This window comes from Eptesicus fuscus, chromosome 6 (genome assembly GCF_027574615.1).
Source record: "Eptesicus fuscus isolate TK198812 chromosome 6, DD_ASM_mEF_20220401, whole genome shotgun sequence".
NCBI lineage: Eukaryota > Metazoa > Chordata > Mammalia > Chiroptera > Vespertilionidae > Eptesicus > Eptesicus fuscus.
In genome coordinates this window covers 2,225,847-2,297,751 of record NC_072478.1, presented here as the reverse complement: position 1 = coordinate 2,297,751, position 71,905 = coordinate 2,225,847, and the positions used below count along the sequence as shown (strand labels likewise).

The 71,905-nt window shown below is 48.9% G+C and overlaps 1 protein-coding gene across 1 annotated transcript; it reads right to left on the bottom strand.

Moving 5' to 3' along the window:
- Positions 1-37,800: 37,800 nt before the first annotated feature.
- On the bottom strand, positions 37,801-70,760 carry LOC129149541 (E3 ubiquitin-protein ligase TRIM48-like). Its single transcript, XM_054718298.1, has 5 exons — positions 70,660-70,760; positions 40,932-41,063; positions 39,621-40,152; positions 39,292-39,404; positions 37,801-37,825 (listed from the first exon to the last, which is right to left on the bottom strand). The coding sequence occupies exons 1-5, from the start codon at positions 70,758-70,760 to the stop codon at positions 37,801-37,803; spliced, it is 903 nt and encodes a 300-aa protein (XP_054574273.1).
- Positions 70,761-71,905: the final 1,145 nt, after the last annotated feature.

The following is a 71,905-nucleotide window of genomic DNA, read 5'->3' as shown; positions in this document are numbered from 1 at the left end:
CGATTCAGGCAAAACGAACAGATCTCTCTCACACGTCCCAGGAGACCACGTGGGTGTGAATGGTGTTGAAGGCGCTCCCCAGGGGGTCAGGGTCAGTGTTGGAACAGAGGACACCCAGGTTCTGTGTTCCAGCAGCAGGAGAAGCGGGGGCAGTGCCACTCAGTCCCTTTTTATTCGGAAATGGTGACTGTGTCCGCCAAGTGTGAGCTGGACTGTTTCCCTGGATTCAAAACGAAAGGCCGAACAGTGCCCTTTAGCTCCTGTGGGAAAGGGAAGGGGATTCATGACTCTTCAGGTTTCTGAACAGCCCCCCCCACCCCCCCGCCAGACCTCCTGCAGCATCCGCAGATCCGCCCTGGGGGCTGGGGGATACATTTGCCTTAGAAACAAAAGCTTGTCTATTTATTTTGACCTTCTTAGGATCTGAGTTCTGTGTCCGATTGATGTGCTGTAGATCCCTTCTTTCTGGGTGTGGCCTGTCTTGTTATTCTCTTAATGTTTTTTTTAAAAAATATATTTTATTGCTTTCAAAGAGGAAGGGAGAGGGTGAGAGAGACAGAAACATCAATGATGAGAGAGAATCATGGATCGGCTGCGTCCTGCACGCCCCCCCACTGGGGATCGAGCCTGCAACCTGAGCATGTGCCCTGACCGAGAATTGAACCGTGACCTCCTGGTTCATAGGTTGACTCTCAACCACTGAGCCATGCCGGCCAGGCAATGGTATTTTTGATGAACAGGGTTCTCAATTAAAAAGCAATTCTCAGTTTTAATGATGTTTATCTTTTCTCTGTGGTGCATGCTGTTTCGTGTGCTGGTGGAGCAATCGTCGCCTCCTTCAAGCAAAGAACAAGAGAATGCTGATGGGAACTTATCGGAGGCATGATTCTATCATGTATATTACATGCAAATCCAGTGCAGTGTCATACAACCAATCCTATTGGCACGGCAACATGCCAAGTTTGTGAGGAAGACATGATTGAGGCAATGATAGTCATACATCCTATGGGTTTACTGACAGCAATACATGCACACTTATTAAGCACCTAGTATATACAGAGGACTCAGATTTCTTGTAAAACATTCCATGCTGAGGCTGACCCGAGTCATAGAAAGTTTTTGTATATGGCAACTGAAAATCTACTTTTTGGAGTCTTCTCATCAGTGGTCCAGGGCGCCCCCGAGATCCTGCATCCGGTGCCCGGCCTTTCCCTCCACACCAGAGCCCGGTGCTGGGAGAGAGCTCTCATCTTGCTGGAAGACCTCGTTTATAAAAGGTGTCGTGTGCTGAGGGAGGAGAGGGCCCTTGGACTTGAGGTGGCGGTGGCAGGGAACAGGTAGCAGCCCCGGAACATGGATCTGCAGGTGGAGGTGACGTCGGTAAACCCAGAACTCTGGGCTCACCCGCCTCACCTGGGGGCGTTTGGAGAAACCGTTCATGGGGATTTCCACTTGCAAGTCAGGGCCAATGAGGCACCGGGAAATTAGGACGGTGAGATGATCGAACTCAGACGGGAGAGCTAAAGACAGGAGCATCAGTGCCTACGGAGGCCCGGGGAGACGAGGCCTGACAAAGGTCTTGGTAGCTGTTGATTTTTAATTAATTGGTGCAGGTATACAATTTTAGTAAAGTGAAAGGATTCAAAATCATACATCAGGGGATTCTTGATAAATTAGTGTAGTTAGTATGGGTAAAATTAACTTTCTTTTAAAAAATATTTTTATTGATTTCAGAGGGAGAGGGAGAGAGAGATAGAAACGTCAATGAGAGAGAATCATTGATCACTGCCTCCTGCACATCCCACACCAGGGATAGAGCCTGCACCCCGAGCATGTGCCCTGACCAGGAATTGAACCAGGACCTCCTGGCTCATAGGTGTGGGAGCACAGCTCCTTCTCTGCTAGGGGCTGTGTCCCCATGGACGCCGGGCATTGGAAGGAGATACGAGCAGTTGTGGGCATATAAGAGAGATTTTATTGCAGACCAAGCAGACCATTGCTAACAAGGAGTCATTAGACAAAACAGCTTTTCAAAGTAGCCCCACAAAGCAGCCTCACACCGGCTGGTTAATAGTGCATTTAAAAAATATATACCGTATTTTCCGGCGTATAAGACGACTTTTTAACCCAGGAAAATCTTCTATACGCCCAGTCGTCTTATACGCCGGAAAATATGATATATTATTGATGTCAGAGAGGGAGGGAGAGCAAGAGGGAGATAGAAACATCAGTGATGAGAGAGAATCATCAATAGGCTGCCTCCTGCACGCTCCCTACTGGGGATCGATCCTGCAATACCGGCATGTGCCCTTGACCGGAATCAAACCTGGGACCCTTTAGTCCGCAGGCCAGGCCGATGCTCTACCCACTGAGCCAGATCAGCTGGGGCAATAGTACATTTTTATACCAATTTAGACAAAAGAGGTTTTTTGCCAAATAGTGGTATCAATATTTGGGTTATAAAAGGTACGTCTGCGCATTGCGTACAGTAAAGCTGTTGCGTCCTTGCCTTCACGTATGCACATGGCACATTGGCTTTGACCATCCAGCATACTCTGATTAGGGTTCCTACAACAGCTCAACGCTCAGCCACTGAGCCACGCCGGCTGGGCAAACTAACATTCCGTTTTGATGGCAATGGGGAAGTGTTGGAGCTTGGAGTATCTGACAGTGATGATGGGAAACTGCGAGCTCACTGGGAAGAGAGGGAACGTTGATCTGTTCTTGTGTTGAGACATGTGTGCTTAGACACTGGGAAAGTGCTGCATACATTCTAGAAAAAGGTTGGCAGCGATGAGGTGTGTTTTCTGTGCATTTGAGGGTGCCGACTACTCCATGGAAAGTTGCCAAGTTACATGTTGCCGGTTATGTGGGTGGTTGAACGTAGAAACCAGAGCTGACGTCCCCCTGTTTCTGATTATTTAGACCATGCTTTGCTGCCCAAGAAGAACGCGAGGCCTGGCCAGAAGCTCCCTGAAGTGTCCTGTGGACCTTCTGAAAACAGGTAACCAAACCACAGGTATCCCAGGTAATCCAAAGGGAGAGGTGCAGAAAATGTGGAAGGTATGGTTTTTAGGACCCAGAAAGAGCAGAACGTAGTCTTGGCAAAAACATTTTAAATCAGAAAAGAATGGAAAGCAAGGGAAAAATGGGATAAAGGAAGAGCTACAGAGACAAGTAAAGGTGGGTTAAAAGGGGAGGAAACCAAATTAACATTTAATAGTCTCAATCTCCTTGTAGAGTAAGGAGACTTGAAATTTGAGAATAAAAAAGCAACTCAGTTGTAGTTTTTTAAAATCTAAATTCTTTATTGTTTAAAGTATTATATAAGTCTCCTTTTCCCCCATTGACCTCTCCCCAGCCGTCCCCCCATATGCCTTCATTCCCCCGCCCCATCTGTGTCCATTGGTTATGCTCATATGCATGCACACAAGTCCTTTGGTTGATCTCTTACCGCCTCACCCCCCAATGCCTTCCCTCATAGGTTGGACAGTCTGTTCAATGCTTCTATAACTCTGGTTCTGTTTGGGTTTCTCAGTTCATGTTGTTCATTATATTCCACAAATGAGTGAGATCATGTGGTATTTTTCTTTCACTGACTGGCTTTTTTCACTTAGCATAATGCTCTCCGGGTCCATTCATGCTGTTGCAAATGGTAAGAGTTCCTTTTTTTTTTTTTTTTTTTTTTACAGCAGCATAGTATTTCATTGTGTAGATGTACCACAGTTTTCTAATCCACTCATCTGCTGATGGGCACTTGAAGTTGTAGTTTTGAGAAGAGTAAATAAAAATAAGTAATTTTCAAGTCATTTTAAGGATCACGATAATCTTTGTGTTATAAATAAAAGGAATTAAGTAAAAGTTACGTTACTGATTAACAGAAAGTACATGGATACCATGGCTTTGTGTAGAACAATACCACAGCACACACGTGTATTAAGAAATAACTAGAGGCCCAGTGCACGAAATTCGTGCATGGGGGGGTGTCCCTCAGCCCAGCCTGCACCCTCTTCAATCTGGGACCCCTCAGGGGATGTCCGACTGCTGGTTAAGGGATCAGGCCTAAACTGGCAGTTGGACATCCCTCTCACAACCCGGGACCGCTGGCTCCTAACCACTCACCTGCCTGCCTGCCTGATCACCCCTAACCACTCTGCCTGCTGGCCTGATCACCTCCAACTTCCCCCCCTTCCAGCCTGATCAACCCTAACTGCCCCCCCCACTGGCCTGATTGCCCCCAACTGCTCCCACCTGCTGGCCTGCTCGCCTCCAATTGCCCCCCTCTGCAGGCCTGCTCACCCCCAGCTGCCCCCCTTGCCAGCCTGCTTGCCCCCAACTGCCCTCCCCTGCTGGCCTGATTGTCTCTAACCACCTCTGCCTCAGCCCCAGCCACCATGGCTTTGTCCAGAAGGATGCCTGGAAGGTCTCCTGGTCTAATTAGCATATTACCCTTTTATTGGTATAGATATCTTTACTCTACTTAGACTTGCACCCCAGGGAGGAAAGCATTCTGTTATCTGCCTGCTAGCCTGTTAGGATTTTCTCTGATGCACAATTCATTCATGGTGGGTTGTCCGTTGATGTGTTCCAGAGAGGCCCACATTTTCTCTCCTTGGGAAATATTAATGTTCCCTAAAATGGGGACATTTTTGGAACTCTTCCTCTTCTTGCTCATGAGTTCCCTGAGAATTGCAGAGTTCCCGAAGCACCACCCATCCAGGCCCAGGATCAGGCCTTCGGTGAGGCTGACGTCCTCCTTACCCCATAGGGCGTGTTCCCCAAAACCCAGCCACATCCGCTCTCTTCATCACTCAGCCTGATCCAGAGCTCCGCAAAGTCAGCTGGTCTTCTGTTCCTGGAAACCTCCTATCTTTTCTAATTTGCATGACCTCTTTCAGGAATCACTTGGGGTCATTATCATCCTTTTGCAGAACAGTTGGAGGGTGCCCTTCAGCAGTCAAAAGAGTGCAAGAATTGATTTGAGAGCCTAATTCATGGCCAGAGCCCTTCTGAGATACTAGAAAGACTTGGCTTTATTTCTTTTCTTTTCTTTTCTTTTCTTTTCTTTTCTTTTCTTTTCTTTTCTTTTCTTTTTAAAATTCATTTCAGAGAGGAAGGGAGAGGGAGAGAGAGATAGAAACATCAATGATGAGAGAGAATCATTGATTGGCTGCCTCCTGCATGGCCCCTACTGGGGATTGAACCCACAACCTGGGCATGTGCTCTTGACCAGAATTGAACCCAGGACTCTTCAGTCCACAGGCAGATGTTCTATCCACTGAGCAAAACCAACTAGGGTTCGTTCTTTATTTCTTGAGGATCTATAATAAGTCATGGGCCTGGGTTACAGGTGAATGGATCTTCTATCCCCAGTGAAATTGGAATCGAGTCAGGGCAGTGTTTGCTCATATTTTTCCCCACTGTGGAAGGATACTGCCTCACTCCTTTCCCTCATCCCAACCTGCCCTCCTGGGCTCTGACCTTCCCCATCCCTGTCCCAGAAGAGAGACCCTCCCCACAGAGGCATGAGAACTTTTTCCCTGTGCTGTGCTACCTACAAGAGAATATACACCTGGGAGTCGAAGGACTTAATTTGTGCTGCTTGACAAGAATCCAATCAAGCATACAACGGGCATTTATGCACTGCCTGCTCTGTCTCAATACTGGGTACCAGACATATGGTGGAGAGGATGCCAGGTAGATCATTGCTCTCTTGGAATTACTAGACAATAAGCTGTAGAACTTCAAATGGTTACAGTGCTATGAAGACAATGACCGGAGCGATGGGAGAGAGAGAGTGAGTGGGAGAGGCAACGTTAACTTTGGGAACCAAAGACCTTCCATGAAAATGGTGAAGCCTGCCCAGTCAGCAGCCAGCCCTGAGACTGTCTGAGGGAAGAGCCTTCTGCATACAAGAGGGGTGAGCGTGAGGACCCCAAGGTGAGACCAGCTTGGCATTTTCCAAGCACAGGATGAGGCCAGTGTGTGCAGGGCCAGGGCCAGAGGGGAAGGTGTGACAGGTTGGACAGGAGGCTTGTGCGAGGGTGATGGTAGCAGAGGTGACAGAGATCCAGGGTTTCTTTGGAGTTAGATGGAATGCTTTGTTGATTGACCAGATACAGAGATGGAAAAAGGAGGCCTTGCAAGGTTGGTGCCTCGGGTGGGGCTCCAAGGGCAGAGTGGAGCTGGTGATGCTTATGGTCACGGAAGCAGATGCTCCTGTAGATGAGGTTTCAGATGACTTTCTGGTTATGCAGGGCTCTGACTTCAGGAGCTCTGTGGTGTTATCCCACTCCTCCTACCTCTGCGATTGAGGCAGGATGGTAAGAAGCTAGGAAAACTCCTTGGCAAGTGGAATGGGGAAACTGAGACACACAGCAGATTCTAACTGGCCCCATCCGGCACCTCACTCACCTGCCTCCTTCTCCCTTGCTCATCCACTCCCTTACTCATTAACCCTCCAGGACAATGAGGCTCTGATCAGCATCAGATAATCTCAGGAACTGAACACACAACAACCCAAAATCTCTGGGACACAGCACTTAGAGGTATACCTCAAAAAATAAGAAAAATTAATAATAAACTATTTAATTCTACAACTTAAAGAATTAGAAAGAGAACAACAAGAAAAGTCCAGAGTAAGTAGAAAGAAGGAAATAGTAAAGATTAAAGTAGAAATAAATGACATAGAGACTAAAAAGAAAAAAAAAAATCAATGAAACTAAGAGCTGATTCTTTGAAAAGATAAACAAGATTGATGAACTGTTAGCCAGACTTTTCAAAAACCAAAGAGAAAGGACCCAAATAAATAAAATCAGAAACAAAAGCAGAGAAGTAACAATTCACACCACAGAAATACAAAGGATTTTAAGAAAATACTATGAACAACTATATGCTAACAAGCTGGACAATATGAATGAAATGGAAAAATTCCTAGAAAAATACAATTTCCCAAAACTGAATCAGGAAGAATCAGAAAACCTGAATAAGCCAATGACTGATGAAACAGAAGCAGTAATAAAAAAAAACTCCAGTCTATTGACCACAGAGGCAGAGCTTTGGTCAAACTAGATATATATATCTCAGCCTCAGTTGTGTTCTAGTTCCAGGCCCAGAAAAACAGCAAAACCAGACAAGTGATACCATGGCTGGCATCAGGACCAGATGCAATGACCAATGACCCTACCCTAGTGCTGACCAATCAGTGGAGACCATGACTGTGAAAGAACACACCTGGGAAGCTGATGAATATCCTATTGAGATCCTCCCCTAAGACCTCCCCCAAATTCCTGCCTCAAGAAAACAGATAAAAACCCTTAAGAAAAGGACCCAGTGCATGCTATCTCTCTAGAGCAGGGGTGGGGAACCTTTTCTGTCAAGGGCCATTTGTTTTATTATATTCTTTTTAAATTGTCACCCATTGATTTTTAGAGAGAGTTTCAGAGAGAGAGAGAAAGACAGAGAGAAATATCCATGTGAGAAACACATCGATTGGTTGCCTCCTGCATGCACCCTGACCAGGGCCAGGACTGGGGAGGAGTCTGTAACTGAGGTATGTGCCCTTGCCTGGAATTGAACCCAGGACCCTTCAGTCTGCAGGCCGACACTCTATCCACTGAGCTACATCAGCTAGGGCTGCGAAGGGACATTTGGATATTTATAACATCATTCACGAGCCATACAAAACAATCACCTTAAACATTAGCCTGCTATATTTTCTCACACATTTAATTAACTCACCCATAAATCCTTGGCAGAGCCAGACTGAATGATTTTGAGGGCCTTATATGGCCTGGGGGCTGGATTTTCTCCACCCTTGTGTTAGGGCATGACCAAACCTTCTTTCCTCAGGTGTGTATCTTTGCTCTCTTTGTCCTAGAGACTCGCAACCAGGGGAGCAGTGGGCAGCAGCACCTGGTCCCAGACAAACCCCTGAACCTGTCTCCAAGGATCCTCCTTTTGCCTCTGGACCTTGCTTCCTGAGTGCACGCAGCCCAGCTGGCTTGCTGCTTCTGCCTCTGTTGCTCTCTCTGAGATGCCTGCGTGAATCTCTCTTTGGTGGACTCCCGCCTTACACGCTAAGTAATCTTCCTTTTGTGCTAGAGTTCTTGGCTCGCATTCTTTCTTTGCTGAACTCGGGTCACACAGTCATTTGGACAGCACCTCCTTCCCCGTGTTTCAGCCCTTTATCCTTTAGCCACTAAAGTGATTTCTATTCCTTGCAATGAACCTGATAGTGTGAGCTGGAGAAACTCAAGAAGCGTATAATTTCATTGAAGGCAAGAGAAAATTACATTTTGGGCTAGAATTGTCGGCTCTGTTGAGTGCTGCTGAGGTAAGATGGATAAAACGAAGTGACCTCTGGCATCATCAGGAGGGAATGGCGATGCTGGTTCCTACACTTCAGCAGGATGCTGTAGGGAAGCCTGTGTGCAGGAGGAAGAGCAGAGAGGAAGGGAGGGGGTAAGAGAAACTCTAGGATAAGCCTTTAAGTAGTTCTGAGGAGACAGGGAGAGAGAGCGTGCACTGGGCCCTGCAGGGGAGCAGGGGGTCAGGGAAGGATGTGTTAGGGATGGAGGAAATTCATGTATCCATTATCTTCTGGAGGACTTTAAGGGAGAGATGGACAGCAATACAGTCATAGTAGGGGATGTTAACACCCCACTGCCTTCATTGAATAGATCTTCCAGACAAAAAATTAACAAGGAAACAGTGACTCTAAAGGACACATTGGATAAGATGGATTTAACTGATATTTATAAAACATTTCACCCCAAAGCTGCAGAATATACATTCTTTTCAAGTGCACATGGGTCATTCACAAAGATAGACCACATGTTAAGACACAAAACAAGTCTCTACTAGTATAAGTGCAAGAAGACTGAAATCATATCAAGCATCTTATCAGATCATAGTGGAATGAAATTAGAAATCAACTACAATAAAAACACCCCAAAACATTCAAAAACATGGAGGCTAAATAGCATGTTATTAAACAATGAATGGGTTACTAACTAGATCAAGAAAGAAATAAAAACACTTCCTGGAAACAAATGAAACTGAACACACAACAACCCAAAATCTCTGGGACACAGCAAGAGCAGTCCTGAGAGGGAAGTTCATAGCACTTACAGGTATACCTCAAAAAACAAGAAAAATTAATAATAAACTATTTAATTCTACAACTTAAAGAATTAGAAAGAGAACAACAAGAAAAGTCCAGAGTAAGTAGAAGGAAGGAAATAGTAAAGATTAGAGCAGAAATAAATGACATAGAGACTAAAAAGAAAAAAAAAAAAAGATCAATGAAACCAAGAGCTGGTTCTTTGAAAAGATAAACAAGATTGATGAACTGTTAGCCAGACTTTTCAAAAACCAAACAGAAAGGACCCAAATAAATAAAATCAGAAACAAAAGCAGAGAAGTAACAATTCACACTGCAGAAATACAAAGGATTATAAGAAAATACTATGAACAACTATGTGCTAACAAGCTGGACAATGTGAATGAAATGGAAAAATTCCTAGAAAAATACAATTTCCCAAAATTGAATCAGGAAGAATCAGAAAAACTGAATAAGCCAATAACTGATGAAATAGAAGCAGTAACCAAAAAACTCCCAGCAAACAAAAGCCCAGGTCCAGATGGCTTTACAGGGGAGTTTTACCAAGATTCAAAAAAGAACTAACACCTATCCTTCTCAAATTATTCCAAAAAATCCAAGAGGAAAGAACACTTCTAAGCTGTTTTTATGAGGCCAGCATTAGCCTAATTCTAAAACCAGACAAAGGCACTACAAAGAAAGAGAATTACATGCCAGTATCTCTGATGAACACAGAGGCTAAAATCCTCAACAAAATATTAGTAAATTGAATCCAGCAATGCATTAAAAAGATCATACACCATGACCATGTGGGATTTATTTCAGGGATGCAAGGCTGGTACAATATTTGCAAAGCAATAAACGAGATACATCATATAAACAGATTGCAAGACAAAAATCACATGATCATATCAATTGATGCAGAAAAAGCATTCGATAAAATCCAACACCCATTTTTGGTAAAAACTCTCAACAAAATGGAATAGAGGGATCATACCTCAACATAATAAAGGCCATATATAACAAACCTACAGCCAACATGATACTCAATGGGCAAAAACCAAAACCATTTCCCCTAAGAACAGGAACAAGACAGGGATGTCTGCTTTCACCACTTTTATTCAACATAGTACTGGAAGTCTTAGCCACAGTAATCAGACAAGAAAGAAACATAAAAGGCATCCAAATTGGAAAGGAGGAAGTAAAACTCTCATTATTTGCAGATGACATGATATTGTACATAGAAAACCCTAAAGACTCCACCATAAAACTACTATATTTAATAAATAAATTTGGCAATGTAGCAGGATACAAAATCAACACCCAGAAATTGATGGCTTTTTTATACACCAATAATGAATTCTCCGAATGAGAAATTAAACAAACAATTCCATTTAGCATTGCAACAAAAACAAAATTAAGATACTTAGGAATAAACTTACACAAGGAGGTACAAGATTTATACTCAGAAAACTATAGGATGTTGAACAAAAAGATAGAGGAAGATATAAACAAGTGGAAGAATATACCATGTTCATGGATTGGTAGAATTAACATCATTAAAATGTCCATACTACTCAAAGCAATCTATAGATTCAATGCACTCTCTATTAAAATACCAATGGCATATTTCACAGGTCTAGAACAAATACTCCAAAAATGTATATGGAACCAAAAAGACCTCGAATAGCCACAGCAATCTTGAGAAAGAAGAACAAAGTTGGAGAGATCACAATATCAGATATCAAGGTATACTACAAAGCCACTGTAATCAAAACAGCCTGGGACTGGCAGGAGAACAGGCATGTAGGTCAATGGAACAGATCAGAGACCCCAGAAATCAACCCAAGCCATTATGCTCAATTAATGTTTGACAAAGGAGGCAAGATTATACAATGGAGTTAAGACAGTCTCTTCAATAAATGGTGTTGGGATAATTGGACAGATACATGCCAAAAAAATCAAACTAGACCACCAACAACTTACACCATACACAAGAACAAACTCAAAATGGATAAAAGACTTAAATGTAAATCATGAAACCATAAAAATCCTAGAATAACCTAAGGTAGCAAAATCTCAGACATTTCTCATAGCAATATGTTTGTGGATAAATCTTCTAGGGCAAAGGAAACTAAGGAGAAAATAAACAAATGGGACTACAGCAAAACAAAAAGCTTCTGCACAGCAAAAGAAACCATCAACAAAATGAAAAGGGAGCCCATTGCTAACTGATAAATTTGATAAAGGGTTAATATCCAAAATATATAAGGAACTCATACTACTTAACAAAAGGAAGATAAACAATCCAATTGAAAATGGGCAAAATATCTAAATAGACGCTTCTCCAAAGTGTATGTGCAAATGGCCAAGAGACATATGAAAAAATGCTCAAAGTCACTGGTCATCAGAGAGATGCAAATTAAAATGACAATGAGATATCACCTCACACCAGTCAGAATGGCAACCATCAACAAATCAACAAATGACAAGTGTGAGGATGTGGAGAAAAGGGAACCCTAGTGCACTGCTGGTGGGAATGCAGACTGGTGCAGCCACTATGGAAAACAGTATGGAGTTTCCTCAAAAACTGTGGGGTGGGAGGGAGGGTGGGAAGAGATCAACCAAAGAAGTTGTATGCATTTATGCATAACCCATGGACACAGACAATAGGATGGTGAAGGTTTGGGGCAGCGCCTGGGGCGGTAGAAGGAATTAATGGGGGTGGGGGGGAGGAAGGGACATATGTAATACTTTTAACAGGAAAGACTTTTTAAGAATAGTTTTTTGTTCCACTCCTGTATTCGTGCACCTGTGGAAAATTACTTCATATTAGTGTTCCTTGTGCTGTTTGATTTTGAGATGGACATGGAAGTAAGGGCCTAGAAACAAAATTTCTCAGACTTAAAATTGTGGTAGAACTTGTGGGGTCTTTCACTGTTTCTCACTCAGAAGCCAGTCGTATGAGAATCTAGTACCAGTAAAGATAAACAAAGGAGAGGCTCCCCATCCAATTATGGACCTTTCCATTCAAGATATTGGTAAAAGCACACACATATTTTACATCATCTTTAGTTCATATTAATTCAATGCTGAAACATATCAGATGGACTCCACAGACAAAGGAAATCTCCAGGCTAAGATCACATTGGAAGGATTTCATTTTCCGGAAACTGAGAAAAATAATATTTGCTATAACTCAAACTCACTTCCTCTCACTGGATCTTTAGGGGGTACCTTTCCCAGTTTGTGGACATGTATTGTGTGTAAAAATAGATCCTATCCATCACTTCATTTCATCTCTTGTTACAGAGACTGAATAAGTAGTCAGAATGCCTGTCTTGGTTAAGCATTGTGTGTGTGCGTGTGTGCACGTGTGTGTGTGTGTGTGTGTGTGCTTGTGTGCACGTGTGTGTGTGTGTGCCTTTGTGTCTGCACCAACAGCTTCTTAAAGGCCAGGATCTATAGTTCCTGACTTTAAAGGCCTTGCAAGGTCACTTGGAGGTAAGACATGTAGACATAGAGGAGGACATTGCACCAGCCAAACCATCGTGGACAAGCCCCACGAATGCTGGAGGCCCTGAGGGATGGAGCAGCTTGGAGACCAGGGAGGGCTTTGCAGAGTGAGAGGGGTCTGGTCTGGGAAAGGAAGCTGGGTGCACATTCACGTTTAGGAAGCAGGAGAGAGGGGAAGCGTGGATAGAGAGAAGCAGGAGAGCGGAGATGCTGAGGAAGCTCGGACTTATCTCCCAGGCAGCCTGTTCCACGCTCTGCAGACAGTCTCATTTCAGCGTGGGACAAGTAGAGGTCAATGTACCTCTATTTAACAAGCCATGCTGCAACCTCCCCCAATCATTAGAGTACTCATCGTGTGTGTGTGTGTGTGTGTGTGTGTGTGTGTGTGTGTGTGTGTGTTCAAGTAGCTTACAGTTGACTTCCCTCGTGGGTTTTGTTTTTTTGCATATGCAAGTGGGATCACATGAATAAAATGCATAGTTTAAAACCCTGTGGCTGCCTTGGATGCCAGGGCTCTCTGAGGGTCCTGAAATATCTACGTGCTGTCACCGGTTCTTATTCCATATGCATTCATTTATATGAATACTAGAGGCCCGGTGCATGAAATTCTTGCACGGGTAGGGTCCCTAGGCCTGGCTGGAGATCAGGGCCAATTGGGGCCTACTGGAGCATCTGCCCCCAGGTGGTCAGTGCACGTCATAGCGAGCGGTTGAGTGGCCTTAGCATATCATTAGCATATTATGCTTTGATTGGTTGAATGGCTGACTGGCCGACCAGACACTTAGCATATTAGGCTTTTATTATATAGGATTGATTTCAGGGAGGAAGGGAGAGGAGAGAGAGATAGAAACATCCATGATGAGAGAGAATCATGGATCAGCTGCCTCTGCATGCCCCATACTGGGGACCAAGCTGTAAGCCAGGCATGTGCCCTGACAGGGAATCAAACCGTGACCTCCTGGTTCACAGGTCGATGCTCAACCACTGAGCCATGCCAGCCGGGTGAGGTCGGGTACGTTTTGATGGCAGAGTGTTCATTTTTGGTGCCAGATGTTGCTGATGGAAGAACTAGTGGAGGACAGCTCGAAGGAGTCCTGGGCAGAGGTTGAGGGCTGACATGGAAGGAGGACTTCACCTGAGGAAACAGGATGGTGTGTCCTGTGTTTCATCCCCAGGACTTTCCTGCAGAGACCGGAGTGTGACCTGCTTGCTCACAGACGATGACTTGTAAGCGGGAAGGCAGATGGACCCGGGGTGCAGGCTGGTGACCAGACCCCGTGATTTCTGGGGTAAGGGATTGTCCCCGTCCCCGTGCGGGCACCTGTGGGTGCACTGACCACATCGCATGGCGACAGTTGTTCCCCTTGGCCCTGTGCCCGCCCCGTGCAGGGACTGCCACTCCCTCCAGGCAACAGCTCTTCCGTCCGTGGAGGAAAACATTCCCATGGGCATGCAGCACTCCCAGCCCACACCTGGGCACACAGCCTGCACGTGCCAGGGGCCGTTGGGGCTTCTGTCAGTTCTGTGCACACAGGCTGTGGCCCCATGCGAGTCGCTGAAGGAGCCATGTTGGGAAGGGCCACAGGAGGACACGGAGAAGGTCATGGGGGTCCTTCTGTTCCAACTTCCCTCCTTAAAAATAGCAGGTGACTTTGTCCAAACCTACTGAACGCGCTACACCAGAGTGAGAAGCCGCGCCAACCGCAGGCTGTGGGTGACAAGGACGTGTCCTTGAACACATCACCCGGTGGGCATCCTGGGGAGGCGGTGCGAGGGGGGAAGGGCTGACGGGCATCTCCGGGCCTTCCGCTGCCTGGCTGTGAACCTCACACTGCGCTAGAATCACGGCTGGTCCTTCACCCAACGGCCCTCCTCTTCTCGGGCGGCAGCTCCTGCACGTGCATCCCCAGACATCCTGCCGCTCCCGCCCCCCCCCCCTCCCCTGCCACGGGAGAGGGCCACCCAGAGGAGTCAGTGTGGGGAGGCCGGGGGAGGCCGCTGGTTTCTCACCTGACCTCGGCTTCCCTGCTGCAGTTGTAACGAGGTCACCCCCACTAGGACATCGCTCGAGGGCTCCCGGACTGCGGGAGGGCGCAGGCTGGGCCGAGGGACCCCTCCAAGTGCACGAATCTCATGCACCGGGCCTCTCGTTCACTTATAAAAGCGGCTAATCCATCAATAGAAAACGGCTCTAGTCTACATACCGAATGAGCTAGCGTGTTTCACATGGCCTGGGTCCTTAATGGTGCCGTTGGCTTTTTCCTCATGGTGCTGACACTTGAGAAGGACATGAGGGGAGGGGGTTGCCCCTGTTTGGTGTGAATGGCCATGGCCGGAGCGCAATGAGGTGGGGTTTAGGAGGCCGCCCGGCAGCTAAGGGGCAGGGTCCGCGTCACCTGGCGCCGTCGGAGCAGCAGGACTGTCAGACATGCTGCATTTCCCTGGACTTCCCCACCCCCACTCCAAGTGAGTGAGTTACCAGAGGGCTTGCTTTGCTAACTGAAGTTCAAGAAAACAGGAATCAATATTTAACACTGGCGCTCAGATGCAGAAAACACAGCCTTAGCCATGAGGCCCCGCTGGGGAAATGGAATACAAACAGAATTCCCTCCCAACCCAGACGAACTCTCCCCAACGGTGAAAGAGAGAGAAAACGATTTTATTGCTGGAGAAGCATGGACGGACTGGGCATGTGCCTCGGGCGATCCGCTAAGCGCTTGCAGACGGAAACCGCACCCCTTCCCGCAGCCACGCAGACCGGCCAGGGCAGGTGGGCTCCGGGCCACAGCACCTGGTCCCCAGGGGCGAGGGCAGGACGTGGCAGCACCCTTTGTCACACCGTTTATCTCAGGGTGGCCGTCTGTTAGCTAAGCGGCTAACGCAAAGCAGGAATACCTTCCTCCGTCTCTCTGACCAGAGGAAGTTTTCGGAGCTCGGAGCAAGGCGCCCCCGGCGTTGGCGCCTACATCACCGACACTGGGAGGCGGCTCTGCCTCCCCGCGGCTCTGCCTCCCCGCGGCTCTGCCCCCCCCGCGGCTCTGCCCCCCCCGCGGCTCTGCCTCCCCGCGGCTGCATTCCCAGTGCCTCCGGTCCTGGAGAGACACAGTCCTGGTCTGCACGCCGGAAAGGCTGACTTAGCTGCGAAATAGATGCACGTGCATGTGGAAGAGGAGGAGGAAGCCACAGCTGGAATTCCTAGAGTAAGTGCTCTGGGGCCGTGGGAGGAGGAAGGCGGCCCGTGTTCTGCAGGTTGTATCTGCCTCACACACGTCTACACAGGGGTGGGCAGGAGGAGGCTTACAGGTGTGAGTACAGGAAACACAGAGGTAATAAAGCTACTGTAATACCATAACCTGCCTGTCTTTTTCTTTTTAAAAAATATATATTTATTGATGTCAGAGAGGAAGGGAGAGGGAGAAGAGATAGAAACATCAATGATGGGAGAGAATCAGTGATCGGCTGCTTCCTGCACGCCCCACACCCGGGCATGTGCCTTGATCGGGAATCAAACCGTGACCTCCTGGTTCCTAGGTCGAAGCTCAACCACTGAGCCACGCTGGCCGGGCCCTGAGTGTGTTTTTCCATACAAAAACGGTAAGCCCCCTTTAGCCCACCCCTGTGTCACTTTGACAAAGTAACATTGTGGCTGCCTCCTTGCGTCCCCGCTGTTTCTGCCCTTCCCTGGCAGTGGGCAGCCGTCTGGGCACCCAGCAAGTTCACGGTGGAGCCGTGGACAGAGGGCCACCCTCTGGTATCAGAGCCGTACGGGGTGCAGGTGGCACGTCTCATGTCGTCTAATTGTGCTGAGTCTTGAGGACAAACCCCTTATCTGGGCCAACAGTCACCCACGTCTCCGTGCCTCGGCCTTGGTTCACCCCCTGCACTGGCCGGGGGGCAGCCTGCCGTGATCCCAGAGGCACGGGGAGGAACCAGGCCGTCGTTCGCGGCCAGTGTCTGTGGACACCAGATTCTGCTGGTTTGTGTGAACTGTATATTTATTCTTGTCTATATCATCCTTCCAAACAAACTACTAACCGCACTGTCTGCTTGAAGATGAGGCCTGAGTGCCCGGATGCACACGGATCACTTTTACTTTGTGACGAGCAGGTCAGGAGCTCCACCAAACCTCCTCTCCTTCCCCCGACTCCTCTCGCCCTTGACCCCGTGTCCCACACAGGCTCCCCCTCACCCACCGTCTCGCAGCCGCCTCCCTCTCTCCACGCCCTCCAGGGATGAGAACACAGAGCTGGGCAGCGGCAGCCCCTTTTACCCCAGCGCTCTGAGCATCTCGTAGACCCCTCGGGACTGGCAGGGCTGCTCCTCCCGGCGGCTATGCCCTCGGGGCAGAGTTCCTGCCCTGGGCATCGGCTGGCCAGGCAGGCTGAACCACAGAGGCCGTTTCCTGGAGCGCTCGAAGGCTCTCGGGCCTCCTTCACGCCAGGAGACTCTCTTACCTGTAACGTGTAGTCAATGTGAGAACCGACCATTTAGTCAACAGAGCGGCAAACCGTGAGATCTAAACCTGGGGATTAAAAAAAGACAAAATGAGTCTTTTTTATCGCTTCCTTCCAGGAGCGCACACGTGTTAACTCCCAAGCTGGGAAGCGCTGTCTGGGTCCTGCGAATCTCACCAGCTTCCGCTCGATTGGCCGTGAACTTGAAACTGCTCTAGAGTCTAAACGATAAAGTTTATTAGCAAGCAGCCTCCGAGAAGGCTGTTTAATGGCCAAACATGCGTTAGGGACATGAAGCAAGCGGGTGCCCAGCCAGCTTTAAAATGCCCCCCGCGCCAGGAGAGCGTGGGTCATTGCCTTAAAATGAGCTGAGTACACGCTGAGCAAACTGGGAGGCCTGGAGGGCGGCGAACCATCTAAACACCCAGGCTCAGCGTTGAGCGGGATTGCGTGGCCTGTGTTCGGAGGACCTCAGAGAAATCATGTTCTGACCACCAGCCCGTCCTCAGGGGGACCCGCACACACTGGGCGCTGTGATGTCCTTCATCTCCGGGAAGCCTCCCCCAGACACGAGGTGTGAAATGCGTCCCTGCTCACCGTTAGCACAGATGCCCGGGCCCCGCCCGTCGGGCTGGCCTGGGCGGGAGAGGAACAGATCCACAGAGACCCACAGAGCACGGAGCCAGCCCGACGGGCGCCCAGACGGGAGGGTGTGGGCGGGCCTCGCTCTGCGAGCGGCTTCCCTTGTAGCTTCCGTGTGTGAGGCTCATTCCACAGTGCTCCCTGGTTACGCTCTTTCTAACGCTGGGGCTCCAGACGACACTAGAGCAAGGGACAGACTGACATACCTCCATGTGGGGGCGGGGGACGAGGAGAGATAAACCAAAGAACTTATATACTTACATGCACAGCCCCTGGACACGGGCACTAGGGAGGGGGAGAGCTGGGGGAGGAGTGGGGTGGGTAGGGGCTGGGAGGAGGGGGAAGGGGGGGAAAGGTGAGACATCTGGAATACTATCAACAATAAAATATATATATTATTTAAAAAATTCGAAACTATAATGTAATGTCTCATCTCTGGGGTGTACACCTGAAACTGACATAATATTGTATGTCCACTGGGATTGAAGAATAAAAAAATGATTTAAAGTCTAAATGAATAAATAAATACATAAAGAAAACTCCTATACTGGTAGTTCCCCAGAAGCTATAGGGCAAAGTCTGAAGCAAAGAAACAAACAACAATAAAAACCCTTTGGGACAGCATGGAGGGACCTGGAGAGCATTATGCTGAGCGAGATAAGCCAGCCAGAGAAAGACAAGGATCACATGGTCTCACTCATATGAGGAATCTAATGAACAAAATAAGCTGATGAACAAAATAGATCTGGAGACATAGAAGCGTGGGACAGACTGAGGCATCTCAGAGGGTGGGTGGGTGGGGAGAGATCAACTGAAGAACCTGTATGCATGTGTGCACAACCCATGACACAGACTGGGGGCAGTGGGGGTGGAGTGGATAGGGGAAAGGAGGGGTCAATGGGGAAACAAAGGAGACATCTGGAATACTTTCAACAATAATAATACATTAGAAAAAAGACAATAAACAAAACAAAACAAAAATCCAAAAAGCAAAACTATACTGTGATCATTTTAAAAATAACATATTGGCCATTAGTATGAAGGCATTTGAACATAAGCATTAGTTTTCTAATTGCTAGAATATTTATTTTCTAACAAACATTTCCTAGTGTTTTTATTGTGGAGAAGGAGTGCAAGTATTTTCCACACACCGTGTGTGTGTGTGTGTGTGTGTGTGCATGCATATGTGTACGTGTGTGAGTGACAGCACACTGTGTGTGTGTATACGTGTGTGTGTGAGTGACAGCACACTGTGTGTGTGTGCATGCGTGTGTGTACGTGTGTGTGTGACAGCACACTGTGTGTGTGCATGTGTGTGTGTATGTGTGTGTGTGTGTGTGAGTGACAGCACACTGTGTGTGTGTGTGTGTGTGTATGTACGTGTGTGTGTGTGTGAGTGACAGCACACTGTGTGTGTGCATGTGTGTGTGTGTGAGTGACAGCACACTGTGTGTGTGCATGCGTGTGTGTACGTGTGTGTGTGAGTGACAGCACACTGTGTGCATGTGTGTGTGTGTGTGACAGCACACTGTGTGTGTGTGTGTGTGTGTGAGTGACAGCACACTGTGTGTGTGCATGTGTGTGTGTGTGTGTGTGTGTGTGTGTGAGTGACAGCACACTGTGTGTGGACAGTTGGGACTGAACAGGAACGCGAGGGGCGGTGGGAGTTTGGCTGTAGCTGGTGGCCGGCTGTTGTCCCTGCAGCCGGTATGTGGTGTGTGCTCCTCCTCATATCTCCGAGGGTTTCTCACTGATCCGACTGACTCCACGGAGTCGCCTGTTCTCCTCACTTCCTCCCTGACTGTGACATCTTCTCCCTCTGTTCAAGGTTCTTGCCCAACTCAGTCACACATTCACACACGCACACCCATGCACACACACGAGTACACACACACACACACGCATGCATGCACACACACGTGCCTCAGTCACTACTGGCTTTGATTTCAAGCCATTACGCTTTATAATTTTAATTGTTTTCTCAGCCTTTGGAATTTGTTACATCTGTTTAATTATGTTCCACATTTGCATTTATTTAAAGCACCTTCAAGCTTACCTCCCAGCTAATGTAAGTAATGTGCCGGCTTTGACACACTCCGGGCTTGGCCTGCAAGGGGACTGCCGGTGGAGAGGGTGGGCAGTGAGCCTGAGCGCCCTCTCGCAGGGGGCCGAGGCTGCAGACGTGTTAATGTGTTAACAGAACTGGCAGGGCGAAGCCAGAGGTGTCCTGGCTGGGCCCCCAGGGCGCCTCAGTGCTCCCTCCTGGGATTCCGAAGTTGCATTTTGAAAAGATGTGAGTTGATGTAAAGCTTTCTTGAAAGATTCTCTTTTAAAAGTAAACTCTTTCATTCTTCTAGACCACATCTGAGCTTATTTGAAATAATATGTATAGAAATAAAATAAATATCAACTTGGATATTACACAAAAGCAATTGAATACATAAATAATTATGTGGATTGAAACCCTAAAAATAAATGTCTATCTTTGTTTCAAATATGACTTTTTTTCTAATAATCAAGGCAGTTCGAAAGACATATTCTTGTGGATTATGAAAAGAATGATTTCTGACCCAAAGGGGGTCTTTTGGCTCTGCCTACATTTTAATAAAAATCAAAAGCATTTGTTTATTGTGAGTCTTTTTTTTTTGGTTGTCTCTTTTTTGGAGGGACAAAAACATGCCACATTTAAGTCTGAATATTTCTTTGCACCTGGACAGTTGCAAGGACGAGAGAATTCCTTTTCTATCTACTGGTTAAGATCTGGGCACTCTGTATTCATTGCATACAGTGGGGGCTCCCTCTTAGTAGATCATTGTCACTATCTTACATGGGAGCAGGTCAGACTGGTCACTAGTTTGGCTAAAAATAATCCTGTATAATAAAGAGGTAATATGTAAATTGACCCTCACACAAGATGGCCACCCCCATGTGGTCAAAGATGGCTGCCACAAGATGGCCAGGAGGGGAGGGCAGTTGTGGGTGATCAGTCCAGCAGGGGAGGGCAGTTGGGGGTTACCGAGCCAGCAGGGGAGGGCAATTAGGGGCAATCAGGCCAGAAGGGGAGGACAGTTGGGGGCAATCGGGCTGGCAGGGGAGCAGTTAGGTGTTGATCAGGCTGGCAGGGGAGTGTTTAGGGGGTGATTAGGCAGGCAGGCAGGCTAGTGGTTGGGAGCCAGCAGTCCCAGATTGTGAGAGGGATGTCTGCCTGCTGGTTTAGGCCTGATCCCTGGGGCCTAAACCAGCAGTTAGACATCCCCTGAGGGGTCCCAGATTGGAGAGGGTGCAGGCTGGACTGAGGGACACCCCCCTCCCAGTGCACAAATTACATGCACCAGGCCTCTAGTCAAATATAAACAAAGTGAGCAGAGTTCACAAGGGGAACTCTGTATTGTTAGGTACCATGGATATGAAACATCTCCCATTGTTGAACCTGTAACATAATTGAAGCCATGGCTTTTAAAATAGTTCACATTTGGTGACAGAAATATGATCAGAAATCTGAAACAAGAAAGACCCTTAATGTAATGTTTATTTTAAATATTTAAAAGAAAAGTCAGAGATTTTCTCAAATTCTCAACAAAATATCCATTTATATCTTACTATCAATCACACTTTACAGCTCACACTTGAAAGGCATGAATAATGTGTCCAGTTAGCAAACAATTCAACCTAGATTCAGACTCATGCAGTGTAACCAATGAACTAGCATTCCTAATTGCCACACAACATTTTTTTTAACTGCCTGGTAATATAAACATTATTATTTTCACTTTTTTGAGTGAGGAAATTGATTCTCAGAAAGATTAATATTTGTAAATCAAAGAGCTAATGGTGATCAGAAATGGGTTTGCATTACTTCTATCTGAATCTAGAGTTTGACCCTGCAGCTCAACAGGCCTTTCAGCATCTTCAGTCCATGCTTCTCTCTCTCTTTCTCATGCAACAAAATAGAGTATGGCCAGAGGGCATCTCTGATCAGGCTGGATCGATGAAAAGAATCTTTATTTTCTTCTTTCTTCTTTTTTAAATATCAGTTTATTGACTTCAGAAAGGAAGGGAGAGGGAGATAGAAACATCAACGATGAGAGGGAATCATTGATGGGCTTCCTCCTGCATGCCACATACAGAGGATCAACCCCGCAACCCCAACAGTACCCTGACAGGGAATCAAACCGTGACCTCCTGGTTCATAGGTCAAAGCTCAACCACTGAGCCATGCCAGCTGGGCTTTATTCTTGAACATTTAAAGTATTTGCTATAAGTGTTTTTACAGAAACAGAAACAGAAATACTAGACCCTCAAGAATAGACTTAGGTTGGTAGATTATGACATTGAGCTAGAAAATAAATTATTGACCACTGTGCACAAAGCCCTATAACTGCAGTGATAATTCATTATGACCAGGACATGGCCCCAGACTAATGCATTCACTTCCAGCTGCAAGCAACAGGGTCAAATGATGGGAGAACTGGCCATTCTGAGGTTAGGATACAGGGGTTGGATTGTGAAATGGGAAAAAATGAGTTATCAACAAAACAAGTAGTAGAGTGCAAATTTGAAGACCCAGCAGATATGTTAGGCATTATATTGTGTTTGGATCCTGATTTCAACAAGCCAATTATCTATATATATATAAAAGCCTAAGTGACGGTTACGACCGGTCAACCAGTCGCTCTGATGTGCAATGACCACAAGGGGCAGATGCTCAATGCAGGAGCTGCCCCCTGGTGGTCAGTGCGTTCTCACAGCCATCCTCTGTGACTGGCCAAACACCTGCGGTCCTGGCCCTGATGGGTCCTGATTGCCAGCCAGGGGGAGGAACCCCACCTGTGCACGAATTCGTGCACCGGGCCTCTAGTTAACTAATTATGAGACGATTGGGGAAATTTGAACATGGGTGGGCACGTATGAAATGATAGTAAGGAATTATTTTCCCTGTGCCATCATGATGTTTTGAGGCTACTTAGGGTGGAATGTTGTGATGTCTGGGATTGTCTTTAAAATAATTCAGTGGAGGAGGGAGCGAGGTTGGTGATGGTCACATAGACATATGGGGACAGAATACTATTCTCTGTCTGCTTTTATGTATTTGATAATTCTAATAAAAAGCTCAAGAGCAAAAGAACAAGGACAAAGGTGGTGAGCTTGAGTGAGGAGGAGGACTGACATTCATGGGGAGAACATGGAGAAACTGAAGTGTGTGCTCGTTGTTTCAGGGAACCTCCCTGCCCCTGACGGGTCCCTCAGACCAGCGCCCCTGGCAGCGTCTACACGAGGTCCCTGCCCGCACAGCACACAGAATGCTGCCTGAGCAGGAAACGTTCCCGACAATGAGCTACTGTGTCCTTTCCATCAAAGTTGGCTGGAGGCAGTACTGTCTATACTGCCTATGGCCATGGCTGTGGTGAAGGAAGCCCTAGTAGTTGGGTGGAAATCCGTGTTTTCCTGACAGGTTTAGTCAGGTTGAAAGGACTGGGTTGACGCTCTCCCTATTTCCTCCTGAGCCTCAGGGAAACGAGGAAAGAAGACTCAGTCCCTGTGCTCCTGCATCTCCAGGCCCACGAGGCGGGAGGTTAAGCAACGTGCACGGCAGATCCGGAAACAAAGGCTAAGTCTACATGGCTCCCCTACACTCAACCTGCTGGGGCGGTCAGGGTGAGAGGCCAGGTCCCCTACATCCAGGCTCCCTGACTCCCAGGCCCGTGTCCTTCTCGTAGGTTATGTCTTTTGTTTTATTATTGATTGATTGATTGGTTGATTTTTTTGGTCTGCCCTCACCAGAGGATATTTTTCCATTGATTTTTAGAGAGATTGGAAGGGAGGAGGAGAGATACAGAGAGAGAAACATCGATGCCACACATTGATTGGTTGCCTCCCACATGGGCGGAGACGGAGCCTGCAGCTGAGGTACATGCCCTTGACCAGAATCAAACCCAGGACCCTCCCGTCCACAGGTCCATGCTCTATCCACTGAGCCCAACTGGCTAGGGCGGTTATGTGTGTTTTTTTTAATTTTTGTTTTTTTAAGGAACAGGTGGGAATAGAGAGAAAGGAAACAGGTGAACTACCAGCGGGAATTTACTTCTATGCCCTCACCCCATTGGCTCTGCTCTGAGCTGCAGCTGTATTTTCTTGCTCATCACTGTACCTCCAGGTCAGCACAGGGCCCGACCTCAGCCAGGTGAGCACCAGATAGTTCTTAGTAAGTACACGTGCCTCTGCATGGGCCTGGCTTTTGTGTGGACGATTTCTTATTGGTATTAATAAGACAACTCCTTGTGCTGTATACTTCACTTCCCAAGATAGACATAATGGCCCTGACATGGCAACTAACAATAGGAGATGATGAAAAAAGAGTGGTGGCTGACAAGCTCCTAACATCTTCCTAAACTATGGAACTAGTCAAGTCCAAGGACAGGATTCCAAAGCAAACTAGTTTGTAATGAGACTCATACATACATTTTAAACCACGGACATATACAAGACCATTTTGACGTTTGCATAGTTATGTTCAAGCATTTTTATTTGTCACAGAAAATGAGGGAAATGATTAGAATGGTTATTATTTAAGGAGCCAACACAACAACACTCATGTATGTTATTTCCCAAGGGCAGGATGTTGCACGTCTTTGCACTTACTGAGAATCCTCCTCACGTAATGGTTTCTGGGTGTTCAATGTGAAGAGTAGAGTGGGACTAGACTGTTTCTGCACAAGGTGGGAATGCTGAGTGCCCCGTTCTGAGGCGGAGCACTGACTTAGCTCAGAGAGTACAGATGTTAATAGTAGGCCAGCGTGATCTCTGAATAACAGTTAGATTTTGCCCCTGTGTTATCCCTTCCTGTACTCCTGTGTTTTTTTATGTTCTTCTGAGCCTGGCATCTAACTGGGCTCCCTCTGGGGGACTCTGTCAAATTGATGATTCTCGCTCACATACATGCACGGGGAGTATGAGGCTTGCCGTGTGTTTACCGTGAGGGTGGGGAAGTGGCAGGTGTGGAGGGCATGTTCATGTTCGTGAAGCCCACCTGGTGTTCACGGGCACAGGTGTGTCTGACGAGGCTGGCAGCTCCGAGGACACTGTGCATGGGCCTGGGGTCTAACTGTGTCTCAGGTCACTTAGCCGTTACTGCTGCCCTTGACCTGGGGCAGCCCATTTGCAGACCGATGTTGGCAGCAGAATCAGAGTCCGGGAGGAGGTTCTGAGAGCAACATAATGACTGTTAATGGCGGAGGCCTAGGCGCCTCGACCCTGAGCCCAGGAACGCAGGAGAGGCGATTTTCCCACAAAAAAATACCACTTCTTCTTTTTTTCAGAGAATGGCCAAGGGAATCTGAACTAGAATTCAAATAAGCTCTTGGAAAACTTATTTGTTCTTTAACTTCAGTTATTAAATATACTAGAGGCCCAGTGCACAAATTCATGCACGGGTAGGGTCCTTTGGCCTGGCCAGCAATCAAGGCCTATCTGGGGACAGCCGGGGGAGGGGCCTTGGGAGGTTGGCTGGCTGGCCTCCCCAATCTGGGCCTATGGAGGGCTGGCTGGCTGAGGGAGGGGCTGTGGGCAGTTGGCCAGCCAGCCCCGCCCCCAATCGGGGTGGGGGTACTGATCAGGGGCGGGGCCGGCTGGGGGAGGGGCGGCGGGCGGTTGGGTGGGAGGCTGATCTGGCCTGGATCGGGCCAGTTGGCTGCTGCAATGCACGTCATAGAGACCAGTCATTCCAGTCGTTCTGCTTGTTCTGCCGTTCGGTCACTGGGCTTTTATATATGTAGATATCTTTGCCTTTTTATATTCTGACAGTTTTTAAAAACTATATTTTAAGAGATTGTTTTTTAAAAGCTTTCATTTACTCCTTCACCCCTTCAAAGTACTGAATAATTTTAACAATAATTTTATTGTAAGTGTATTAAAGCAGCACCATTTGAAGTAATAAAATTGGGCCATTTAGAATCAGAATAACTACCATCCCTAAATAACATTAAATATGTGCTTCAGGCTAGATCTTGGGTTGAAACAATGAAGTCACATCCCAAATTAAGTAGAAAAACCCACTGTCCCTGGCCACTTGTAGGTTTGATCAGTGTGAAACATGGATTAAAATAATCTGAGTTTGGCCCTGCCTGGCTTGGCTTGGTGGATAGTGCATCGGCCTGCGGACTGAAGGGTCCCAGGTCAAGGGCATGTACCTTGGTTGCGGGCACATTCCCAGTAGGGGGTGTGAAAGAGGCAGCTGATCAATGCTACTCTCTCATTGATGTTTCTAACTCTCTATCCCTCTCCCTTCCTCTCTGTAAAAAAATCGATAACATATATTTAAAAAATAATCTGAGTTTGAGAGGCTCCAAGTAGGCTTATGATAAGAAAAAAAATTAAACCAATAGTTTTGTTAAAATACACTGGCTTTAGCTGATTAAAACCTGAGGAAGGATAAAAAGAAGTTCCTTAAGTACTAATATCATTGTGTCATAATAATATTTAAAGTTATACTAATTGAGATGAACATTCAAATGTTCTCTTCATATGGAAAAATAGTCAACTTGCTTATGCCATATATATTTTTGGCTATTGTCATTTTTTGTTTTATTTATGCATTTATGTATTAATTTCCAGGTATGTGTTTTTATTCCTTTATCTATTTACTATCTATCTATCTATTTATTTATTTTTAAATTCTTTATTGTTGAAAGTATTACATGTGTCTCCCCCATAATTGACCTCTCCCAGCTCGCTCCCACCTCCCTCACACCGCTATTGTCTGTGTCCATTGGTTATGCTTATAGTTTATGCCATATTTTAAATGAGAATTTTGTCTTAAAATGTTCTAGAAAACACACACACATCCTGTCCTGATTTTAGGAGTGCAGACAATATGTCTTCCAAATGGATGGCAGTGGAAGGGTGTGCCCAGCATGTTAGTTAACTGTTTCTTGGAGAATAAATGGGCCATTTTACACTTTGGATGGGTGTCCTTTGAGTCAGCAAGGAGTAGCCAAAACTGTCCATCTCAGAGTTAGCCACATGCCTCCCACTCTGTCTAACTGGGGAGATAGCTTTCTTCGTTAGTCTCTAAGAGACTTTTATTTGTAAGAATTGATGTGAGCTAATAGTAACATGCTTTTATTGAACCATGAGCTCATATGCTACACACAACGATGAACACTGCAGGCACACAGCAGCACTGGGAAGCAGGCATCTTGAATTGCCCAGAGGAGCCAGAGGAGTGAGTGAAGACATTTACATTATGGCTTATCCTATATAATAAAAGCCTAATATGCTAAGTGTCCGGTCGTCTGGTCGTCCATTCAACCAATCAAAGTGTAATGTGCTAATGATATGCTAAGGCTGCTCAACTGCTTGCTATGATGTGCACTGACCACCAGGGGGAAGACAGTTGACCGGTTGACCAGTTGCTATGATGTGCACTGACCATCAGGGGGCAGACATTCCAACCAGTAGGTTAGCTTGCTGCTGGGGTTCAACTGATCGGGACTGAGCAAGATGGGCCAGACACGCCCTGGAGCCTTCCTGCAGTTCCTTCCCAGCTGGCCAACCTCCCATGTCCCTCCCCAACTCCAATCGTGCACCAGTGGGGTCCCTCAGCCTGGCCTGCACCTTCTCGAAATCTGGGACCCCTCGGGGGATGTCAGAGAGCCGATTTTGACCTGATCCTGCAGGCCAGGCTGAGGGACCCCACTGGTGCACCAATTAGTGCACCGGACCTCTAGTAAATGACAAGGTACTGTCCTTCAGGTGAGGAAAGGACAGATGAGTAGGATTTAAGAGCGTCGTGGAGGGGTGACAATGGGCAGGTCTGCACTTTTCCTGTCATTAGCTGTCTGCTGATTGTGTTCTCTCTTTTCATAAGAAAAACAAGTAAACAAAGCAGGTGGCCCGTGTGAAGACGGAGAAACCTTGTCTCCTGGCAGTTTCCTGGGAGGTGATTTCCCTCCACAGCCTGGCTTTCCGGGCTCTCTGGGCCTTTGAATGTTATGGGCAAGGCTGCTGCTTCCTCACCCTGGAGGGCGTGGCCCCTTGGTTTGGGGGCAAGTGGGCTATATTAGCCTCATGAGCTTTATCTGACCAAATTCCTGTTCAATCTAGAAGACCAGAATGTTGGTAAAATGTTTTCCAAGCAACACTGGGCAGCAGTTGCCGAGATCTTGGAATCCTGAGGAGGGTGGCCATGGTTCTGTGGGGCAGTTGAGCTGGGCACTGGCACAGAGCACCTGGCCAGCAACAGGTGTCTGATGCTTGTGCAGTGATTATAGAACAACCTGGAAGTGCTGGTTAGTAACACCTAAAACACTCCCAGAAGTGACAGCTACAAGCCTGTCATTCAGAGAATTTGGATTTTAGGAGGAAACATAATTAAAAAAAACCACTGTAGTCTTGAACACACTGATCAGAATATTTAGTGACTCATAATTATAATGGATGCATAGGTGAGCACATCTTGATATTCAAGAAATGAGGTAATATACCTTTGACTCAATATGATAATGCTAGTAATTCTCCTACTCAATGTAGGTTTAAGGATATGTCACCAACAGTGGTATTCAACTTCATTTGAAATTATAAACATTGAAGTTAATTTTAAATACTTTTATGGAGTTGAAGCTGGAGAATGAAGAACAATTAAGGTAATTAAGGTCTGACTGTCTACACATGGAAGGGACAGATTTTATCCCAATGCATGTTAGTGATCAGTTCTCTGTCTAGAATTTCAGGTGTTGGCTAGTTACTTTGAAATTATTGATTTGAAAATACATGCAGCTCATTTTAACATGAATATATAATTTTAAAAGTAGATTAATCTCCCCATACCGTACTCTTGTCTTTCACTTCTTTCCTCATTACAGTTATCTATATGTTTGTTGAAACATTGGCCAAGTGAGTAGCTCATGCCTATGAGTCAGCACATATGTACAGACATGGGAAATAGTGGGCATTTAAAGTTCTAAAACATGTATTGCCACAATGAGATTCAAATTGCCCTATCTTGGTTTTATTGCTATTTTAATTTTATTTTGCAGATGTAGAAATGGAGGCTCAAAGAAATTAATCAACTTTCAGGTCACATAATTATTCAGTGGGAATCGAGAGCTGTAATATTTTACTTTTTGGTGTTGTTGTTGTTAATCCTCACCTGAGGACATTTTTCCATTGATTTTTAGACAAAATGGAAGAGAGCGGGAGAGACAGAGAGAAAGAAACTTCAGTCCACGGGCCAACTCTCTACCCACTGAGCCAAACTGGCTAGGGCTGTTTTACATTTTAACAAGTATATCACATGTATCAGGCAACGGTACATGAAGTTATACCATATCTGTGTAATACATCAAACACAAAATAACCATTTAAAGCCAGACAATTTACATGCCATTAAACACACTACATATGTTTGTCCCCGATGAAAGGCAGTCTAGTTAAACTATTAAGATTCCATGAGAACACAATCACACGAGAAATTTCTCTGTGTGTCTGTAAATGTTACACATTACATTTCACCATTCAACTCACAGAACATCTTATTCCCTAGAAAGATGTAGAGAAGGATCCAAAGTGTCATCTCTGGGCATCATTTCTAGGGCATTTTTTAAGGCTAGGAAGAATAAATTAAAAGTACAAGTGTAAAAAGTAGAGTGTGTTGGTGGCCTTGGGAGAGAAATGATTGCAGAGAAAACCAAGATGGAACTCCTGCCGGGAAAGAGCCCTTGAGCTCTGAGCAGCTGCGCCTCGGAGCGCAGGCCCACATGCTTTGAAAGTTAAGCAGGTGGATGTTACATGCCTTCGCACCTGAGATAGATGGTCCAGAGCTTCTGGGGCCCTACATCAAGAAGCAATTTAGGGCCCAGTTTAAAACCACATTGCTAATCCTTGTTTAATGGGTTTTGGTACCTCGGGCGATGCAGGGCTCTGAAAATGATTAGAACGTGCCCTGTCTGTGCAATCAATAACGCCTCTCCCACAATTAGTAGGTGCCAAGGACGCCGTGTAGGCTGGCAGTGCCACGGCTGTGGAATTCCAAGTGAAGTCTGAACCAGGCGTCATTATCCCCATACACAAGGCTCATCAGACACCTCATTCTTCACCTTGTTAGCACCTACATCAGCTAAACAATCAAGCCCAAAGGCCACCGTTAACAATATCCAGTTAAACCAAAACATACATCAGGCATTATGAATACAGTGCACCACAATGCAGTACTAAGTGTGGCTAGAAGGCCAGCGGCAATGTGTCTTTCAGTAAAAAATATGAAAATATACACATTTTCAAATTTAAGAAAATAATTCTAAGGTGGCCTGTTCAAGAGGTGGATTTATTCCTGTTGAAATTCATGGGCACCCAAACTCCTTGCTAGTTGTGTTCTTTAAAAACATTTTCCTTTGTTTATTATAAAATTGAACTTTTAGATTTTATAAAATGATGAACAAAATCAATAACTTTGGAGTTATTTTAAACTAGAGGCCCAGTGCACAAAATTTGTGCACTTGGTGGGGGGGGTCCCTCAGCCCGGCCTGCACCCTCTCGCAGTCCAGGAGCCCTCAGGGGATGTCCGACTGATGGCTTAGGCCCACTCCCCCCAGTCAGACATCCTTAGTGCTGTCATGGAGGCAGGAAAGGCTCCCACCACTGCTGCTGTGCTCACCAACCGTGAGCCTGGCTCAGAGCTTCTGGCTGAGCAGTGCTCTCCCTGTGGGAGCGCACTGGCCACCAGGGGCAGCTCCTGCATTGAGTGTCTGCCCCTGGTGTTCAGTGTGTGTCATGTGACCGGTCATTCCGCTGTTCCGTCTACTTGCATATTAGCCTTTTATTATATAGAATTCTTTTTAAGATCATGAATCACACATAATGAGCACATGCTAGTATTGTTTCTGAACTTGTGTTTTTTTTAATCACATTTTTTGTCACTAACATTTTATGATAAAGTTTTGTTTTTGTTTTTTATTTATTTTTATTTTTTAAAAATATATATGTTTTTATTGATTTCAGAGAGGAACAGAGAGGGAGAGAGAGATAGAAACATCAATGATGAGAGAGAATCATCGATTGGCAACCTCTTGCATTTTAACAAGTATATCACATGTATCAGGCAATGGTACATGAAGTTATACCGTATCTGTGTAATACTAAGGATCGAGCTCGCACACCCAGGCATGTGCCCTTGACCAGAATCGAACCTGGGACCCTTCAGTTCCCAGGCCGATGCTCTAGCCACTGAGCCAAACCAGCCAGGGCTGTTTTTGTTTTTTAAATGTGTTTTTATTGATTTCAAAGAAAGGAAGGAAGAGGGAGAGAGGGATAGAAACATTAATGAGAGAGAATCATTGATCGGCTGCCTGCAGTACTGGGGATTGAGCCCGCAACCCAGGCATGTGCCCTGACCGGGAATTGAACCGTGAACTCCTGGTTCATGGGTCTATGCTCAACCACGAAGCCACGCCGGCTGGGCATGATAGAGTTCTTTATTTTGAGGAAGCTGGTACATTCCAGGGCATTTTATAATTTATGTAGCTAAAGACATTTGAACTTTAACTTTCAGACACTTTACAGTTCTAGCCACCGAGCCTTCAAGGGAAGCTAATGAGAAATGCGTTTTTGAAAATGTGTCTGGATGGGCTTAAAACTTACCACCGGTGTATCACATGAATGAAATGATAAAATAACTTAATGCCTCTTTATAGGTTTATTACTTATAATGTACTCAGCTCTCTTTGTATTTCATTTTACTCTAATTTCATGTGCTCAGAAAAACATAGTGGGCAATAGGAATTAATTCTCACACCCATGGTTAGGATGCGTGCCGGCAGGTTCCCTACCCACCTTGATCTGATGTCCTTTAACTGTCTTATCGGATTGCAAAAGAGATTAATGATCCCATACTTGTTTTTCTCTTGGATCAATTTGGGGCCTGTAAGAGAGTATTTTGATGACTATTAATCAGGAATGAAGAAAAATCTCTCGTATTGAATATTTATGCTGTCCCCACTGAATGCTTTGTCCTTGGGATGAGTATGATGAACATAAAGTATTTATTTTATTTTTAAAAATATATCTTTATTGATTTCAGAGAGAAAGGAAGAGGGAGAGAGAGATAGGAACATCAATGATGAGAGAGAATCATGGATCAGCTGCCTCCTGCACGCCCCCACTGGGGATGGAGCCTACAACCCGGGCATGTGCCGTGACCAGGAATCAAACTGTGCCCTCCTGGTTCACAGGTAGATGCTCACCACTGAGCCACGCTGGCTGGGCTGATGAAGTATTTATTGATGGCCTTGTGTGCCTGATGCTGTCTAGGGAACATTTCAGCACCTGGATTTTCCCCTCCCTCCCCCCCTCCGTCCAGTCTAGGCCAGTCCCAGTTTTACCTCCATCACTGTTTATTTCTGCTTGCTAATTTCAGATCAGAAAGTCCCGCCCCTCCCCCAAGGCCCGCGCCCACTGCCACCGGGGTCCCCACTTCGCTAACAAACGTCAATGGGGACACCGCGGAATGGCTTGTCTTCATTCTCTCACCACACTCAGCACAGCGTGTCGGAAGCTGTAGAGCGGAGATGCGCCTCTGTGCTGGTGAGAAGGATCGGAAAGAACTCCAAGATGGTCAGGAAAGAGGCCAAAGGGAGGAAAGGGAGGAGGCTTTAAAAATTATTGACTCGCCCTAGCTGATTTGGCTCAATGGATAGAGTGTCAGACTGTGGACTGAAGGGTCCTGGGTTCCATTGTACCCAGTCAAGGGTACATGCCCGGGATGTGGGCTAGACCCCCAGTGTGGGGTGTGCAGGAGGCAGCTGATCAATGTTTCTCTTTCATCATTGATGTTTCCATCTCCCTCTCTCTCTCCCTCTCCTTTCCCCTCTGAAACCAATAAAAATATATTTAAAAAAACAAGAAAATATTGACTCGCAGAGTAATGGAGAGCTTGTGGGGGAGAGACTGGTTTCTCAAAGCAAATGGAGAACATAGCGGTGAATCATCGCAGAAAGAGCGTATGGTTGTCAGTGAGTCAGACGTTCACACTGATCTAAATCAGTAAAAAATAGGAAAAGACGGCTGGGCCAGGATGGCTCAGTGGTTGAGCGTTGACCTATGAACCAGGAGGTCATGGTTCGATTCCTGGTCAGGGCACATGCCCGGGTAGCAGGCTCCATCCCCAGTATTGGATGTGCAAGATGCAGCCCACCAATGATTCTCTCTCATCATTGATGTTTCTATCTCTCTCTCCCTTTCCCTTCCTCTCTGAAATCAATTAAAATATATATATTTTAAAAAAATATGAAAGGACAGAAGGCGTAGGTCCTTCAGTTTTTGTTGTTTGGTTTTAGAACGTAAGACTTGCTGTGAAGAACAGAGGATGGTACACTGAGGTGATAATATCAAGGCACTGGGTTGAATAGAGCACATTATAGATGGTGCTGGGACATGTCTACGGAAGTGTTTAGTTCAAGTATGTAAAGGAAAGAAGTAAAGGACATTTGGGATTTAGTGTTAACCTCAGTAAAACAACGACCACGGTGATACAATGAAGGGTGTATCTATAGACATGGTGGGATTCCTGCTAATGAATGTGGGTGCCGCCTGCAGGGCTGGTGTTTCAAGGGGCATGATCACCATATGGGGCTCCAAGGCCACGGCCCCCACACCACACGGCCGCTCCAGTGGTGGTAGACGTATCAACTCCAAATCGTCTCCTTCGCTCAGTTCATCCTGCAAACGCCTTTGAATCGAAAGGATGCTACAAAAGTAAACAAACAGACAGACTCACAGACACAGAGGACAGACCTAAAGTTGCCAGAGAGAACAGGGGCTGGGGCTGGTGAGAAAGGTGAAGGCGTGAGAAGACAGGGAGGCGGTTACAGAGCCGGCACAGGGATGGAGGCACAGCGCAGGGAGCACAGAGGACAATATTGCAGTAACTGTGTATGGGGCCAGGCAGTGATTGAAATAGTGGGGAACACTTTGTGCACCTGAAACTAATACAAGGTAACAATGAATGCCAACTGTAATTGAAAAAAGTTTAAATATTAGCTCATTAAAGTATTTAATAAGATTGAATCAGGTCTTTACATGTTAAATTAAACGTCGGCTTTATGGGGGGAGAGCTCCAGTGTGGCGCATGCGGGCCCACAGGTGTCTGCTCTCCGTGGTCACGATGGTGAGTGACCCCGTGGCTGCTTCCCGCCTGTGACGGTGATAACGCTCATCTGGAACGCCTGCGGGGGATGGCGTGTGACCGCCTGGAGAGCATCGCATGTGGGACACACACGGTGGCTGCGAATTCCCGTCGTGTGGGCTCTGAGCGGTGTGGTCACGGAGGTCATGGCCTTGGGACACGGGTCAGTGCTGCCTCGGGTGTGTTTGCTCCAGCGTCCGGGCAGGCCGGCTGCTCACGTCCATCGCCACGGGAGCCACATGTCTGAGTGAGCAGGTGGCAGAGAACAGGCGAGGGACACAGCAAAGGACACTGCCCGGGTCACCGGGGCCTGCCCACCCAGGGCCCGGGAAGGGGCGGCTCCCGGAGCCTGGGTGTTGCTCCCGTGTCTCCCTTTCTGGGAATCCTGGGAACATGGGGCCCTCATGGCACAGGGGACAGCGGGCCCCCCCCCCATGCCACTGGTGAGGGAGGAGAACGTGCAGATAGGGAGGCGATAGGAGGGGCAGCTGTCCCCGTGGGTCACAGCTAAGCCTGCAGGCAGCCACTGCACAGAGATCGGGGTGTCTGAGGGTGCCCGTGGCAGGGACCGGGGCTTAGTGGGTTTCTGCCGGTGTCTCAGAGCATTTGGCAGGAATCCTGGAGGAGAAGGATTAGCAACAATAAGTGCTGAGTGTGAGAGACTCCCAGGGACCTGCCCGGAGCATGGCCTCCGGCCCGTGTGTCGCTGCCCGTGGAGCCAGCGGGATGCGTGTGTTGCTTTCTTCTTGGCGAAAAGGGCCCGGCACGAGCCAGGCTCTCCCATGGGGCCTTCAGCTACGTTACCGCCAGCAAGACAGGCCTCGGGGAGCTGGGGAGAGGAGGTCAGCTCCCGCGGTGGCTTTTGCAAACCCGAGCGATGCTGGTGAACATCGCCCGCACCCCCCAGGCCATCGCGGTTGTCATTTCTTTATTGGAGGTCACAGGAGGTCATTCATTTATTTATTTAAATATACTTTTTATTGATTTCAGAGAAAAAGAGAGAGAGAGAGAGGTGGAAACATCAACGATGACGGAGAATCATGGATCAGCTGCCTCCTGCACGCCCCCTACTGGGGATGGAGCCCGAAACCCAGGCATGTGCCCCCACCGAAATCGAACCATGATGTCCTGGTTCGTAGGTTGACACTCAACTACCGAGCCCTCCAGCCGGGCCAGAAGGAATTGTAACAGGAGGAGGAGACAGCTGCCCCAGGAGAACTGCACTCCCTGCCTTCCCTCCCCGAGTGTGAGATTCATTCCTCCTCTCGTCACGGAAAGACAGTGGGCCTGTGTCCACCGGGAAGGTTTGGTGTCTGTTCCGAGGACAACTCAGGGGCACTTTGTTTTCCAAGCAAGCGGGCACCCTTTGGCCCCATCAGGTCCAGCCCTTCATGCAAAAGGGGGTGGAAGGCGGGGCTTTTAAAGTGGAGGGCATACATCTTTTCTCTTGATAAGTAGAATGAAAATATTTTTATTCAATATAAGTACAATCTTAGTGGTTATATTAGTTTCAGGTGTACAACATAGTGATTCAACATTTTTATATCTTACACTGTGAATTCTTTTTCTTCTTCTTTTTTTTAAACCTCTCCCGAGGATATTTTTCTATTGATTTTTAGAGAGGGAAAGACAGAGAGAAATATCAATGTGAGATAAACTCATCAATTGGTTGCCTCCTGCATGAGTTCGGACCAGGGCCCAGGCCAGGGAGGAGCCTGCAACCGAGATACGTGCCCTTGACCAGAATCGAACCTGGGACCCTTCAGTCTGCAGGCCGATGCTCTATCCATTGAGCCAAACCGGCCAGGGCAGGATAGCTCTATGTTTGGTTTTGTGAGCTATCTCCATGCTGTTTTTCACAGGGCCTGCCCAGTGTGAAGTACCATCAACAGTGTAGAAGTGTTCCCTTTGCTTAAGGCATCTATTTTGCAAACCTAAACATGACATGGGAACCAAGATTTTGTGTGTGGTTACTTTGATTTTCCACCTGTAATGTTATTAGAAGTGGCTTTAGGCATTTTTCTTTCCTTTTCTTCACTATCTGTGTTTTTGAGACTCTTGGCTCATGTATTTGGCTTGAATACAAACAACAGAAGGACAACCCAAAGGAAATTAATCCATCACAGTTCGAATTTCAATTTGCCTATTTTTATCACTCACATTTTTTACCATCTGGAAATTTTTCCATCACTAGCTAAAAATACGATGCTCTTTTTCAAAGACTTTGGAGTTTTAAAGACAGACACATGCAATTTTATTGTTGTGTATGGCATTATTTAGTTTACTTAAAGGAATATGCTAATTTTAATAATTCCTCACATTGAATACATAAACACTACATATATGTACGTATGTGCCAAGATTGATATTTGTACTTGAATGAAGTTGAAATACCTGCATAGCCCATGGACACGGACAATAGTGCGGGGAAGGCCTGAATGGGGGTAGGGGGTGGGAGCGTGGCAGAGGGAGTCAATGGGGAGAAAAAGGGGGACATCTGTAATACTGTCAACAATAAATATAAATACATTTAAAAAAAACATTTCATGTAATACGGTTTTTGTTATTATCATTACAAATAAAGGAAATTATAATTAGAAATATGTATGTAGTTTTAAATCCTGACCTTCTTTGATCAAACAAGTAGAAAAATTTTAATGATATAATACATTTTAACTAGGTGTTCAAGTTTAACATAATTTTTATCTTCACCTGAGGATGTGTTTATTGCTCTTAGAGAAAGAAAAAGGGAGAGAGAGAAATACTGATGCGAGAGAGACACATCAATTGGTTGCCTCCTGTACCCGCCCAGATGGAGGATTGAACTCGAAACCTGAGTTTGTTCCCCGGCTGGGGAATCGAACCCTCCACCTTTTGGTGCACAGGGTGATGCTCCCACCCACTGAGCCACCCTGCCAGGGCTCACTATATCCTCTTTTCGGAAGTCAATACATCCCCAAACTTTATTTCATGGCATTAAACCTACAAGTCTGTGAATCCCTCACATCAGTGTTTCCAATAGTGGATTTTTTTGAAAGAGCTTTTCTGTCCTGGAATTCTGTAGACAGCAAAGGCCCACTCTGCACCTCCGCACAAGAAGCCATGAAAAGCTCATCATCGGTCATCTGCCAGCGAGTCATGTCCTCTCTGCTTTCAACCATGAAGCATCAGCGGAGGAGCCTGTGCGTATAAACGTGAAACCCTCCATAGGTAAAGTCTTCGTGCCTTTAGGTAAAACGGAAAGGCACTCTTACCTGTTTCTCTGAGATTCATTTCCTGAAACCGCAGGGCAGGGACTGGGGTGTGAAACAGTCACCATGATGTCTGTGATCTGCACGGGCTCAACACCCATGGAAGGCGCTTCCAGGACCAGGACCTTTCGTCATCTGCATTTTACCTTTGATCAAAGGTAGTGCTTTTTTTTTTTTTTTTTGGTTAAATGTTAAAATTAGGTGCATCAGTTTGGTGAGTGTATGAAAATAGTGCAATTTCTGTAAAATGTATATTAAAGAAGAGGGAAAACATAGAAGAGATAACATGCCTGAAGCATGTGGCCTGACACCAGCACACCAGCAGGCCCTGAGTGATGGGATACCCATGTGCCCTGTGGACGCAGACACGTGGCACGGGATAGACCCCCACTGACGCGCAGGACCGTGGTGGTGGAATGGTTACTATTGAAGTCACCGAGGCCCGAGTTAGGTTGTTACACAGCGTATTGTTACCATTGTTAAAGGAAACAGAAACCTGGGTGTTAACATAAGAAAACATTCAAACCTGTGAAGAAATTTTGTGAGTTTATTTGAGCCAAACTGGTGCAGGAAGCAGAATCTCCATGGATTGGGATAGTGCTCCAGAGAATGGCAGTTTTTCACCCTCTTTTGTACATTACAACCAGAGATGTAAGTGGGTTACGTGAACTCCATTGGTGCTAGACTAGGGAGGCGGGAGAAAGCAAAGTGGGAAATCTCTGGAATCGGATAAAAGGTAAAACGATGGGCACGTGCTTCTTTTACGTAGGTGTGTACAGGACACGTAGGTGTTAACAGTCAACAATGAAGAAGGTAACAGTAACAATGAGGGGACGTGTGGTCTCTGCCCTGGCACAGTGGTTGTGCCATGAGGGTCTGGGGAAAAGGAAGTGACAAAGCGCCCTGACATTTCACAGGCGTGTCATCTTAGAGGCAAAAAGACAGTAAGCTCAGTAAGGTGATCTTTGTCAGGGAAGACACTGGCCTAGGACATGCCTACCCACCATGAACTGCTTTTTAATGAACAAGTTTTAATTTCAGACCATCCTCTGTGGTTCCTTTAGGTCTCTGAGTTTGCAAGGCTGCCAAGCAGGCCTCCCCTGAGCTAGTCAGGTTAGCCTGTGGCCCCTTTTCGTCCACAAGGGGATACAGGAGTGAAAAAGTGGATGGCACTCTCGGCCCACACATTCTGATAGACACGTATGATAAACCGCTTGGTTACATGCTGGTAAGTGTCGTGGGGAAAGTTAAGCAGTGACGAGGAGCGGGCAGGGCTGGAGGTGTGACTTAAGCAGAGTGGTCAGGACAGCCTCGCCGAGGGGGTGGGCAGGAGCCTGAATGGGGACTGAGATGTCAGCTGACTGGGCAGTTAGAACAACCCCTTCTGTCTGACCTACAGTTTTCAGTGTCATTACCTGTTTTTGTTTTGTTTTGTTTTTAAATATATATATTTTATTGATTTTTTATTTTTATTTTTATTTATTTTTATTTTTTTTTTTATACAGTAAATAGATATTCAGGACAAAAAAGGAAGTGAAAAACAAAAACATATAACATAATTGCCTGATTTGATAGGGCACCAGGAATAGGGCTTCTTAGATATTGGCGTTCCACAGGATATAGAAAGATTCCTAATGTATTTCTAATCAGAAGTGACTACAGCAAAAGATAGGCCTGAGACGGGGAGAGAAAGAGCAAGAGGAGATTTTACATATAAGGGAACTTTTTGCTACATTCACAAAGGTCACGCTTCTATCTTCATAATCCAGGAACACCCCTACTCGACCTATAGGTTTGGGCACATATTGCAGTACAGGTGGGGAGGTGGTGAAGACATTGTGGTGCATGTCCGTTTCAGCACAGCCAAGAAGATAGAATGCCTTCTGGAGATGTATCTTCTCCTTTATCCAATCATCACAAGAGACTCCTAAAGCCCAATTCCTAATGTCTCCCACATTTGTCTCCCAGTAATGTCTCCCAGTGGTAAAAGTCTGAGTACACCAGTAAAGAAAACACTCAGATTGTGGAAAGTCACATGGTGCACCTTGAATTGTACATCCAATATTCAGGTTTATCAAATCTCCCTGTAGGAAGACATGACTGTGAGTTCTTGCAAGACACAGAGTGGTAGTCTCTTTGAATAAATTGAACCTTGCAAGCATCCCCGGGATGGTCACTGCAGTGAGCTCTGCTTTCACAGGCTGGGGCATGTGCACACACACTGCCTCACTCCTGTGCAATATGTCTCCAAAATCCAGGAGCAGCTCTACATCTGGTTTACGGCACATTTCCTTCAGCTCTGTATACATTCCTCTTAAAAGCTCCCTCTTGTGTGCCATGTTGGTTTCACTTGCCTTGAGTTGGTTAAAAATATCTGTCCCTTCCCTTTGCAGTCTAACTAAATGTTGATGCTCTTCCAGAGGGAGAAATAGAGGCAACTGATCATATTTAGCACTGATCGCTTCCTGAGTTGAGATCACATAAATCTCCCAAGAACAGATTGTGACAGTTTCCACATTCAGTTTTCTGTCATTTTCACAACATTTCTCCCATAAAGAGCGCATTGTCTTGAGGAGTTTCTCCCTGTGTTGCTCAGCTGCCTCTTCTACTGAACAGTGTCTGTGAGCCTCATGCTCCTGGGAGGTAGAGCAGTGCAAACAGAGCAGGCTCCTCTGGTCCTCACAGAAGATCTGCTTTGCCTCCATGTGTATCCTACACCTATTGTCCTTAGAGTGCAGGAAATGCCACAGACTGGCTTGTCTGACAGTGAGAACCATTTGCTTGAGACAGACATTTGTGTGAAAGTCTCTCTGCTGGATTGCTTTCTGGCATTCAGAGCAGTGAGCAAGAACTGACCTGTTTGGCAAGCTGAGGTAGAAACAGGGCCTGCAAAAGCTGTGCCCACATTCTATGGTGATGGGGTCTATGAAGTAGTTCCTGCAGATGGAGCAGATGAGTTCATTCTGGAAGACTTGCAAGATGCCATCCATGTTTTTGCTGTTTGAGCTTCTCCTTATTCAAACTCTGCTTGGAACATTCAACTGGTGGGACTCAAATTTCTCCTTCTCAGTACTAGTCCAAGAATGCCAATGCTTGCTCAAGAAGTATTAATACAAAGCAGTCAACTCAGGGATCAAGCCTTCCAAGCATGGTGGCAGTAGCTCTCAGAAGTCTCCCAGACCAGGTAAGCTCCAAGCACACACCCTGTGTCTATTTTATTGATTTTTTACAAAGAAGAAGGGAGAGGGATAGAGAGTCAGAAACATCGATGAGAGAGAAACATCAATCAGCTGCCTCCTGTACACCCCCCACTGGGGATGTACCCACAACCAAGGTACATGGCCTTGACCGGAATCGAACCTGGGACCCTTGAGTCCGCAGTCAGACTCTCCATCCACTGAGCCAAACCAGTCAGTGCTGTTTTGTTTTCTCAAAGACAAGTACCTTTTCCACTGGTCGTACTTCTCAGAAAGCCAAACCACTTTATCTCAGGAGTGTGCCAGTAGATGGCCTTGATGAGTTTTAAATGTTAATTAAAGAATAATTAATCATTTCCTATTGTTCTTACTCTTGCCTAACCTTTTATTATTATTACTAGAGGCCTGGTGCACAAATTTGTGCCCGGGGAGAGGGGGAAAGGGGACCATGGGAGGTTGGCCGCCAGCCCCAAGGAGGGAGCCAGCCCTTGGCCCTCCTGGGAAAGGAGCCGCGTCTGCTGCCACCCACCCCCTGTTCTCCATCCCAGCCCGGGCCCAAGGGCCCCGGTGGGCAGGAGAGGAGGTGACAGTCACCGGGCTGAGCACAGAAGGAATGGACGCTGGATGCTGAGGCTGCTGTTGGCACCCTGCCACTGCACGGTTCCCCGCCTCTGCCCATCCTCCTTCCCTTGCTGCTGTGCCACCACTGCAGTGGGCGGGTAACGCCTGGGGAAGGGAGAGGACGGGAGTGAGACAAACCCTTGTGTCGAGGGTTGACTTTTAATAGATTGCAGCAAGAGAGCTGCTCTGCTACGTATGAAATCACGACCCAGACGCAGGTCTGTATGAATGGCTTAGCACCAGGGGCCAATGGGGGCCGGCCAGGGAGGTTTGCTGTGGGAGTTCACTGACCATCAGGGGGCAGCTCCTGCATTGGGCATCTGCCCCCTCGTGGTCAGTGTGCGTCATAGCGATTGATTGACCAGTCATTCTGGTTGTTCGGTTGTAACAGTCGCTTAGCCATCCTACCTAATAATAGACAAATATGCAAATTGACCATACCTCTGGCACACCCACAAGCCATGCCCACAAGCCACACCCACCATCCAATCAGAGAGAGTATGCAAATTAACCCAAACCAAGATGGCTACAGCCACAGAGAGCAAGGTTTCCTAGGTAACAGAGGAAGCCAAGCTTTCCGCCTGCCCTTGCCAGGCCTAAGCCTCCACTCAAGCTATAAAGTTTCAATTATAGAAGGTAAACAAATTCAAACAAATGGCAGCAGAATGGAGCTTGAGAGAGCAGGCCAGGGTTGCCGCTGGCAACAGGAGAAGCAAAGCTTTCCGCACACCCTGGCCGGGCCCACCCGCTTAAGGCAACAAAGTTTCAATTATAACCCTAACACAAATGGCTTCAGGCCTCGGAGGGAGCCCCAGGCTTGGCTCTGCTCCAGGCTACAAAGTTTCAATTGTAGAAGGAAAATAAATTCCAGATACTTGGGTTGCCAGGGGGCATGGCTGGCCTGCAAACCACCACAGGCCCCTCGCTCAGGCCGCCCCACACCCCAAGGGAACCCCCATCCTGATCCAGGACACCCTTCAGGGCAAACCAGCTGGCCCCCACCCCTGTACCAGGCCTCTATCCTCTCTAATAAAAGAGTACTATGCAGATTGACCATCACTGCAACACACGATATAGCTGCCCCATGTGGTCAAAGATCCTGCCCCCATGTGGACACAAGATGGCCACCACAAGATGGCCAGCAGGAGAGGGCAGTTGGGAGGCACCTGGCCTGCAAGGGAGGGCATTTGGAGGTGATCAACCCTGCAGGAGAGGGCAGTTAGGGGTGACCAGGCCGGCAGAGGAGGGAAGTTGGAGGCAAACAGGCTGGCAGCAGAGTGGTTAGGGCGTGATCAGGCTGGCAGGCAGAAGCAGTTAGGGGCAATCAGGAAGGCAGGCAAGAAAGCAGTTGGGAGCCAGCAGTCCTGGATTGTGAGAGGGATCCCATATTGGAGGGGGTACAGGCTGGGCTGAGGGACAACCCCCCTCCGTGCACGAATTTCGTGCACCGGGCCTGTAGTATATATATACTAGAGGCCCGGTGCATGAAATTCTTGCATGGTGGGGGATGTCCCTCAGCCCGGCCTGCACCCTCTCCAATCTGGGGCCCCTCGAGGGAATCGGACCTAAACCGGCAGTTGGCCATCTTGTAATGACGTGAGGGTGTCATGCGAGGGCATGAGGGCTACCTAGGCTTTTATTAGTATAGATTATTATTATTATTTTAAAATATATTTTTGTTGACCTCAGAGAGGAAGGGAGAAGGAGAGATAGAAACCAGTAACGAGAGAGAATCATGGATCAGCTGCCTCCTGCACGCCCACACTGGGGATTGAGCCTGCAACCCAGGCATGTGCCCTGATTGGGATTTGAACCCATGACCTCCTGGTTGATAGGTCGATGCTCAACCACTGAGCTACCCTGGCTGGGCTATGTTTGCTTCTTTATTGTTTCCTTTCAGCCTCTTAGATTCTTAAGTGTTACTTAGTTATTGCTGTCCCAGTTTACCGATGAGGAAATCAGGGCTCAGGGAGATAAAGGCACTGGCTCAGGGTCATCCTGCTGGAAGGGAGGAGCCAGGGTTCTAATCCGGCAGCTCTGCCCATGGGGACACCTGCCCTGCCGGCCTGGCAGTTGATGGAACGCTCCATATGGGCTGGTCCTCCGTCTATTTATTAATTAGCCGATAGGAAGAGGTCATTGTCTCCGTGTTGTGCTCTGACCCAGGCAGTGGGATGAGTTGCCAATAAGGAAGAATGGTCCTGAGGTGACTTTTCCCACAGGACTGCATAGAAATGCTCTCTTCATGAATGGGTTCTTAGTCCTGTCTGCAAGTCAAAACAGGCAAGCAAACAAGAACCCACCAAAACCACAAAGAGAAGGAAAGAAGGAATTGGAGCCAGGCATAACTCAGAGAGGAGCCCCTGCAGATTCCGTGCAGAGAGCACCTGGCCCTCCCCACCCCACCCCACCCTTCAGCGCGGGCATCGCCACCGTAAGCTGCTAGTTTTGAGCCCACATCACCTGCCTTGTCCCCAGGTGGAGGGGGGCATAGTTGTCTACATTCCCTGTGTTTGGACAGTTCGTATATTTGAAAACGATTAAATTATATATTCTGATTTGCAGGTGGATCGAATTCAGTTACATTGCTTTTCTCCCAGGTAGTCTACTTCCCAACTCCTTAAGTATATTGTAACGAAGGGTCGCTGCATGCTGAAATCTAATTTGAGTCTGCCATAACACTTCTCTTTTAGAATCAATTGCTCACCTTAGGAGGAATATGTAAGACACATTTATGTTCCATTTTAATGTGGGTTCTTCCCATCTTCCAGAAATGTCTAGCGAGGAGAGGAGGGAGTGTTGGGACTGTTCACAGGTGGGAAAATGAGGGAGGGATTGGACAGCGATAGTCCCGTGGCTTTCCGGCAGCGGAACCAGGCCCCCTGGTTCACTGCAGCATCTGCTTTGTTCTTGTTCAGTGTCAGGGGAAGGTCAAGGTCTCCGTTGTAGCTCTGATGGCTTGCCAAGACGTTTCAGAAAAACAATCGTACTTATTTATAGCCCAACCCAAGGGCCTGGTGTTGTTACCGTATGGGCACTCAGGACCATCACCGCCCAGGAGGAGCAGACCCCGCACCGAGAAAACTGGCACTCTCCTCCTCATTTGCCAGGAGCTCTACGGTAGGAAGAGGACGCATCTTTTCTGGCAGGTACGGGACAGCTACACCTCATCCCGTGTGTCCATACATGAGCCCGTTTAAAAGTAATGCAGGGCCACGTCAACGAAAGAAAAATGTTATCTTTAAAAAGAAAAAGACTATTGATGTTCCGAGAACGCACTGGAAATAATGAAATAAAAATAGACACTTGGCTCCCAGCTTCCCAGCGTCACTGCGCAGGCGACGTCCCAAGTGCTGAGAGAGAAAACGGCACCGATGAGACGCGTGATGGATGGGCCCTCCAGTTAGTTCCTAACAGAAACAGGTTCCCTGTCTTCTCGCCAGAGCCCCACGCATCGCTCCACCCAGATGCCTGTGAAGTGTTCCCTGAAACGACAATGAAAGTAATCACATCGTTAAGCGAGTCAACTTATTGTTTTAAAAGACTCTTTTGGCAACGCAGACCTGACATTAGTGCCAAAGAAAAAGGAGCATTTTCATAAACAATCGCTCTTAGAGCTCTTCCAGGCACGTATGTACGAAGCTGCCGTTGTGGTGAGTACTCACAAGAGAGACGACTCAGGCTGTGTCAGGACAAGCTGCCTTCAGGCTCGGGGAATGAGGGGAAAGGAGGGTGCCAGTCATTCAGACACTTCCCCCCATTTTCAACATCCAGTTTGTGAAGAGAATATAGACGGAGAAGGATGTGGAACAGGAGAACTATTGCTGCATAAAATCTCCCCGCTTCATTCTTTTCACTTAAAAAAATTATAATATGATTGACTTCAGAGAGGAAGGGAGAGGGGGAGAGAGAGAGAAACATCAATGATGAGAGAGAATCATGGATTGGCTGCCTCCTGCACGCCTCCTACTGGGGATGGAGCCCACAACCCGGGCATGTGCCCTGACCAGGAATCAAGCTGTGACCTCCTGGTTCATAGGTTGACACTCAACCACTGAGCCACGCTGGCTGGGCCAGAACATAGATACTCTTAATTCACTTGAAATAGCAAAATCTTATCTTCAGCGTAAAAGAATGTAAAGAATGTCTTGTTGCGTTAAATGAAAGGATATATAGACTGGCAACTTCACCTTTAAAACCCAAGTTTTTAATGTTGCAACTGTTCCCTGACCGGGAATCGAACGTGACCTCCTGGTTCATAGGTTGATGCTCAACCACTGAGCAACACCGGCCGGGCTCTACTTTCTTGATTTTAAGGAGCATATTTATATTAGATTTTAAACGTCTCTGTCTTCAATCTTACTTATCTGTGCATTTCTGTCTGTAAGGCGAGGGGAAAAAAGGAACAAACAATAAAAAAGAGAACAAAAAACCCTATCTTGTTCTGTTCAGGCATCAAAGAGAAAAAACACCCAAACCAACGTTTTGGAAAAGGAAAACTCTCTCCTTAATACACGTCTAGACGTGTAGAGTTCACACGGGGATCCTCCATAGTCGGCATTACAGGCATCTCTTCCCCTACATCAGCTTGGAAATGAACTTCCTTTCTTTTTTGGACAAAATAATAAAACAATATGAGAATTTTCTGTGACCATTCAAGGCTGCTTCCTGGTCGTGGGTGACTGGGGTTAGTTCACAGGAGAAGGTACAGCCGTGGGCCCAGGTCATCACGGCCCAGTTCCTACCGAAGGGAATGCCTTTGTAACACAGATGAGAGCCCGAGTCCGGCAGGGCACGCAGGGTAGCCAGCTCGTACATGCGCGCACACGGAAGGCAGTATTATAGCCGTAAAATACGTGGGATGGGCCGCCTTCTCAGATCATGGCGTATTTACAAATCGTGACTTCCTCCGGAGATGTGCTGGGACTAAATCACGGTCTCGTTTGCTCCAGCACAGAGGGTGCATCTTCTCCTGCCTCCGGCCAGAGAGCGTGGAGAGAGAGCAGCGCGACGCCTCACATACGGTCTGGTCTCTGAGCATCCCCCACGTGTGAACTTGAACTAGCGTCCAGGGGGTGAGGGCAAGTGGCGTTCCTCTTCCCACAAGGACAGAATCCAACTCTCACTGCTCCTAACCGCTCCCCTGCCAGGACTGTGCTCACGGGAAACCACTCCACTTTCTCCTTCCTCTTTCTGAAACAATAAACCGAGTTTTCTTTTATTTTTTGCAGGCCCAGTGGGAAACTGTCCACTGTGCCATCACCTATCTGAGCAGCTTCTAACTCAACCTCTTCCATGACTGTGATGTAAATTAGCCTCGAAGATGAGCTGAAAGTCCCATATTCACAATTCTGTATCGTCAGGGGTCTGTGGTCACAACACCGCGTCAGGAATTGCAGAGGTGTAAATTGTTTCTGCTTTAAAAATGATTCTTTCTATTAAATTATGGTCAGAAGCCAAGAGGAGCCAGGCATCATAGCAATGACTGTAAGTATTAGGAATTAAAAAAAAAAAAAAAATATATATATATATATATATATATATATATATATATATATATCCTATCTAATAAAAGAGTAATATGCAAAATTACCATCACTCCAACACACAAGATGAGAGATGGTTGCCCCCATGTGGACACAAGATGGCAGCCACAAGATGGCCAGCAGGGGAGGGCAGTTGGGAAGCACCAGGCCTACAAGGGAGGGCAGTTGGGGGCGATCAGGCCTGTAGGGGAGGGCAGTTAGTGGTGACCAGGCCTGCAGGGGAGGGCAGTTAAGGGTTACCAGGCCTGCAGGGGAGGGCAGTTAGGGGACAATCAGGCTGTCAGGGGAGCAGTTAGGCATCAATCATGCTGGCATGGGAGTGGTTAGGTGGTGATCAGGCTGGCAGGCAGAAGCAGTTAGGGGCAATCAGGAAGGCAGACAGGCGAGCAGTTGGGAGCCAGCAGTTCTGGATTGTGAGAGGTATGTCCGACTGCCCGTTTAGGCCTGATCCTGGGGTCCCAGATTGGAGAAGGTGCAGGCTGGGCTGAGGGACACACCCCTGTGCACGAATTTTGTGCACCGGGCTTCTAGTATATATATATATATATATATATATATATATATATATATATATATATATATATATATGAACTTCAGAGAGGAAGGGAGAGGGAGAGAGAATGAACTTCAGAGAGGAAGGGAGAGGGAGAGAGATATAGAAACATCAGTGATGAGAGAGAATCATTGATTGGCTGCCTTCTGCACACCCCCCAACCCCCACTGGAGATCAAGCCCAGAACCTGGGCATGTGTCCTGACTGGGAATTGAACCATGACCTCTGGTTCATAGGTCGACACTCAACCACTGAACCACGCCGGCCAGGCAATTATTAGGAATTTTAAGTGAAGTGTTTAACTTTGTGAGATTTCACCATACCTGCAAATATGTTACTTTATTTATGTAGACTCCTGGCTTGTAAGCATTTTGAAACTGTTGTTATATTCTAGCACCGCCAGTGGCCTGATGAGCTACGCATTTGTTAACCGATCTGAAGCCCCTCGACACTCAGGTGCCAATGAGACCTGAGGCAAAGTGGACGGTAGAATGGATTGCTCTGCTCACTCTGAGCAGCATCCAGGCCGGAGGTAAATCTCCACAGAGAGGTGAAAACAAGCGCCTTTGTCACAGCTGCTGCCAGGGATCGCGCTCTGCAGGATGCATGCCACAGGGAAGGGACGTCCGCGTGCTGCAGGCTGTACACGGCATAGTTTGTGTGTGCATGAAGAAATCCCACGCCTGGAAAGCCCGTGGCTGACTAGATCTTGGTCTGAAACACTCTCTGGTCGATCATTTTGACACGGAAAACGTTGGTATTAACGTGACATTCTGTTCATTGATTTGTTCTTTAATTTGTATAAGAAAAGCAGCGTGTTTTACAAAGCACAGCTCTTGGTTGACCCTGGTTATCATCTTAAATGAAGGAATTGCCTCCAATAGAAGCCCATAGAGGTTTTTCAGAATGAAACACAATGGCCTACAGAGAATTCTTAGAATTAAAATTCCTTCCCGGCCCACCTGTCTTCCAAACAAGCGTGCTATTCATTTTGTTTCTCTGCCATGTTCAGACCTAAACAAGGAAGGAAGTGGATGGGGCCTGAATTGTAAGTAACCGATTTCTTAAATTTCCAAAACTGGAGAGGGAAAACATTGGGATTTTGATCTGGGTCAGTCTCTCGCACAAGTTACTTGGAAATGTTTCTGACAAATTAGAGAAGCATGTGGAAAGCCACAGGGAATGGCAGAGGCCAGACGATGGGAAGTCGGGGCCCCTCCTCGCTGCCCCTGTGCGTACACACTGCCAGGATTTCAGCTTCTTCGTGGGTGTGGCCCCCTCCAGGCTTGGGCAGCTGACCTGTGGTCCTAACATGTGTGAGGTGCTTACCTGGGCTCCCCAGCATGCATGGCAGACCCCCAGGCAGGAGCCTCGGTTGCTGGGCACAGATAGCTCAATGATTTTCACTTGTTACTTTCTCCTGAAAATTTCTAGGGTGAACTCCCCCAATGCTACCCCATGACAAAGTAAGAATGCATGACAGGAGGAACAATTCGGATAATTAATTTAAAATATCCTATCAAATAAAAGAGTAATATGCAAATTAACCATCAATCCGCTACACCCACAAGCCACGCCCACCAGCCAATCAGGAGCAAATATGCAAATAAACCCAACCAAGATGGCTATGGCCACAGAGAGCAGGAGAGAGGCTTGGGTTTCCCTGGCAATGGAGGAAGCCAAGCTTTCTGCCTGCCCTTGCTGGCCTAGGCCTCCACTCAAGGCTACAAAGTTTCAATGATAGAAGATACATAAATCCAAACAGAAATGGTGGCAGCCATGGAGCTGAAGAGAGCAGGAGGCTAGGGTTTCCCCTGGCAATGGAGGAAGCCAAGCTTTCTGCACACCCTGGCTGGCCCAGGCCTCCACTTAAGGCTACAAAGTTTCAATTATAGAAGATAAATAAATTCCAACAGAAATGGCTGCTGCCACGGAGCGAGCATGAGGCTTGGTTCCGCTCCAGGCTACAAAGTTTCTATTGTAGAAGATAAATAAACCCCAGATACCAGGGCCTCCACTTGGGTCGCCAGGGGACGTGGCCGGCCTGCAAACCACCACAGGCCCCTCGCCCAGGCCGCCCCACTCCCCAAGGGAACCCCTACCCTGATCCGGGACATCCTTCAGGGCAAACCAGCTGCCCCCCACCTGTGTACCAGGCCTCTATCCTATCTAATAAAAGAGTAATATGCCTATTGACCATCACTCCAACACACAAGATGGCTGCCCCCATGTGGTCAAAGATCCTTCTCCCATGTGGACACAAGATGGCCACCACAAGATGGCCAGCAGGAGAGAGGGCAGTTGGGCGGGACCAGGCCTGCAAGGGAGGGCAGTTGGGGGTGATAAAGCCTGCAGGGGAGGGCAGTTAGGGGTGACCAGGCCTGCAGGGGAGGGCAGTTAGGGGTGACCAGGCCTGCAGGGGAGGGCAGTTAGGGGCAAACAGGCTGGCAGGGGAGCAGTTAGGCATCAATCAGGCTGGCAGGGGAATGGTTAGGTGGTGATCAGGCTGGCAGGCAGAAGTGGTTAGGGGAAATCATGAAGGCAGGCAGGCAAGCAATTGAAAGCCAGCAGTCCTGGATTGTGAGAGGGATGTCCCAGATTGGAGAGGGTGCAGGCTGGGCTGAGGGACACCCCCCATCCCGTGCACAAATTTCGTGCACCAGGCCTCTAGTGTTTTTAATGATTTTTATAGAGAGAGAAGAAGGGAGAGTGATAGAGAAATAAAAACATAGATGAGAGAGAAACATCATCTATTGGCTGCCCCCTGCATGTCCCCTGCTGGGGATTGAGCCCACAACCCAAGCATGTGCCTTGACTGGGAATTGAACCATTAACTTCTTGGTTCATGGGTTGATGCTCAACCACTGAACAACACCAGCTGGGTGCATTATTAATGATTTAACTGGGTTAGAAACTTAGAGTCAGAAGGTAACTGGGGAGACTTTAGATCAGATAACACCTCCTCCCAGCCATGATGCTAGATGTTTTTATAAAAAGTCTCCAAAATATTCTCATTCTTATCCATATTCCTTCCACAAATGTTGTTGAGACAGGGGCTGTCTGAGGACGTAAGGAGCCAATGTGAAGAACACGGTGGGAACCCTGTCCTGCGGGGACTGCCCCTGGGAGAGACAATTCCGAAGAGAGGGCACTGGGTCAGACTGACAGGCAGCTGGTCCTGGGCTGGGACGGCACCTGCCCTGAGGGTCCCGTCCACACCCTGGCTTTCCATGACCTCATAACTGAGAATCAGGCACGGCAACCACCGGCATCTACTTATTTGTGTAAGTAATTTTGCAATTAATTACAAATAAATTATTTATAATTATCTTCACAAATAATTCTATGACTATGTACACATTTTATAAAACTCAAAGAACATTTATTTTTATTTAGATAAAAAATTTTCCAAAGGAAAAGAAACATCTCCCATTAAACTGTGATTACCCTTAAAATTAAGTTTTCAGTTTTCTCAGAAATGAGGGGGAAACCCCTAACTTGCTTTGTAAATGTGCACTAATCCTCCAGATGTGAGTCGGAATATTCCAAGAGGGTTTATTTAGAGGGTGGGAGACATGCGTTTATACACCGTTTTATACCAAGCAATGGGCACACTGGATAGCAACAACGCTTGCTTCCTGAACCTCTTGATACCGTCTTTAGTTTCGTGCCTGTTTGTCTTTGGCTGTTTTCAATTGAGTGACTTCTTTCCCTGTTCTGATATTAACCTTGGTCAGACATACTATGTGCTGCAAATATTTCTTCCCGGACTGCTTTTTGCCTTTCACTTTCTTAATGTCTTTTGATGAGTGAAATATTTTAATGTGAATGAATTTTAAATGCATTAGTTAGGTTGGATTTTAGTGAGCTTGTTGAATATATATATATTTGTGCAAGATTAGGCCTTCCTTCCCCCAGCTGCCGGCACCGGCTTCCCTCTGGCACCTGGGACCCGGGCTTCACTCCCTCTGGCCCCGGCTTCATCTGGAAGGACGTCTGGAATGACATCCGGTCAAATTAGCATATTACTCTTTTTTAAAAATATATATTTTATTGATTTTTTACAGAGAGGAAGGGAGAGGGATAGAGAGCTAGAAACATCGATGGGAGAGAAACACCGACCAGCTGCCTCCTGCACAACCCCCTACTGGGGATGTGCCCGCAACCAAGGTCTATGCCCTTGACCGGAATCGAACCCAGGAACTTTCAGTCCGCAGGCCGACGCTCTATCCACTGAGCCACATTGGTTAGGGCAGCATATTACTCTTTTATTATCCTATATAATAAAAGCCTAATATGCTAAGTCTCCGGTTATCTGGTTGGCCATTCAACCAATCAAAGTGTAATATGCTAATGATATGCTAAGGTCACTCAACCACTCACTATGATGTGCACTGACCACCAGGGAGCAGACGCTCCAACTGGTAGGTTAGCTTGCTCCTGGAGTCCAGCTGATTGGGACTGAACAAGACGGGCCAGACTTGCTCTGGAGCCCTCCCAAGGGTCCTTCCCTGGCTGGTCAACCTCCCGCATCCCTCTCCAGCCCCGATCATGCACCAGTGGGGTCCCTTGGCCTGGCCTGTACCCTCTCACAATCTGGGCTGAGGGACACACCCCCCACCCCCCCCGAGTGCACAAATTTCGTGTACTGGGCCTCTAGTATATATATATATTTAATCCTCACTCGAGGATATTTTTCCAATGACTTTTAGGGAGAGTGGAAGAGAGAGGGAAAGACAGAGAGAAACATCGATGTGAGAGAAACACATCCATTGGTTGCCCCCTGCATGGCCCCAACCAGGGCCTGGGCTGGGGAGGAGACTGCAACCAAGGTACGTGCCCTTGACTGGAATTGAACCCTGGGACCCTTTGGTCCACAGGCCAATGCTCTATCCACTGAGCCAAACTGGCTAGGGCAAGCTTGTTGAATATTTATTGCAACATGTCAGACCTTATATTCTAAAATATTTGCTGCTTCTTGTCCTCTCATCTTTCAATGGTCACCCAGTGTCACAATCTGTTTAATCACATGACAGACTCACAGGCCTCCCGTCTCCTGGGTCCTGTCACCTTTTCTGCTCCTCTTTGCATGGTTTCTGCTCAGCTTTCTGCTGTGCCCAGTCTACCGTTCAACTCATCCGATGACCCTCCGCTGACATTATTGAAAATGTCTTAGAATGAATGTCTACATTAATGTAAATGTTCTAGAATAACCCAATCCCATTTCCAGCTAAGTTCTCCATCCTTTCCTGTTAATCATGATTCACTTAAGCACACGTGTGCTAATTCCTGCGTCCGAGCGTCTGTGTGAGCACCCATGGGCCCCTCTTTTTGCGGGTGTTCTCTGCATGTATAGAGGTGTCTCATGTGGGCTGGACTCTGTGTATAAACAGACCCTGAAGCCTGAGGCACAGGCCAGCCCTGCCCAGAGCGCCCCCTCTCCCGCCGGGCAGAGGATGGGGCTGAGCAGGTCCATCAGCTCTTCAAGGAGACCTGGCTCAGCTGCAGCTTTCCTCGATTTCCATTGGCCTCTGGTTTCTAATAATTTGACGTCAACATTTGCTTTCGGTCCTGAGTTCCAAACACATGGTGGGCATCTTTGAGCTGTAGGTGCTGCAACATGCAGGGCTGTGGGGTTTGAGCCCCAAGACAGTGAGATCTGAGTGCTTATCCTGCTCCACTGACAGGCGCTCAGCTGTGGCCTGTGGCAGGGGTCGGGGGCAGAAACCAGCTGGGTCTGCGTTTTCTTTTTTGTTTAATCTATTTTTAAAAAATACATTATTGATTTCAGAGAGGAAGGGGGGAGAGAGAGAGAGAGAGAGAAACATCAGTGATGAGAGAGAATCATTGATGGGCTGCCTCCTGCACGCCCCGCACTGGGGATCAAACCCGCAAACCAGGCAAGTGCCCTGACTGGGAAACCAACCGTGACCTCCTGGTTCATAGGTCGATGCTCCACCACCGAGCCTCGCCGGCCGGGCTGGGTCAGTGTTTTCTACAGGTGCCTGTCCCCGGCCTCGGCCCGATGGGCAAAAGTGTCCCGCTGGGCCCCTTGGAGGCCACTGACCAGCTCACCTGCACCAGGAAGTGACCTGGGTAGGCCAGCAGCTGCCCAGTCCTACCAGTTAGTTTAGAATATTTTGCACACAAAAATCTTAGCTGCTTTAAATTATGTTTTAATCTGTTTTATTCTAGTTTTTACAATGGCAGTGATGGCCTGCCATGCTTTCTACGCCCACATGAAAATCTGAACTCCAAGCAGATATTTTTAACTGTTGCCCAAATGTAAACATTTTTTAAAACTTTTTTTCTCACATTCGGAGTGTGAATTCTATCTGCTCCTGATTTGGAAAAATAACGGCTTCTATTGCTTATATCATCACAATCATTATAAAAAATAAAGCGGAGCTGGGACACATATATGATTAACATTCTGAATTTCGGGAGATCTTTGGGGAGGAGAAGGGAGAACATTCCCTCTACAGGTGCAATGAGAGGACGTGGGATCTTAGCTCAGTCCAGACTCAGTTTACCCCGTGCCTTCCAGATCCGCCGTTTTACCTCACAGCACGCTGAGCGTTGAAAAGAATGTAGAAAGGTCGGTGTAATAGCTGCTCCTTTTCTTCCAAGAGACGGAGTTTGTCCAGGAAGAAAGCGGAGGGAGCAGCCGGAGCCCCAGGTCACGGACGGAGCGGGGTGCCTGCGAGTACCATCCCTCGTTTCTCACACGGGGCACCCACGGGCGCACCTGCCCGGCCACATGGGCTCCTGGGGCAGGAGGTGGAAAGCTCTGGGCCCAGCTGGGTTTCGCTGTGATGGGCTGGGTCTGGTGCATAATGGGAAGGGCCACTCAGCCTCGGGCAGAGCCGCAGCCGGGCGCTCGCTGTGCTCTCGCAGCGCTGAGCTGCACATCCATCACGCTGCACGCCTCTCGCATTGACGAGGTTCTGACTTCTCGGGGCAGTGATTGATTCTGAAAATCCCGACCCAGCATGCCCCTGGCAGAAAATAGATTTGGGCTATTTAAAGAACATTTATTGAGCTCCAACTTCCTGAGGCCCAGCATGGAGCTATGGGGCAGATACAATGTAATTTGGTGCAAATATGGTTTTTGTACTTTGTAACCACAGTAGCATGCATTCTGTGAAAGAGTGCAAAATGAGAAGGATCAAGAAATCAGGGATATTCAGCGATTACGACAAACTGAAGACCTGAGAATGAAACCTTTACCTGCGCCAGGTGCTGAGTCCCATGGGAACAGGACTGAATCCTAAGCTCAGCTTTGGGGGGGCGGTGGAGGGCGAGGGACAGTGGGGTTCAGGCGGATGGGCCACAGCACAGAGCTCACATGACACTGTGATCCTATCTAATAATAGACAAATATGTAAATTGACCATACCTCCGACACACACACAAACCACGCCCACAAGCCACACCCACCATCCAATCAGAGCGAGCATGCAAATTAACCCAAACCAAGATGGCTACAGCCACAGAGAACAAGGTTTCCTAGGTAACAGAGGAAGCCAAGCTTTCAACCTGCCCTTGCCAGGCCTAAGCCTCCACTCAAGCTACAAAGTTTCAATTATAGAAGGTAAACAAATTCAAACAAATGGCGGCAGAATGGAGCTTGAGAGAGCAGGCTAGGGTTGCCCCCGGCAACAGGGGAAGCAAAGCTTTCCGCACACCGTGGCCTGGGCTCACCCGCTTAAGGCAACAAAGTTTCAATTATAACCCCAACACAAATGGCTGTCTGCCTCGGAGGGAGCCCCAGGCTTGGCTCTGCTCCAGGCTACAAAGTTTCAATTGTAGAAGGAAAATAAATTCCAGATACCAGGGCCTCTGCTTGGGTTGCCAGGGGGCGTGGCCGGCCTGCAAACCACCACAGGTCCCTTGCTCAGGCCACCCCATGCCCCAAGGGAACCCCCAGCCTGATCCGGGACGCCCTTCAGGGCAAACCAGCTGGCCCCCACTCCTGCACCAGGCCTCTATCCTATCTAATAAAAGAGTAATATGCAGATTGACCATCACTCCAACACACAATATAGCTGCCCCCAGGTGGTCAAAGATCCTGCCCCCATGTGGACACAAGGGCCTAAACAGGCAGTCGGACATCCCTCAAGGGGTCCCATATTGGAGAGGGTACAGGCTGGGCTGAGGGACAACCCCCCTCCATGCACGAATTTCGTGCACCAGGCCTCTAGTATCTCCATAAAGATGACTTCCCCCTTAAATCTGAGCTAGGACAAAAGCAGTGCACAGATGAGACAGGAAGGGGACCTTTTACACCCTACACACGTTATAAACACTGGACACCAACCTATGGTCCATTTAGTTCCCCTTTAACCACCCAGGAGTTCTGTGGAAAGGAGTTAAATGCTGGCTAATGATTATATTCTGTACAATGGACTGCACAGCGAACCGGCAGGTTTTCGGCTAGAATATTACTTGTAATTACGTAATTATTAAAGGATCTGGACTCACTCGGTGGGTTAGAGCATCCTCCTGATACGCCAAGGCTGTGGGTTCCATCCCCAGGCAGGGCACATGCAAGAATCCGCCAGTGAAAGCATCAACAAGTGGAACAACAAATCGATGTTTCTCCCCGCCCCCCAAATCACTAAATAAAAATTTTAAAAAAGAGCAGATGCTAAACAGCAAATGTTAAATGGATAATATATTAGGAAACAATGAAAAAAATAGGAAGATGTAAACCAAAGACTGTCCTGGAGAAATTCTGGGGAACACACTTTGTAATGTCCTATTACAGACTGAGAGTCTCCGCTTCCCACCTGGCCCAGGCCCAGGTGCCTGCTCACTTCCCTCAGTGACCCGAGGAGACTCGTTCAGAGCAGCCGAGGCCAGCACGCAGGGGAGGCCCACACGCGGAGGCCCGCACACGGAGGCCCTCACATGGAGGCCCGCACACGGAGGCCCGCACACGGAGGCCCGCACACGGAGGCCCTCACACAGAGGCCCTCACACGGAGGCCCGCACGTGGGGGAGGCCCACATACGGAGGCCCTCACACGGAGGCCCTCACACGGAGGTCCGCACGTGGGGGAGGCCACATACAGAGGCCCTCACACGGAGGCCCGCACACGGAGGCCCTCACACGGAGGACCGCACACGGAGGCCCGCACACGGAGGACCGCATGCGGAGGAGGCCCGCACACAGAGGCCCTCACACGGAGGCCCGCACACGGAGGCCCTCACACGGAGGCCCGCACACGGAGGCCCGCCCGAGGAGACCCGCACGCTCCTCAGGGGAGAATGTGACTGTTCCCTGACTTACCCAGTTACACATTTTCCTAAATTCAAAAGGAAAAGCTGACAGAAACGACCTGGAAAACCTTTTTAGAGACCAGACCAAGTTTTAAAACAACTGCCTGCCCTCAGACTCCCAGGACGGCTCCCAGACATCAGCTGTCCCTGTTGGACAGGAACAGACGCTCCCTGAGCCCTGGGTTTCTCTCAGACACGCCCTCGTCAGGGCGGCCCACGGCCAGGGCTGCTGGCATCGCCCATAGTAACAGTCAGCGACAGAGGGCCGTGTCCTGCGGGAGTGAATGCGGGGCGCGGACGCAGCCCTGGCACCTGGGCTTCTGGGGCCGTGCCGGTGCCCTGGCGCCTCCTCTCCCCGGCGTGGGTGCGCCCCTGCGGCACCGCATCCTTATGGGACGCCTGCGATCTCAGCCCCTCCCGCCTGTGGAGCAGCGCAGAGCCTCCCACCCCGCAGGCGGCCGCGGCCTCCGAGGAGCTGGTGAGGACGCAGTGGGAGACACGGTGCCTCCAGCCCAGGCCATCCTGGGACAGGCGTGGGAAGGCCCTGGGAGCCGAGAGCCTGGGTGCGGTTTCAGACCGTCTGCTGGTGAAGGAGGAGCGTGACCTGGACGTGGCATCTCGGGCACCGAGAGGCGTCCACCCCCGCTGTCGGGGTCTCTGGGGCCACAGGGCAGCAGGGGGCAGGGCGCTCTGTCAGGGACGGAACCGTCTCAGGTGAGAAACCTGCAGCCCAGGTAGCATCCACAGCAAGGGGCTCCTCTGCGGAGTTCGATGCGCTGGATGGGGGCGGGGGAGGGGTATCAGGGTGAACTTCCTGGAGATAAACAGCAGTGGGATTTGTAAAAAAGGCACAGCACCCGCAGAATTATTCCAGGGGTTCCGGCCTCTGAGGGGAATTGCAGAAGATGGCCTGTGGTTTGATGAGTTAATTCACAGGATCCTGGAGCGTGTTGGAGCCTGAAATGTAAACTTAGAGAGGGGCATTGAGTCTGTTTAACTATTCGATTTCCAAAGCATCTGTGTCCCCAGGGAGCCACTTCTAGCACCTCCTGGCGCTGGTGAAGGAGACCAATTACCGCACCTCTCCGGCCAGTGACGGCTAACATTTGTGTACGGGGCGGGGGCGGGGGCAGCTATCGTACCACCTTAACGTTACGTTCACAGAGTAAATGACATCACTTATGTGAAGGGCTTGGGAAACGCCTGCTGCACACATGCCCTCCTCACACCCACTCTCCTCTGATCATACACCACACGTCCACGCACAGTGAGCCTGGCGTGATGACTGCGCACGTTCTGTGCACGCCAACCCTGGTGGGCAGGCGCGCACATAGGCCCTTGCTTTCACCCTGAGCTGTGCGGCTGTTGGAACAGACTTTCAGACCCGAGCTGCCCGCACGCATGGCTGTTAGACTCGTCATTACGGGAAGTACAGCATGTGAGATGCGGGCTCGCAATACTCTTTCCAGTTCCTTTCCATCCACGCGTCGTTCAAAATGTGTTCCGTGCTGCTCTGGTTTGCAGCAGGCGATGCAGGTCAGGACTTCGGGGGGACAGCGAGCGGGCAGGGTGTGGCCAGGACCCGGGCACCGGGCCTCCGTCCTTGGCCTCAGCCCGGAGCGCCACCCTCTCAGAAGAGGCACAAAGCAACAGAAACGTCTTCAAGAAATAAATCAGAAACCCGGAGGAGCTCTCTGCCCTCTTGGGTGTGCCTGTGAGCAAGAAGACATTTATTTTATTTATTTAAAAATATTTTTTATTGATTGCAGAGAGGAAGGGAGAGGGAGAGAGAGAGAGAAACCATCAATGATGAGAGAGAATCACTGATCAGCTGCCTCCTGCTCGCCCCGCCCTGGGGATGGAGCCTGCAACCCGGGCCTGTGCCCTGACCGGGAATCAACTGTGACCTCCTGGTTCATAGGTCGGCGCTCAACCCCTGGCCACACGGGCTGGGCAAGGAAGGCGTTTACCAAGTCCTGTGGGAGAGGCTGCTGGGCAGTCCCAGGGGGGACCTGAGCTGAGACACCAGACACGAGGGCCCTCCGAGTCCCGTTCCAGAAATCACGCCCCGCAGGAGAGCGTCGCTGGGCAGGAGGTGGGAGGCCGTGGGGTGCTCCGGGAGGAGGCCGCTGTGCTCCACGTGGGGTGTCTCTGGAGGCTGCTTTCAGGGGACCCCGGGTGGCTTGTGCACCAGGTCAGCTTTCACCTGGGACGCGTCCTGACACCCTGAGAGTCCTGACTGCACCACCTCCAGCCGGGAGGCACTGCCGCTTGCTAATGTGGCAGAATGAGCCAGGCCTCCCCAGAGTTTGTGTCCAGTTCGCTCTAAAACGTTCCTCCTTGGAAGGAGCTCTTTCCCATCCAAGTTTGCTTGTCAGTTCGCTTCTCCCACGGCTCCGCCGATGGCATCGCCCCAGACGCCCGCTGAGCGCAAGGAGCAGAGGAGTTGCGAACCCAGCTCTAGGCCAGTGGGGCTACTGGAGCATCGATTCGCATTCACGGGGAGTATTTCAGGGTGAGAGGCGGCCCCGGCTTTGGGCGGCAGGCGCACGTGCACAGTGTATTTGAGAAGTCGCCCGAACCTTATAGACTCTGATAGTATTTCAAATGCACCGAAGGTGGCTGAGTATTTTCCTTGGTCTGAGGACGAAACGGAAAGAATTGCAAAGATCTCACTGTGCTGACTTGGTTTCCTGCTTGCTGATGAGGGCCAGAAGGTCTGAGGCGTGGCTGTGCTACGGCAGATGGAAAATGCAGGTATTTCTAGAGTGTTCCGCAGGAATCAACTGTGACCTCCTGGGGCCTCAGCCTGGGGGTGGAAGCGTCACTGGGAGAGGGAGGCAGTGGGGCTCTCACCCGGATGGAGCCGTCCTGACAGATGCTATCGGCCGCCCTGGCCTCGTGGGGGTCGGGGACGGGACTCTGTATCCGCTGGAGACCCTGGTCCCTCAGCACCTCCCCGCTTCCCCGGCCTGGAAGAGGATTTCTGACGGAAACGCCAGTTTGAAGAAGGGGATTGCACTTAGGTAATGATTTCTGTAAATAAGTAGTCCCTCCAATAAAGAAAGGGTAACCCAAGACGCATGCAGACTTGCCCCGTTGCTGACCCCGGTCCCACTGAGTGTGCGTGGACGCCCTGCCGCCGGGCACTGAGGGGGCGCTGCATGGGGGCGACGCCGCGTGCGCCCGGCGTAGGGATGGCAGGGTGTCAGGAGTGGCGCATCCTGACGTTGCCGCCCACACAGAACTAACGAAGAAACACGGTTAGGCTCCTGGGAGCGCCTGCTCACACATTCCCAGCTGATCACACTCCCCTGGTCATGCGGCATGAGGACATGTATCTAACATACACCAGTGACGCTTCAGCCCTGGCCGCCCCGCTGACGGCGCTGCCCTGGCGCCCGAAGGAAGCGTCCCCAGCGCCCGTTGGCTCAGCCTCTTGTGCTCAGGACTCTACACCCGGGGCCGTTTTCAGCAGGAAAGTCACCGACAAAACCCTCACACTGAGAAACGTGGCTCTGCAGACCCACAGGGACACCTGCTTATGGGAGGGCAGCCAGACACCGGGCAGGACACGGCCCTGCTTCCCTCAGCGGGGCACCTGCATGCCAGCTGACCCGTGTGTGCTGCTCCGTGCGGTCCATGCAGCTCGGGAAGCACCTGGATTGCCTGGCTGGTGTGGCTCCCTGGTTGAATGTCAACCTATGAACCAGGAGGTCACGGTTCAATTCCATCAAGGCACATGCCCGGGTTATGAGCTTGATCCCCAGTGTGGGGTGTGCAGGAGGCAGCTGATCAATGACTCTCTCATCATTGATGTTTCTCTCTCTCTCTACCTCCCTTCTTCTCTGAAATTAATATATATGTGTGTGTGTGTGTGTATGTATGTATTTAAAGCACCTGGATCGGCCCACAGACACCCTTTAGTGAGTGGGGAGTTCACAGATACGGAATTTGCAAATAGCAAGGATGGCTGGCATCAGATACACCCTCACTGCCTGTTCAGGTCCTGCAGGGCCTGCACTCTGAGAGTGGCACCCACATCTTACCAACCAGTCTGTCCACGCAGCATTTGTCTGGCAAACCAGAGCAGAGATGAGGAGGGTCCTTACTTTTGTTGTTGCTGTTAATCCTCACCTGAGGGTGTTTTTCCATTGATTTTTAGAGAGAGTGGAAGAGAGAGGGAGAGACAGAGAGAAACATCGATGTGAGAGAGACACATTGGTTGGTTGCCTCCTGCATGTGCCCCGGCCAGAACTGGGGAACCAGGAACCAAGGTACGTGCCCTTGACTGGAATTGAACCCGGGTCCCTTCAGTCAGCGGGGTGACACTATCCACTGAGCCAAACCGGCCAGGGAGGGATGGTCCTTACTTCACCATATTGTAGTGGGTGATGCCAAATGACTAACCTCCAGGCAAATTGCCTACCAAGCAGTGAGAGAGAAATTAGTTTCTTTTAACCCCACCACACTTTTGGGTGACGGCTCAAAGACCTTAGTTTTATGGGAGTGAATGCACATTCGAGCCAATGAAAAACTCGAGGGGACATGAGACGTTTGTTAAAACAAAGTGAAATGAATAAATGAATACAGTCTTCCTCCTTGGTCTACTTTGGTGCCATTTTTGCTTTGACACAACAGGAAGCCCACTGCTCTGCATTTTCTGGGTCGATGGCAGGAGACTCGGGGTCACGGGCAGTCGGGATGCACAGGGGCCTCCATCCGCCCCCTCCTCACTGTCCTCTGAATGACGGGCTCGTCCCCGATCGGACACTTCCCGGTTCTCACCCAGACCCGGTGCCTTTCTGTCGACAGATGCCCAAACCTGTCTGCATGGTTGGCCACGTGGCTGCCGGTCACACAAACCTTGTAATCTCTAAATTATCTAAGTTACATATTTATAACTAAAGAACACGCAGATTGCCAAGGAAAACCCAGAGTTCTCACCTTATAATTCCTTTCCTCCTAATCCCCTCTGTTTAGGGGTTTGTCATAAGAGCACAGACTTTTGGTTTGTTTCATTGTGTGCAAATGTACAATTGTGCGAACCCTATTTTTCTGTACCGGGCTCTTGCTCACTGCTGTATCCTAGAAAGATCTAAGTCCAAAGTCTTTTAAAATGGGTGCTTTTGAGGCCCCAGGGTGCTGCACCCCCATGTTAGATGCTGGTCAGCATTAAACTTTCATTGAATTAGAAATCGCTGCCCATGTCTTGAGAGGAATGGAACTCGGGGTCAAGGGCAACGCGCAATCCTTTGGCTGGGGCTACTAGCATCCACTCGGACAGTTTCCTCTCCTGGGCCTTCTCAGTCTCAGTGGTAGCGCCAGGAACTGCAGAAAAATTTGCCTAAACGACAGGTGAATTGGTTGAAGAGAAACTGGCTGATTTGACAAATTGTTCATAACGACAAATGGCTCAGAAGGACAAATTGCACAAAAATGAATATTTCTGATCGTGGGCTCCCGACGACTTGTCCTTCTGTGCACGGAATCTGGAGATGTGCCTGTGGTTTCCAGGCACCTGTCAGTGTTTCCTTCCTTTCATCAAAGGTTGGGGGGAGGAGGGCCTTTTTGCATGGACTCCGGGAGGGTTTAAAAAATGTGCACAGGTTCTGAGCCCTTTGGTTCCATCGCCTTCTCGAAACACCACTGATGCGCAGTGAGCTGCATGTACTTCTGCCTATCTCTTGGTCTCCAAAGCAGAAATGGTTTGAAATCACAGCAATGCAACGGCGTGGAAGAGTAAAAATTCTGCTTCAAATGTTTCTGGGAAATCTTGGGTTAGAGTGAAACACATATGTAGTGGGCAACGAGGAAGCACGATGGACATAAGTGAAGTAGACATCATTGACCAAATGTGAATTAATTTTAAAATATAAAAACTGCACAAGATGGAAAATGTTATCCAGATGATTTTTAGAGTCGTGCACTTCGCCTTTAGACAAACCACCTGGAGCTAGAAGTAAAATTAAACATTCTTGAACATAAACAAAATAAGCACTGTGGTTAAAAGGGAATGAATTTGACGTGGGCTGGTGAACACACAAGACAATATGCAGATGATGTGTTCTAGAACTGTACACCTGAACCTATATAATGTTATCAACCACTGTCACCCCAATAAATTACAATTTAAGATTTAAAACATGGAACAGAAACACAGAAGTGCTCAAGTTGCAAATACCTCTGTGATAATAATTCAGTGTCTAGAAATACTTTTGTCATTTCAACTCATTCATATGACCTCAGCAATGCCCTCGGATTTATCTTTTGCATAATTCATTTAACAGTTAGCAGGCATGACGCCCAAGTGGCACAAATAACCTAAAAAACTACAGTTTTTGTTCCTGTAGAAGTAATGGATCTTCTCCACCATCCACAAAAAAAGGGGGAGTCCGAGTTCAAATCTCCAGATGAGAAAGCTTGCTAGCCTTTGGTACATGGTTTGAAGTAGTTCAGTGGCATTTATTTGTGGCTCGTCAGTTGAATTTTCTCTTCACGGACCAAGTTGCGTATCCAATAAACTGAAGTGAAATGAAGTTCCTTGGCAGCGCTGTTTTCAGGCGCTAAGATGGACAGGATGAGCCAGGACTGGCGGGCCGGGGCCCAGCAGCGCCTCTTACCTCCCTCCGGCTCCGGAGCGCCCAGCGGGATGCCACGACCCGGCTCAGACACAGGGCCGTGCTGGGCAGCTCTGTCCTTCCGGGACCCTGTCATTTCCTTGTTCCTTATTTTATTTTATTTTTTATTGATTTCAGAGAGGAAGGGAGAAGGAGAGAGAGTCAGAAACATCAATGATGAGAGAGAATCATGGATCGGCTGCCTCCTGCACGCCCCGTACTGCAGATCGAGCCCACAACCTAGGCATGTGCCCTGACCAGAACTGACCCCGGGACCCTTCAGTCCACAGGCTGTCACTCTATCCACTGAGCCACACCGGCTCAGGCTGCGTTCCCTGCTTTAGACCAGCCAGCACCTGAGAGAGGCGGCCAGCAGCAGATGGGCGGCCTGGAATGGAGAGTGTGACGTGAATGACTGACTGGGACACCGTCCGTGGCTTAGCTTCCTTCCTCCCCTACTGCTACCCTCCCTCCCTCCTTCCACTCCTTGGTGCCCAGGCAGCTTACCCAATGGGCTGTGCTGAGGAAGTGAAGGAGGAACAGAGCAAAGTAACAAAATTCAAGGAGATGAAGACACCTTTTCCCATAACATTCTGAATCACAGCTACTCCGCATCCTCTGTGAAGCTGCCGACTGATGCCCACCGCAGGGCGGGCGGTCTCCCCGCTCACCCACCGACAGGTGCCCCAGCAGGGGGGGCGGTCTCCCCGCTCACCCACCGACAGGTGCTCAGCAGGGCGGGCGGTCTCCCCGCTCACCCACCGACAGGTGCCCCAGCAGGGGGGGCGGTCTCCCCGCTCACCCACTGACAGGTGCCCCAGCAGGGGGGGTGGTCTCCCCGCTCACCCACCCACAGGTGCCCCAGCAGGGGGGGCGGTCTCCCCCGTTGTCTGTTTTCAAACCCTATTTGTTTCAGTAAAGATTGTGGAGCTAAAAAATCATTATTGTGAAACAAAGATGGTTGTTTTCATAAAAGCTAAGATGAACTATTTAGCAACAGTAGATAGAGCTGAGGCCTGAGATCATTTAAAAGTGTTTTCAAAATACTCACAGACCAGACCCTGATGCGGTTGGGAGGAGGGGAAGGCATTACCTAGAAACCTCAATAACTTCCGCACTCCAATTGCTTCACGAATGTTCTGACTCCACTCTTTTTAAAAAATTGAAACTGGAAAGTGCCATTTTAGCAAAAAACCCGCTCGCTGGGGTCCTGGTCCGTGACCCCACTCTGCTCAGTGAGCGTGTACGGAATGTTCTCAGGGGCCGTTTCCGACAACCCACACCTCCCGCAGAGCACCGTGAGGCTGTGCTGCCTGCGTCTCCGCGCCCGTGGCAGCGCCTGGCTGAGGACAGGGCGGTGCAGGTGGAATTAAGTTAAGACTCGAGACAGGAGACCGTCCTGGGTTGCCTGGGCCCTGAGTCGATGGTGAGCGTCTTTAGGAGGCGTGCAGGGCCAAGGCGGGCAGGCCGTGTGCACAGTGATGCGGCCACAACCCAGCGAAGCCACACCATAACCGGCGACGGGCACTTTGTAGCAATGAGAGCGAAGTATAGCCACACAGCGCGGCGGGCGGGCGGGCGCTGTGCTGATGTAAACACAGACACAAAAGGCTCCGTTTTACAAAGTGACAGCAGTCAAAATAAATACAGTCGACAGACTTCATGATGGTTTGTTGGTGAATGGCGGTGTATACGGGAGAGGTCTGTTGCTTTGTTCGAATACTCTATTTCATCACGCGCAGCAACCCAAGGTGATGTTTCTGTAATGGAATCCTGAGAAGTCACTAAGGCAAGCAAATGCTATTATTATCCCAGCTCTGTTTGTTTTGTGATTTTCAATAAACAAAAGGGATTTCACTCCCTATGGAGCTGGAGCGTAGAGTATTATAACTAGCATCTAGCATGGCTCTATATATGTCCCATTTGAATCTATTTGTCATATATCATCTCTGCTTATATACTTACTAGTGGCCCGGTGCACAAAATTTGTGCACAAGGGCGGATATTCCTCAGCCTGGCCTGCACCCTCTCCAATCTGGGACCCCTCGAAGGATGTCCTACTGCCGGTTTACAGGGATTGGGCCTAAACCAGCATTTGGACATCCCTCTCACAATCTGGGACTGCTGGCTCCAGCCGCTCACCTGCCTGCCTGCCTGATTGCCCCTAACCACTCTGCCTGCTGGCCTGCTCACTCCCAAATGCCCCTGTGCCAGCCTGCTCACCCCCAACTGCCCCCCCTGCTGGCCTGCTCGCCCCCAACCTCCCTCCCCACTGGCCTGCTTGCCCCCAACTGCCCCCCTGCTGGCCTGCTCACTCCAAACTGGCCCCCCTGCTGTCCTGATCACCTCCAACTGACCCCCACTGATTGCCTGCTCAACCCCAACTGGCCCCCCTGATGGTCTGCTTACCCGCAACGGCCCTGGCCCCCACCAGCCTGATCACCCACAACTGCTGTCCCATCCTGGCCTGATCACCCCCTGGCGACCCAAGCTCCCAGCCCCTCCTTTTTTTCTTTTTCTTCTTTTTTGTTCAGTGCCTCCTTGAGTGGAGGCCAGGGCCGGCTGGAAGCAAGTATTTGGGATTTATTTATCTTCTATAATTGAAACTTTGTAGCCTTGAGCGGAGGCCAAGGCCAGTCAGGGAGGTCAGGAAGCTTGGCTTCCTCAATTGCCAGGGGAAACCCAAGCCTCCTGCTCGCTTCAGCTCTGTGGCCGCCATTTTTGTTGAGATTTATTTATCTTCTATAATTGATACTTTGTAGCCTTGAGTGGAGGCCAGGGCTGGCTGGAAGCAGGTATCTGGGATTTATTTATCTTCTATAATTGAAATTTTGTAGCCTTGAGCAGAGGCCAGGGCCGGCCAGGGCGGGTGGGAAGCTTGGATTCCTCCATCGCCAGGGCAACCCAAGCCTCCTGCTCACTCCAGCTCCATGGCCACCGCCATCTTGGCTGGGTTAATTTGCATACTCGATCCTGATTGGCTTGTGGGCGTGGCTTGTGGGCATAGCGGAGGTATGGTTAATTTGCATGTTTCTTTTTTATTAGTGTAAATTTATCATTTACTAGAGGCCTGGTGCACGAATTCGTGCACCAGTGGGGTCCCTCGGCCTGGCCTGTGGGATCAGGCCGAAACTGACTCTCCAACATCTTCCAAGGGGGTCCCAGATTGTGAGAGGGCATAGGCCAGACTGAGGGACCCCACTGGTGCATGATTGGAGCCAAGAAGGGATGAGGAAGGTTGGCCAGCTGGGGAGGGATCGTGGGAGGGCTCCAGGGTGTGTCGGCCTGTTTTGCTCAGTCCTGATAGGTTGGACCCCAGCAGTAAGCTCACCTACTGGTCAGAGCATCTTCCCCTGGTGGACCAGTTGACTGTCTGCCCCCTGGTGGTCAGTGCACATCATAGCAAGCAGTTGAGCTGCCTTAGCATATCATTAGCGTATTGCGCTTTGATTGGTTGAACAGACGACTGGACTTTTATTATATAGGATTATCTCTGTCTATGTATCATCTATATCTATCATCTATCTTAGAGTACACATAGACATTCAAAATAAAGAATGATTTAACTTGAATCGAATTGATCTCTTTTTTAATTACTAGGACCCCTTTTTCTCAAGCTGATACTATCTACCAGGGGAAACTTTGCAATCCATCCCTGCCCTTCCCCAGGGGCCCGAGATCTGCCCAGGGATAGTGTCGTTTTCTACATTCTTCCAGCTTGCCATTTCCTTCTTATTTAGAGAACGACTATCTGCGTGAGACCGTTCCTATTTGATTCCTCAGAAAAGTCAGAGTGATGAATGGCCTTTCTTAAGATGCTTTCCACACAGAGGGGCTTTCTCAGGCTTGGGGGCTGCGTATGGTCACAGCAGGGGCGGCGGCAGCCAGCGGCACCTCCGGCAGCACAGCGCCGCCTTATTAATCTCCCAGGGAGCTATCCGGGCACCCGCTGGCCATCGAGCCCCATTTCCCTGCAGTCCCCTTGGGTTAATGCGTGCTCGTTACAGACGGAATGGCCTCTTTGTCACCCCAGCCTATTACCGTCACGCCTCGGGCCAGGTGAGGAGAGCGCCGCCTCGCACCCCAGGCACCTGAGCGCACGTTCCAACACGCGGGGACTTACCAGCACGCACTTCTTACAGGGCTACGCGAGGGCTTTGTTACATCTGCTTTGTTTCAGATAAAACTTTTTAGAGAGGAACTATTTCTCAATAATGACCTTTTAGAACTTGAATTTCACTTACACAGGCCAACATTTCTCAAAATGATTTCGGTCCCTAAGACTTTTTCTCAGTGCCATCGTTCATTTTAAGGCATTACTCCATTTTCCCAAAAGCTGAACAGCTTTGTCTTTCTCGTTTCTAAAAGGAACAAGGAGCCCCAGCCAGTTCGGCTCAGTGGATAGAGCATCGGCCTGCAGATTCTCTCTCATTGTTGATGTTTCTGTCTCTCTCCCTCTCCTTTCCTCTCTGACATAAATAAAAATATATTTAAAAAAAAATAATAAAGCAGGGCCCACAAGCACTGAAGCGGGGAAGGCGAACTGCTTGCAGGGCGAGACCCCCACGCCCCGTGGGCGGCGGACAGGTGGGGTCCACGCCTCTCTCCTCCAGCGCAGACTGGATGGTGCAGAACTCCTTTACACTCACTGAGTGGGTCTTTTTTAATTGAACAAACAATTGCTCCACTTACCATGTGCCAGAAAAAATGTCCACCTCGTTGTTCTTAACGTAGCTAACGCCCCAATAATGTTTGGTGGTGATGTTATGATTCGCCCCCATTTTACAGGACATGGAAACAGCACCTTTTCATAAGTGACTTATTTCCTCTCAGCTTAAGAGTCTGAGCTGGGCTATAGTCTCCTTCCTTCCTTATTCCTGAGATGAATAAAAAGACTCGAGATGAGATGAGAACCTCTTGGTGACGACACGCTGGCTTTGGTGTCTCTGTGGCTTGAAAGCTTGTGGTTCTAACACACAACACACGCGTGTTCCTTTTCCTCCCCCAGAAACCAGACGTGGCACCATTACTGCTGCAAAGATCCCTGGCCCCGCCCCAAGGGGGAGGGCGGAAAGCGAAAACAGGATGGAGCGGCCCGACACCCCAAGTCTCTCCCGGCTCCCCCTGCTCTCTCTGCATCCTTGGGCTCCTTCGTGTGTATTTTTGGCACAAAATCTTTGTATTTGACATTATTTCATAAGGCTCGTCCCCTGTGTCTAAATGCATTCCCCCGTAGCTCCGGGCAACTTTCATTTTCTGAGGCATAAGAATACTCTCTCTTTCTCATTTTTCTGCCCAGCAGGTTTTCATAAATACACAGGCGAATGTTTGTCCTGTTCTGACTGAATTTTAATAAATTCTCTGATCTTCCTCCACAGTCTTCTGTGAAGAGTGGGAAACCTCTAAACCTCACAGCTCTTCCTTTTAGCAGATGATCCAGGGACACACGAATATGTTAAAACACACGTTAGAAATATTACAATCTGCTTTAGGTTCAGCCACCATGGCTCAGGGGTTGAGTGCTGACCTATGAACCAGGAGGTCACAGTCACGGTTCGATTCCCAGTCAGGGCACATGCCCGGGTTGTGGGCTCAATCCCCAGTAGGAGGCATGCAGGAGGCAGCCGATGCATGATCCTCTCTCATCATTGATGTTTCTATCTATCTCTCCCTGTTCCTTCTTCTCTGAAATCAATCTAAACTAATAAAAGAGAAAGATGCAAATTGACTGTACCTTTGGGACACCCATCAGCCAATCAGGAGTGAGTATGCAAATTAACCTAACAAAGATGGTGGGTTAATTTTCATATGTAGGCGCTGAGTGGCCGGGGGTGGGGCGGGATGTTTGCATCGTTGCCATGATGATGACGCTGGCGTTCCACACTGCCCCAGCCGGTCTGGGCCTCTGGGCAGTGTGGGAAGGCAGAAAGGCAGCTCCGGATGGAGCAAAAGCGGAAAGGTGGCTCTGGCCAGCTTTGTGCATCGGGCATCCAGTAAAAATGTATTTAAAAACAAACAAACAAAAAAGGCCTTAGCAAACCATGAGGTTACATATGAAAGGCAAGAAGTGCGTGAGGGTCAGCTGCCAGGGTGCGGGGGGCATGAGACTGGGACATGGCCCCTCATGGGGCACCCCTGTCTCCCTCCCAGCACGGACCCAGGTGGTGGGTCCCGTCTACAGCTGCACCAGCCTCCTGGCAGCAGGTAGGCCCGAGACCGCTGTGCAGGGTGGGCCAGCGCCTCCTGCTGTGTTCCTGCTGTGGAGACACTGGCCAGGGAATGGTGGTGTGTTCAGCTAGCAGCTGAGATGCCGCTCAGCCAAGACCCGGCCAGGGGGCTCACTCACATATGACCCTGGTGCTGAGTTCTGTGGGAAGAGCCAGCACGGAGCTTGTGGGATCCATGTTGATGGTTCAGTTTGCAGGAACTGGAGCCGATCGTCTGACAGCGTTCTGGCTGGTCAGCCTACTGCCCGGCCCCTGGGGCTCTGTCCTGTGACAGCATCTTGAGGACCCCAGTCCCTGGTTTTAATAAGCAATCAGCTGCCTTGTAGCCACAGTTCGATTATGGAGGAGTCCTTCCTGCAGGCAGGTTGGGCATGCTCCTCACGTTCTCCCAACCACTCTCAGAAGCTCACCCTGCTCCTCCTCCTCCTCCTCTTCTCCCTCCTCCTCCTTCTCCTTCTCCTTCTCCTTCTCCTTCTCCTTCTCCTTCTCCTTCTCCTTCTCCCTCCTTCTCCTCCTCCTCCTTTCCTCTCCTTCTCCTTCTTCTTCTCCTCCTCCTTCTCCTCCTCCTCCTCCTCCTCCTCCTCCTCCTCCTCCTCCTTCTCCTCCTCCTCCTTCTTCAAATATATTTTTATTGATTCTAGAGAGGAAGGGAGAGGGAGAGAGAGATAGAAACATGGATGATGAGAGAGAATCATTGACTGGCTGCCTCCTGCATGCCCCCTACTGGGGATCGAGCCTGCAACCCGGACATGTGCCTTGACTGGGAGTCAAACTGAGACCTCTTGGTTCACAGGTCAATGCTCACTCACTGAGCCACACCGGCCAGGCAGTAGCTCACTCTTCTTCAGGGTCTGAGACGTTGCCATGACCTGCAGCTGACACCTGCTGCGGTTCTTGCTCCCAGAACTGGGTGTAAGCCGTGATCTTGCAGGATTAGGGTCTGGGAAGTGGTGACCTGGCTGAGTTGCGTCCCCATGAAGTAATGATGTAGTTACTGTTCGAAGGTGAGACACTGGGGTCTGATTGCTGCCTAAAAGGTGACAATACTGCCCTGGCCGGTGGCTCAGTGGTTAGAGCATCAGCCCACAGCTGGAAGGGTCTTGGGTTCAATTCCCGGTCAAGGGCATGTACAGGTTACTGGTTTGTTCTCTGGCCCTTGTGGGGCGAGTGTGAGAGGCAACTGGTCTATGCATCTCTCTCAGGGATGTTTCTCTCTCTCCCCCTCCCTCCCTGCCTCCTTCTCTCCCTCCCTCTCTCCTTCCCTTCAACTCTCTCTCTCTCTAAAAAAAAAATAAAAAATCAATTGAAAAATATCCTCAGGTGAGGATTTAAAAAAGTGACAATGCCGATGGGATTTGAAGACCTGTCACCCATCTCAACACGCCTGGGGGGTGGGGTCAGGTCTCAGGGTGCTGGATATGGAGGGAGAATGTGGTTCAGGTGGGACTGGTTGCTGATAAAACGCACTCACTGGCGATCCTGGGTCAGTGTGCCGAGTGGCACCAGGGCACTCTGGCTGTTGACAGAGTCAGGCTCCGTGTGGGTCAGGGAGCTGGGTTGAGGAGTCCCCATGCTCAAAGACAATGCACACTGAGGAATTTGGTGGTGGTGGTAGGGGGGTGCCTTCACCCACAGATGGCTGCATGGCTGCTTCCTAAGCTCGTCCTCAACGGCGTCCTCAGAAGACTCTCCACGGGGCACGGGGAGCACATGGGGAGCCCACGAGGGAGGAGGCGTGTCCTCAACAGCGGCAGCCACAGAGCTGTGTGTGTCACTGCTGCGCAGGGCCCTGGGTGGGGTGGGGGTGCTAGGATGTGGGGTGAGGATGCTAGGATGTGGGGTATGGATGCTAGGATGTGGGGTGGGGGTGCTAGGATGTGGGGTGGGGGTGCTAGGATGTGGGGTGGGGGGGCTAGGATGTGGGGTGGGGGTGCTAGGGTGTGGGGTGGGGGGGCTAGGGTGCTGGGAAGGGAGGAGGCAGGCCATGGAGCTTAGCTCCATCTCCCGCAGCAGCAATGAGGCCACTGAGGGGCAGGCCACCTGGGTCCCCGGGGGCCTGGCAGTCAGGGCCGCTGAGAGGCACTCAGGCCTGTGTGACCACAGGAACGGGGGTCCTGCTTCCAGGCGTGTGGGTCAGCGATGGACAGACTCTGCCTCCCACCTACCCGACGTCAGTCAGGTGTGAGTCCCCGAGAACACGCAGCGTCTTTCTCCCGATGGTCCTGAGGGCACCAGCGTCTCCTTAAGAAGATGTGCGTCTGGGAAAGGAAATGCGTGGAACTGTGGGGTAAGGATTCCGGCTTTGGCTAACGCTGCTCTTGGGGAGCTCAAGTACTCCTGAGGCCCATGTGGGGTGCATTGTTTCAGGGTTTAGGTTTAGGTGATAACTTTTGTCTAAAAACAACATGAAAACTAGTATGGTGTTCCTATAAACCTATTTTTTATCTTGTTTATCTCACCAAGTAAAAAAAACCTGTCAGCTTGTGCTTGAGGAAGTGAGGGACATGCCATTGTCATGGGGAAGGAAGTTATATGTCAGCGGGAACCTCGGACAGGATGAACAAACAAGGGGAGTGATGCCACCTGTACTTCCTCCTCCCTGATACAGTTAGGGGTGTGTGTGTGTGTGTGTGTGTGTGTGTGTGTGTGTGTGTGAGAGAGAGAGAGAGAGAGAGAGAGAGAGAGAGAGAGAGACAGAGAGGGAGAGAGAGAGACAG

Bases quoted from the DNA above. Each gene is read 5' to 3' on its own strand.
- LOC129149541 (XM_054718298.1), bottom strand. From the start codon at position 70,760: ATGGGGACTCCTCAACCCAGCTCCCTGACCCACACGGAGCCTGACTCT. The intron at 41,064-70,659 runs GTGAGTGCGTTT...TCCCTTCCCCAG, and splicing joins ACACTGACCCAGGATCGCCA to GCGTTACCCGCCCACTGCAG. The intron at 40,153-40,931 runs GTGACTGTCACC...AGTTTGAATAAG, and splicing joins TTCCTTCTGTGCTCAGCCCG to GAGAAGCTCAAACAGCAAAA.